The 71669-nt window shown below is 43.3% G+C and overlaps 2 protein-coding genes across 2 annotated transcripts; both read left to right on the forward strand.

The window, feature by feature from the left end:
- The first annotated feature begins 367 nt into the window (after positions 1–367).
- Positions 368–11505, forward strand: LOC115345072 (p53 apoptosis effector related to PMP22). The gene is made up of 3 exons (XM_030023297.1): positions 368–834; positions 8177–8320; positions 8948–11505. Exons 1-3 carry the CDS (start codon positions 624–626, stop codon positions 9181–9183), a joined length of 591 nt encoding a protein of 196 aa, XP_029879157.1. The 5' UTR covers positions 368–623; the 3' UTR covers positions 9184–11505.
- Positions 11506–19362: 7857 nt separating this feature from the next.
- On the forward strand, positions 19363–36037 carry LOC115345157 (p53 apoptosis effector related to PMP-22-like). Its single transcript, XM_030023513.2, has 3 exons — positions 19363–19869; positions 33665–33808; positions 34072–36037. Exons 1-3 carry the CDS (start codon positions 19659–19661, stop codon positions 34284–34286), a joined length of 570 nt encoding a protein of 189 aa, XP_029879373.1. The 5' UTR covers positions 19363–19658; the 3' UTR covers positions 34287–36037.
- Positions 36038–71669: the final 35632 nt, after the last annotated feature.

Consider the following 71669-nt stretch of genomic DNA (forward strand, 5'->3'; position numbering starts at 1 on the left):
CTGCAAAGCAACTTATTGCAAGCTTTTGGTACCTGAAGTGGCTAACATCATTAGTATTATCAACGTTGGGTTATGCCGCTCCGTCTATCTAGCGAACAGAAAGATGAGCTTCAACACCCGGGAGGAGGGCAGGGCTCGGGAAACCCAGGGCGAACCGAAAGTTTTTGCCGGGGTTACGTTTTGCGGTGGCGGGGCCACGACGGAGAAGCGGGTCCGGACGCGGGAGGGTGGCAGCCGGCGAGGGGTTAAGCGCACGGCTGAGTCCGGGGAGGACGAGTGAGGGGACGGGGGGTTCGCGGGGCTGGCAGGGAGCCGGGGCAGAGCGACGACCGGGGCCGAGCGGAGCGGGAGCGGGACCCGGCCCGGCCCGGCCCGGCGCTCCCTCCCCTCCTCTCTCCTCTCCCCTCCTCTCCGCCGGCCCCACCGGTCGGGGCCGCCGCCAGGCTTAGTCAGAGGAATGTGGGTGGGACTCCCTCCTCCCCCGGCGCCTTAAAAACCCGCTCGGACGGACACGCACGCAGTCTCCCGTCCCGGCGGAGCGTCCCCGCCGTACCCCGCCCGCGGCGCTCGGGCTCTCCTCTCTCTCGCTCGGTGGCCGCTGCTTCTGCCGCCGGCCGGGCAGGATGGTGGTGTGCGGCCTCGCCTGCTGGAGGTGCAGGTGGCTCCTGCCCCTGCTGCTGGGCCTGGCCATCATCATGGGCATCATCGCCCTGGCGGGCAGGGGCTGGCTGGAGTCGGAGTCGGAGCCCTACGTGCAGCAAGCGTCGTTATGGGAGAGCTGCACGCGGGGCGAGGAGGACCTCAACTGGAACTGCGAGTCCCTCATGGACTATGGTAAGCCAGGAGCCCTCCGGCGGGCCCGGGGGCGGCGGGTGCCGACGCCACGAGCCGTCTCCGCACCTCTGTTGCGGAGCAGCTGCTGTCTGGGACGGAGCTTCCCTTGCAGAACCAGTACCCGTGCTGTTTCGGGGCTTCGACCGGCAAAGAAGTACAGGTCTAGGCTGCTTCAGAGCAATCTTTTCTAGCGCCATAACACTGAGAAGCCAGGGTGTTGGTGTCTTGGTTTTTGAAAGTTATTTTACAGCCAAAGAAAGAGAGCCAGCTGGCCACAAGTCCCGTCTTCAGTTTGCTTTCTCTCAACTATCTGCAGGCTGCAGATGCCGCAGCCTTGCCTGGCACTAGGCAGCTCCCCCTCCCTGTGCCGCTGGCCTTGCTGGTCGGATGGCGAGCATGGAAACCTTCATGCAGGGTGTCCTATGCAGAACCACACCTGGACAATAATAAAATGGTCTTCCCCTGGCCCTCCAGAGGGAAGAGAGCACCTTAATTTAACCTTGCCTGGCCAAGGGAATGTGGCTATTAGGATGCCTCCCAACCTACAGCTTAAAATGGCCTGATGTGGGTTTGCAGGCAGAAAAAAATGCCGTTTCCTCTGTATACCTCTCTATTGCACTGGGGCCTAAACCAGGGGATAATTGTGCCTCTGTTGTAACTTGCTGAGCTGCTTCCGTATCTGGCATTGCCAGTGTAATATTTTTACTGCATGCTCCCAGTTTCTGTTTTTTGGGGGGGGACTTTTTGGGTTTTGCTAGAACATGTGGGTCTGATTACATCCGCCTTTCCCTCAAACAAAAGTATTTCTGGACAAATAAGCAGACCCGCCTTAAGATCCTGGATGAGGGTACTTTGGGGACTGGGAAGCTGGAAGGGCGTGTTTTAGCCGGGAGGGCTGGGACTGCTTTCCTCCGCAGATCCCTTGCCGCCTGAGCATGGCAGACTGACTTCCAGAAGCTTTTCATTGCAACACTCAGGCAAAGAATATATCATAAGAGCAGTGGCTTCATTTCTCAGCCAGGTGATGACTGCAGGTTTTACTGTAGGTGGAAGAAATCTGGCTAGTATGGCAAAAATATCTGTCTCCCCCATTAGACAGAAGAAAAGCTAGTGCAGAGTGGCTGAAATCTGCATTTCACAGGGAAGAAGTGCTAATACAGTAGAGCTGCTGAAATTTGCTTTCTGCTGTAGTGGTGCTGCTTCTCATGTCCCTGAGTACTGATGGGTGTGTGCTTTGTGTCAGCCCTGAGCGTTGTGGGGCAACAGCAACTTTCTGCTGTTTTTTCTAGTTAACAAGCTGTCAGAGAAGAATAGTGTCCTTGACTTTGCTTATTTAAGCCTTTAATACCAACTTGACTTTGCCTCTTCCCTAATTTTCATGACATCTATGCCACTGTCTACTGGAATACTATTTACATCTAGAGACAGGATGTAACATATGAGTTCAGGTTTGATTTATTTTGTTTCCTTTTTTCTATGCTAATGCAATTAGGCTCAAAATAGGTGAGGGCATTTACAAAGGAAAAAATGCCTAGCAGGCATTTACAGTACTGCTGCAGGAAAATAAAAGTTAATTAATTGAGATGCATAACTTGTGTTTTGCATAAAATAACTACTATGCACTAACCATCCTGCACCTCTCCTGATGAAATGAAAACTTCAGAGTGGATCCCCATTAATAGAAAGCTCCATTAGACAGTTTCTTAATTGAGCAGCAGCATGTGTACTAAGAAGAGGAAGAGAAAAAGCAGCCGAATCACTCTTTAAATGGGGAAAAAGGGGCAGGAACAGACAAACAGATTTGCAAATAGGAGTGTCTCCTAAACTGCATTGCTTCTTAATGCACATTTGCAAATGCCACATGAGAGGGAAGCGGAAAGGGAGAAGAAGAGTAGGATGTCATTTGGTAGGGAGGTGGGGAAGGGATTTTGTTTAGAGCTCTATACTGGTTTGTGTCTGGGAAGTACCTGGCTGGCAGCATCTGTGTATTATCAAAATGTTGCAAGGCAGAGCTGCTGTACTGCGCTATAAAATGACTCATGATGACTTAGTCTGGACCATTGCAGGATTAAATTGTTGGCTGTGTGTTTAAAACATGTCAGTAAGCCATCAGATATGACAAGGATTGTTTGCAATGTGGTTACTTGGAGAGGGTGATTGTCTTTATAGTGGTGAGGCTGTAAGTTTAGGAGCAGTATTTGTGGGTGGCTGTGTCCTCCTGGTTCTGAATGGCTGCTCCCAGGGACTTTGCTTTGAATTATCACTGTAAAAGATGGGTGTGTATGTGTGAGGTAGAGGTGATCCCATGGAGGTTAACTCTTTCTTATATTCCTAACAGCCAGTTGGTATTCATTAAGTACACAACAGCCAACCTAGAAGAAGGCAGGCATTCATCTGGATCCTTAGGAAGTGCCAAAAAAAAAAAAAGTGGAACCCAGAAGTAGGAGCCCAGCCTTTGTGAATCATGTTTCACCATGGTTATGCCACTGTACCTGTGTCCTTATAGGCATGGACTTTGATACCACAGATTATTGGTGAAGCTGATTGCCTGTGTCCACTGAGGGGCCAGGTAAATAAAGGAGGAATATTACATATACACTTATCTTTTCAGTATGCTGCTTTTCAGGCATGCTTCTGTCTGATTTACAATGCCAGGATGTATTCGAGACTAACTTAGTTTAGTGTCAGCCGAGTGCAGGTGCTCGGAAAGTGTTAATGGAAGAGGTGTAGCAGTTGGTGTCGCTGTCCACACCCACTAAACATCTACCCCAACTCCCTAGTAAAAGATCCCAGCAAGCAGGTGAGTCTGCTGTCCCCGCCAGTGGGCTTTGCTGGCCCCTGGGCAGGCACACTTCCCCTGCTAGCAACCCACAGGCATTAAAAGTAGGAAATTTATAGGACTGTGCCTCTCCTGAGCTCCTGGCAGAGTCAAGTGGCTAAAGCCAAGTTTGTACTAGTGGTCTTTTTTTTAATAGTTTGGTAGTATAGCAGTTGCTTTTCCTGTACTCCTAAAGCCAAAACAGAGCCGTGATTCCCAGTATTAATTCCCAACCAGCCCTCCCAGCAAACCTTTGATTCTGGGCTGTCCTGTGCTTCTGGTGGGTATGCACATACCTTCCCTTCACCAGTCATGCTGCCATGGAATTTTGCACATTATGTGGGCAAGAAAGTGTTACTGACAATGCTCTCTTGCTCTCAGTCCACTACTCCTTTGTTTCATTAACAAAAGCAGATATTTATGGGCATTCTATGTAACGAGCTCTCAAGGCCAAACAAGAATTGCTACTGCCATTTATATACAGAAAAAATATTATAACTACAGTGTAAAAACATGCCTAATCTATGCATGTCATGGTAAAAACTTCTACCCTAAGATTCCAGTTATTCATAAGTGAACAAACTAGCTTCTGCTTTTGTAATTAAGTGAACAAAGATGAGAAAGGCTTGTTACTTCAAATCCTGTAGCAGTTCATCTTCCTGCTAGACTATTTTCCCAGTCTTTTTATTCATTTGTACAAGGAAATCTGGATTTAAATATCCTACCCTGTAGAGCTTCCATCCCCTCCCTGGTGGGGCTGAGGCACAGCCAAATAAAATCAGGAAGTACACCTAACAGTAAGGCTCTGTTGCTTGCTTTTTTTTTTTTTTTAAATTTCATTGTATTACTGGTGCTCATCATTAACTTCAGATAATAATTTGCGTGATATTTGCAGTTTAGTTCCTTTCCAGAGTCATCATTAATTAAGCTACGTCATAAAACTCTTAATCCTTCCTAATAATTATAGCCTTTCAGCCCCTGAACAATTTTATTTTTAATGTTCTTTCAACACCACCTAATTGATAAATACATTTCTGCTGATTAGGTGCAAAGAACTTGACTATTATTTGAGGCAAAGCCGACCTAGGGAATGCTAATACCTCCAACTGTTCTGCTTTTCTGCTCTCCTATTTATGCAGCCCCGAATTACTGTGGCGTTATTGTTTGATTTCATAAACAGACATCATATTTATGCCTATTTTGAGTAGGAAGTACTCTCTCTGTCAAATTAAGGGACCTGAGAATTTTCTGGCTTTATGGAAAACTTGAATTCTGGCTAAATAGCTCGTGATTACAAGGTACTTTGGAGCACAAACCAGCTAGAAACTGGGGCTGATCTGTCTTTCTCTGAGCATGAGCAGGTCTCTCTGGCTTTTAAGGCAGCAAACAGGGAGAGTGCAAACCCACACCTCTCCCTTCCCGGCAGCCGGGAGCTGTAGGTGGAGGATCTTGCCGACGGAGACAGGAGAGCTGGGTGCCTGCGGGGCTCAGTCAGCTCTCAGGAGCCACTGGGAGGAAGAGTAGCTGGAAAAGCCTGACTTGATAGGTATGGGGATGAGGGGGATCCTACATGGAGAAACAGCAATTTCAGTTGGGGCCCTACAGTAGTCCCTCCGCTGAAAGCGTTCCCTGTTGATGGGGGATAGCAATGGTTTGTGTGGGAGAGGAGTGTGCCAGGGCTGCACCCTGTGCTCGGTAAGGGTGCAGCCTCCTACCCCAACCTCTTCCATCAGTCACTTATTAAAAGAACTCTTCTAATAATTTTTTGAGATTTCTCTTACACTGTGTATATATACAAGTCCAGACCTTGTTGCTGCTCTTCCCATGACTCCCACCGGTGCTCATGTGGTAGGCTGGCCATTCGATGGCTGTTGTCTAGTCCAGCCCAGAGCAGACCCATCCAGTGCTGTGGCCAGCAGCTATGACTCAGTCCTATCAGGTCTTGTCAGTAGCAACCCACTGATAACTGCTGCTGGAGAAGATAACCAGCAGGAGAAGGAGAGGAAGGTACGGGGTCACCAGCACCAAGTTCTGTCACATGTGAGCACAAACCCCACTGAATTTCATAATGGTGGTGCCTTACTACTGCCCTGTTTCTGAAGACCTGAAACAAAGCTGGGCTTAATATTAATCTTCCTGACAAGAAATCTCCTACAGCTGTATGTGTTGTCATTTTCATATCACCAGAGACAAGAAAATAAATCGCTGTGAGCAGAGCTGGGGCTGCCCTGTATCCAAAAGCTTGTTACACTCATGAAGTAAGCACAGAGGATATGGAAATAGCAGAGAGAGCACTGGGGGCTTTCTGGCTCGTATCTCCTCCAGTCATGTTTGTGTTGCACCAAACCTCAAGGTGTCTGACCTGCAGGTGTATTTGAGTTTGCAACCTAAATTTTACCAGGCAGATGCCAGGCATGGCTTCCTACGGTGTGCCAGCATGTGTAATGCATCTGAAAGGGAATGTGCTTTGATAACTAAGTGTTCCTTCTTGTTGTTGTGCTTTTTTTCTTAATAGGGCAAATATTGATAAATAGCATTCCTAGGTCATTTAGTCTGAACCACTTTTCCTGGGCTAGCTGTGTGTAGTGGCTAAATATTCCTTTATATTGCTTATCCCTAAATAAGTCCTATTCTGGAGACAATATCCAGTACCTGCGTTAGGTATGTCAGAGAATATTTTGTATGAAAAGATTTTATCAGACCACTGACATAGCTTTAATCTCCAGATGCTCATCAGGTGTCCTCCCTCCCTCCTCACCCCTCCCTTAGGGAAGAGGCATGAAACATGCACAATTGGCTGAAGGAGAACTAATTTGAAAAGTTTTTGCTGTCTTGAGTAGCTCCAAGAAGGGAGAGGGGAAAGAAAACTCTTTTCCTTACCCTTTCTATGCCAGCATGACTGTCTTCAGGTGGTGGTGGTTGGAGGTTTTGGGCTGAGATCTGGCTGACAGATGGTGGCTGTATTTCACTTTTCCTATTGGAATAGGGGGGAAAAGAAACCAGTTCAGACTGATCTAATGAAAACAGCTGTAAAACAATGCTTTACTTTCAGAGAGTAAATTGATGTACATAGTAGAAGTGTCTGAGACAGTTTTATTGCATTCTCTGTCTCAAATTATAGGTTTTTCCCATTTATGCAACTAGTAGAGTATGTACGTGAGTTAAGGTGGAGGATTGTAACTCTTTAGGAAAAGGTTCTCTGTCTTACCGTCTTTTTCGTCTTAGTTTTTGCACAGAAAGAATGGAGGTTGTGTTGAAAGCAGGGTGTCTCCAGAGCGCTTCAGCTGTCTTGGAACAGACAGCTCTGATGAAAGACACATTTTTTGGAAAACGTTCTGATCTAGATTTCGCCACTCTCTTTATTCTTACATTAGAGGGAGCTCGGGATCTGGCCCTACCTCTGTCTGAATATGTGAAAGTAGAAACCCATGTTATGCAGATATGGGAATTGAGCTGTGATGACAGCTGACTGGAAAACAAAGCACTAATCGTATGGTTTAGCCCATGTGGGCAGGTATCCTGCCTCCAGGGCAGGAACACCTTTGCTTGTTGTTGTTTGCATTGGGCTCACCTGAACTTCTGCTTGGTTTCTAAAGAGAACAGGGTCTGGCCATAATGAGGGCCTTTTCACAAGCCCGTGTTACTGCAAAGAGGGAATTGCTGGCTGTTTTTTCTGGGAGGTTTTTTTTTCCTTTGTTGCCTTGGCCTGTGATGGGTGAGTTCTGGGTGCTGGTGCTGCTCTGCTGGGATAAGGCCACTTGCTTCATGCTTGAGCCTCTCCAGGCTGCAGTTGCTTGGTCCTAAGAATCTTCACCACCCTGTCCCATCAAATGTCAAAGTAATGATTCAAAGACAACTCTTCCACTTTCCCTCAGATTCTTCTGTTTCTCTTCCACCTGCTATGTTTTAGCTGTTTCTAAGGGTTTTTTTCAGCTGTGAATAGATATTTATCTTCAAGAACTTTCTCTTTGTCATCTCTCACTTCAGCTATTCCAAATCTATTTTGTTTTGGTCATGCTAATTTTGCTCCACATGCATTATTCTTGTTATAAACAAACAGGCAAGAAGCTGTATGCTGACAGCACTATTATTTCCCAGCAGTTATCTCCTGTGGTGGTACACTCTTGTCTGCTCTCATACTTCCATATGCATGGAAGTGGTTTTGTAAATTTGCATGTCAAACAGGAACAGTAAGGATAAAGTACCTTCTCAGCGGCTGTGTGCCCTATCTGCACAGAGGTCTGTGGGTCTCTCACAGATACAGAGTTTGGAGGTGTTATCTCTATTGCCATGCTGCACTAGTTCTGTGCTACTTCTAGGGAGTTCTGTGCTGTTCCACCAACGATGGTGCCTCTCTGCTCTGGAGCTGTGTGCTTTGGAGGCATCCTGTATTGATTTGACATAGGGCATGCTTCTTACAGGAAAGCATTTCAACAAAAAATGATTAAAGGAAACCAAAGACCTACAACGATCTACAGTTCAGTGCACTGATGTGTGCAACATCTTTCTTGTTTTCTCTTCAAGGATGGGGGAGAGCAGCAGCTGCCACATACCTCGTTGGCTTTGTGATCCTGGTCATCTGTTTTGCCCTCGCAGTCATCGCATTCTCGATCGAGATACTTCGCTTCAACTTTGTGCGAGGAATTGGAGGCTTGCTCTTTGTTGTTGGTAAGGCTGGGCACAAAGACAAGGTTATTTTAGATGTAAAACAGGCATCAGCAGAAAAATATGCTAGATGGAACCTCCCTTATGAAATAAGCTGCCTTTGTCCGGTTTATGACTCATTTTCATGGGGAACAAGGGAAGGTTGATTTACGCTCTGAGAGCATAATGGTTAGGAAAGCTCCAGTGGCCTTTGTCAGTTAGCACTTTCCCAAAAGCCGTGTATGGGGGCAATGAACACCTTTGACCCAGCATGTCACATGCTAAGACTTAGGAGCTGAGAGCCCTGGGTTCTTCCCACCTTCCCAAAGGGAGGAGGAGCAGCGATGGGGCTGTGGTACAAGTGGGACGTGACTGGCTCCGCAGGGATCACGGTGCCTGGCTGTGGGACAGGGCTGGTCAGGGCATGCAGTTATGTGCCTCAGCAACCTGGCAATGCTGCAGTCAGATAGGTGTGGGGATCTGCCTTGGCCAGAAGTCACGTACCTCTGTAAGAATGCAGATTTGATTGTAGGACTGATGCTAATCCTTACATATCTTAAAAGGATATGCAGTTATCTCCAGGTACCTTATTTTAGTGGGAAATGTAATACATTCGTTGTCATTTAATCCTGCTTTTCTTTCTCTCTCTAGCTGCATTCCAGATCATAGGCTTGGTCATCTACCCAGTGAAATTCACTGAAGAAATTCCACTGATGGGAGATAACATGTTCAGCTGGGCCTATGGCTTTGGCTGGGCCAGCACTGTTGTCGTAATAGGTTGTGCTTTCTTCTTCTGCTGCCTCCCCAACTGGGAAGATGAAGTCCTGGGAAACATCAAGCCTACCTATTACTACTCCTCCCCAGAGAGAGCACCATACTTAAATTGAAAGATTAAATCCAAGTACAATCAACTGTCAAAACAACAGAGGAGCACCTCTGATGTAAATTTGGTGTGATTATAGGAGACTGGAAAAACCCACCTTATTTCTCCAGAGTATTTACTGTTATATTGAACTAGATGATCTTAAAGGTCCCTTCCAATGCAAACCATTCTATTTCTTACTAGTCCTGGCAATAAATGAGTGAAAACATTGGCACCTTTAAGCAAATAGCTTTTACCTAAAGTATTATTTACGTATTCTTATGTCGATTCTGTTTGGGTGGTTTACTAGCTCCTTCCCCTCCCAACTAATTGAGTCATCCTTATTTTAATCAAACACTTGCTGATGAATAAAGATGTAGTGTTTCAAGTGTAGAAGGGGGGAGGAGATATTTTAAACAACACATTGGAGGGACCTGTAAGTTATTTTTGTTTTTACCTCTGACAAAATTGCCTTAAATGGAACTAGAAAAAGCCCAACCTTCCAAAGAATGCTTTTTCTTCTACCAAAGTCAGTCCCAAGGAAGGAACTTCCCTGAGACTGTTGCAGTCACCTGCTGCCTAAGAATCTCTTCTCATTCCTGTTACTGGACTATTGTTGACTCTTAGCTATTTGAATTAAGGGGAAAATAAAATTAAAATTTATTTTCCACCAGTTGGTGCTATTGGACGGAGGTTTTCTCTAAAACATGGAGCTGGTGTGTATAATAGTGGCTAATGTAACACTTATTGGTGTTTTTGTGGCCACTGCAGGACTTGTGATGGAGCCACATATAACTTAATATACATTGTCACAGAGAGAATCAATAAACTTTCAGATGTTAAACTATATACATGGTATTTGAGGGATGCCAACAGAAAATACCTTTGAGTAGAAACATACATTGTTCTTTATGTCTACATTTTTAAAACTGCAGTGTTTTAATTATCAGCTGTGCTTTGGAGGGAAATCTTAGCATAAGGTGTTGAAAACCTCCGAAAGTTTCTAAAGCACACTGTAGGTACTCCAGAGTTTAGTAAACTTGGGGATGCTTTGTGAGTCACTAGGGATAACAGGTAAAAATAGAAAAGCAGTTCTGTGAGCGATTTACATATGCAGACTTCACGCAGACACCCGTCTTGGGGAGTAATCTGGCCGGCTCCTAGCTTGTGTTTCTGGAGCCAGCAATTCCAAATAAGTATTCCAGTGAGGCAGAGCCATGTCTGTATTGGTCATGGAGCTGCAGCAGCTTACAGCAGATTTAATTATGGTCTGTCATCTTTGTCAGAGCTTTCTTCAGCTGGGGAAGAAGAAGGAAGAGGCTCATTTGTGGAGCTCCTCTGCCAGCTATGGGGGAAGTAGCTCTAGCAGAGACAGATTTCTGAGGGGGGTACAGGTAGGGTGGAAAGCAAATGCTGTGCATTACTCTGGGTAACGAGCAGCTGGGGACTTACTTCTTACTATTGTGAACCCAGTACTTAGGAGAGGGTAAGTGTGTGGGTATATGTATTCATGCACATGTACAAAATAGAACTTACAAAGCATTAACCAGCATACTGTAAATCTGAAGTAATTTAGAACTAAGCTTTTTCAATGCCCAATATTCCTTGTATTATACGTTGTATAGCTTTCTGTTTTGTAACAACTTTTTTAATTTGGTAATTCTCTATGTTGCATGTGATCCTGTTTTGGAAAGGCCAGGTGACTTCTGAAGGTCCCTTCCAGGCCTGTATTTTATAACTTCCCAGAGTGTAAACACCTGCAGACTTCAGGACCGTGTTAGAAGCTCAGTCATGGCATATACAATCAACTGTATTTATAATTCTTGCTGAAGAAGAGAATCCTGTGACAAATGTGTGTTTTGGTTGGGTTTTTTTTGTTTTTTTTTTTTCTTTCTGTACAGTACTGGCTGGTGGGGAATACTGTGTAGACTTATCTGTATCATGAGTAATGATAGTACCTACTTTCTAGTGAATTCAAAACACAGCAGAGAATCCCAAGTCTGGAAAATCCTTGCACAGCTAAAGCTGAGAAGGAGAAAAGACATAAGAAAATGGACACCCTTCCTAATGAGAGGGAGGATGGTATGATAATAGGGTTTAGCATAACTTAAGTCTTTTGTATGTTTTTTTTATAAGAATCGTGCTTTTTTGACAAGTTATGACAAATGTAAAATAAACTTGGCTCTGAATATACTGGGAGGGGTAGAAGCATAACCAGCATGTTACACAATTAGGGTGTTTGGGGGGGAAGGCTATTGCAAATAGTCATTAATTACTCTCAAGTGATACTCATGTATGTGGCACTCCTTTCAGATGTGGTGGCTTAATTAAAACTGTTTTAACTGACGGTTGTAGAAACTTGGTGGTATTTGTGGTTCACGGATTCATTTCATAAACTCAAGCAAATAGCCATTCTTCCCATATCTTAATGTGAATATTGGTATCCATGAAGTGTCAGGTTAATAATATGAAGTTAAAGATCTCATGTCCGGGAGGAAACAACTTCATTTTCCAGTCAAATAAGCTTGAGTATCCACTGCAAAACACAACTGTGCACTTCATCAGAAGTGCCAGGCATAGAAAGCTCTTTGCTAAGCCAAAACCTCTTAAACGCATCACAACTTGAGGGGGAACTCTAAACATTTTAAGTACGTAACAGTCTACAGAAGGTCTCAGATGTGGGAAGCCTGTTCTTTTTTTTAATCAAAACTGTGCCAAGTACCTTTCCTGTGCTGATCAAGAACTTAAAATAGTGAGAAAAAGATGGAGTACTTGCCTGCTATTTTCAGTGGAAGACTCACATTTGTGATTAGAAACCTTCCCATTTCTAACCTCAGATTATGCATGGCCCACATATAGCCCCGTGCTAGTGGCATTCTGTATCCTGAACAGCTCTTTCTCCCTCTGTTTTTTTGCAGAGAGCAAATCTCCTGTCAGCCACAGCTGTCTTAAACAAGCCTGTGGCTTCTGATTTCTGGAAAGACAGGTTCACCATTCTCCTGATTTTTTTAGCTGTCCTCTTCCTTAAATGTCTTAGTTTTAAAACACACCTACCACCCTGGATTCTGGTGACTTGCATGGGTTTCTTTTGGGTTTTGTGTCCCCCCCCCCCCCCCCCTTTAATTACTCTTAATTTTAAATATACAATTAGGGAAAATATTTTTGTTTCTTTTAGATTTTCCTAAATGCTTTGAAGATAATTGGAGGGTTTGTATAATGCCCATTTTTTTGACATGAATAACATTCGTACTCTTGTTTACCTACCAGTCTGTGCTCACTAAAATATACTGAACAACTCCAGTGAGCTTCAGGCTGCAGGGTAGCTCCTTCTAACCCAACCCTGGAGAAGAGATAATCTGAGCACACTTGGCTATCGTCTCAGGGGAAGTTACAAGCAATCAAAAAAGTGCGTGACTGGGTGCTAGGGAAGGCTGATTGACCTGAATGGGATGATTAATGCTTAAATCTCATGGGTATGGGAAACAGCTGCCACACCCCACTGGGATTTTGTATTTTTACTTGATGTAACATGCGACTAATTTTCTAGACAATTCCTTTACAAGGTAGAATTCTTAAGATGTATTCACCTGACCTTTACATTCTGCATCTAAGGACTTTTGAACCTAGGATGCATACATAAATCAAGACAGTGTAGTAACAGATCATTCAAGATAATTTTTTGGGGGGGAGGGTTGTTATGGTGATAAGCACTATAGAAAAAAACACCCACGTGCTAAAAGAAAAGGTTACACACACACAAAAAAGAGTTGCTGAGATCATTGAGCACTTATGAATTCACAATGAACCAAGCATGTCTATCGATGGAAACCAAAATGCTTTAGGAGATGCACAACAGCTGAGAGAGCTGAGGTACTGGTCCCACAACACAGAGCAGTGGAGGTTACTGGCAATACAGAACAGCACCCTGAAAAAACAGGGTTTACAGTGCCAGTAGGTGAAGCTCCACAGATTTGAAAATAAACCTGGGAGATGATACTCACAACCAGAATAAAGTATAATCAAATCTGGAGGATATGTTTGCCAAAAATAGGGATGCTGAGTTTCTGAATGCGATTCCTGTAACAAGCGTCTGTACAAGAGTAGCGAAATCCATGTGCAATGAGTTCACAGCACCTGGGATATGTCAGCGTTACTGCACGGGTGCAGCAGTTTATAGGTGTAGATCCCATTGACTAAGAATGTGACGATTTTGCTGTGCATGTGCAGTGTATTCATAAGATAGGTCTGATGCACCCACAGCGCAGGTCTGCACTGGTACAGTAAGCAGCCTTTTGCTTGGGATTTCCAAAGGTGTGGGCCAAGCTGCTTCAGCTATGGAGCCTGACATCCGGAAATTCCAGGCAAAAAGCCAATGCCCTCAAATTTTGCCTCTATAAAATTGTATTTAAATTACTTGGGAGGTGTCAGAATAATCCAAAGCCTTTTTTATTATGATTTTTGAATACCTAAATTTAATAAGGCTGAATTTATAATAAAGACTGTAGTGGAAAACATGCAGGCATATCTAGAGCTTTATAATATAAATATTATAATGATAAACAATATAAATAAATAATAATGTATGATAAGCAATATGCATTGTATAATATAATTAATAAATATAAGTGTTTCCATGAATTATATTCCTCATGGGTTCACCTTTGCAGCATTGGACAATATTTACTAGAAGGGTTGGTGTGACTGCTGCTTTTTATTTATTTATGGGAATGTGAGCGACACATACTATTTTCCACAGGGATCTTTGTGAATACAGAATATTTTATAAGTATTAAACTAAGCGTCAAGGGGACACATCAGAAATTAGTGTTCACTGAGTTTGAGAGGGGCCCAGAAAGGTTTGGAGTGAGCACTCACATGAAACTGAGCCTAAAAGCCAGCTAACTCCCATCCTCCCGTGTGCTGCCCTGGGAAATGATCACGGATTAAAGTACGTTAGTTGACTGTCATGGTCTTGAATACACACTGAGGCATATAATTGGGGTAGGAGCTGACATGCGGACATTACAATCCCTTTTCAGTAAATAGCCTATTTTTAAGCTCTCTTGTGTTAGCAATCCCGTAGGACAAGAAATAAGCAGAACTTACCGTGAAAAAGGAATTTAGATGAATTGTGATACTTGAAAATTAATTTCTGTTCTGATTTGCAATAGAAAGACAAAACAACTTGCAAAACAAAACTCAGGAAAATCATAATTGGCATTTTGTATCAAGACAATAGGAAAAGTTGAAAATGTTGATAGGAGACCATCATTTTCATTTCAGCCTGCTTCCCAAATCAGTCCCGTATCAAACATTTAAAACTGAAGAGGTCATTTCCATATAACGTTATAGTTTCAGCGAAACCCTACTTTTGGCTGGAGAATCTCAAGGTGAAAATTCATGGCTGAAAATCTTAAAGATATGCATGGTATGCATGTCTTATCTGTAAATCTCAAAGTGCTTAAAGAAGTAGCTGGTGCTGTTCCCAACTGACCCATAAGGCACAGTAAATGAAAGCCTTTTCTTTGACAGAGAAATGTAAGCAGCAAAGGTGTGGCACCTGCAAATTACCTAGTAAGGCTGATTTTATTCCTCTCCTAAGGCAGCTGAGCCTTATGTTTTACAAGGAGTTACTGTTATGATCCACTACAATAGGACAACTATTTAGTTAGCCTAGCTATGCCACAGAGAAGTTGTGGGGCCCAAAGCAAGTAGTTTAAGTAAAATTATCCCATATGTAGAACAGGGCTGTACCACTCTAACTGCTTACACACAATTTCATAAAAACCCCATATGCAACATGCCATGTGTGCCCACCAGAGAGCTTGTGCTCCTGACAGGCGCCCGAGAAAGATACAGACCCCCACAATAGTTGCAAATGTCCAGAAGCCATCCCAGCTGGTAAGTGCGTAGTGGGTGTACAGGACACCCTTGATTTCAGCCGTTTGCCCGGGGGGATGGTGGTGGTGGTGATGGTGCCGACTGAACTCGTCAGACTTCTACAGAGCATCTGTAAGAAATAACTGGGGATTTCTTCTTCTACCCTGAAGAAACCATGTCCTTTAGCAAACAGTAGCTGAAAATTAAATCCACGCTCAGGCACACAGAGACTCCTGTGTTTTCCTAATTTGCATTTTCCTAATACAGTCTTGAATTGCTCACATAAATAACAATTCTGGATGCAGCCTCATGTTTGCAACTCAGCTTTTAAAACTTGCTCTTGTGATAGTCTTCTGTTTTGCCCACGTAGTCTCGCTAAGGAAGGAAGAAAGTGCCTTTTAAGCCTCAGCGTTTGTCTCGTCGAGGCAGGCCTGCTTTACTGACAGGAGTCAGCGAGTGCTGCGTGTGGGGCAGGCTTTGGAGGTTCAACAGCGAGCTGGTCCTGGATGGCTCTTGCTAAAAGCCTTAACAAAACCCCGTGGCAATTCTCCTCCAAGCTCAGCGGCCAGTGAAAAGAGGAGGTCTCAAACCTCTGCGGAGCTTTCCTGCGCTGTGCGAGGCAGCTGGAGGAAGGCTTTCCCAGACGCACGGCAGCAGGACCGAGCACTGACCACTCCCGGGTCACCACAAGCATCACCGATGAACCTCAGCGTCCAGCCACCGCGGGAAAGTCCCTCAGAAAGGCCTGGGGTGTGGGAAACTACAAGATGTCAACTGGGTTCATTTTTTTAGGAGGGTGTTCTTATTTTGCAATGAAGTAAAGACAGGTCCTGTTCAAAATGCATTTCCACTATCCTTCTAATTAATGTAAAGGAATTGCAGCTTGGATTACCCTGTGAACACTTTTGGTGTCTGAAGGTATTTTTCTACATGTGCTTACTATGGATGAAATATTAGTCACATTGAGAACACTGTTGCCTTGGTGCCCAGGTGATGCAGGGTACAGAGAGTGACTACAAGGTACGATTTAGCCCAAGCAGGGTTTCGCTGATTGAGTCGCATCACTGTATAGGCTGGGTTATAACAATAACTGCTGTGCAATATTCCATTTGCAAGGCAAAGTGCAGCCCTCTCCAAAGGGAAACGGCAGATCGGCATTATCAGAAAAAAAGGACTTATGATTGTAAATGGATTAATAAAGATAATAATAATAGTCATAAGATTTATTATAGCTCATGCAGAAAATGTTTCTCAATTGCTCAGCTTGACTTGTTAGATGCAAGATAGCGCACAGGAGAACAGATCATAAAATAATCTTAGCAAAGCTTTTAAAAACCAAACTCTGGGGACTTCTTATTTATAAGCAGTATGAATGTCAGAGAATGAAAATACGCTTGCTGCAAAAGTCATGAACATGCACCACAGCTGGTGAGCCCATATCAATCCAGTCATTTATATAGCTCAGCTGACCAGGTCAGCAGACTAAAGGTGGGTGAAAATATGCTGCCAATCATTTGTTAGCTGCTTCTACCACTAAGAAAACCATTTGTGTCTTGGCTGAAAAGGGTGTATTTTTCTTTTTAGCTCTAATGCCGTAGAATGTTTGTTTTAGCAGTATCCTACTGCTTACTTGGTTACTTCAAGTAGCAATGAAGATTCATCAGGAATATTTTCAGATGCAGAAAGTGCGCTACAGTCTAACAGTTTTAGCATTGATAATATATCTTCATTTTCAAAGGACGATGTTGGTGTTAACCAGGAGGGAAAATCCACAGATACTGGAAAAGGAGAACAAGCATTTGCTTTCATGTAAACACCCAGCTTGTACACTGCAAAAGGCAAAGCACGTTGAGGGTAAGTCATCACTTCAAATCAGACTCCTTAACAAAACTTTCCAATCATTTTGCCCTGTTTGCCATAGGAGTATCAGAATTACATGACATATTGGATTTTGTCACCTTCGAATACATCTCCCTCTCTGTCTGCTTTTCCAGATACCACAAATTACCCTTGTACTGAATGTGAAGATTGCTTGTAGTTCTAAGTTACTAAAGGATGACAAAGATGGGCAAGACACAGAAACACCCACGGTGACTGAACACTGCTCATCTTTCTTTCACAGCATGATAATGTGCTCTGTGGTATCATCTCGCAAATGCTAACTTTTGTGACAATATGCATTCATCCACAAGTGAGTTATAACAAAAACTGATGACAAATCCTTCAGTCATAAATGTCTACCTGAAACATGGCTGAGCATTCAAAAAGGAGGGAAGAGGATTTTATTCCTCAATAACCATTGGCTCTCAAATACCTAACAGTGCCTGACTTCATACTGGATTTCAGCTACAAAATTGCTTTAACTTGATTTGGCTATTTTCTCTGAGAAAAGAAAAAAAGGCTGAGCTTTTAGAAAACTGTAACTTTGTGAAGGATTGAAACTTGGCAAGAGATTGGATATAGACAGCTGAGTGACGGCTTAGCTACAGTTTATGGCCACGTGCATGAGTGTTTCTGAAGCCATTTTTTAAAAAACATTTAATATCCAAATCCGTGTTCTCTTAATCTTTTGGAGTTTATTGTGCCCATTTCTACCTCAGCTGTGGCAACAGAAGGAACATGTGTGAACAGACTTGGACAGCTTGCAGGTACCAGCATATTGCACTAAGGGTGAGCTTCAAATGGTATTTGTTTTAATGGAAATATTTTTTAAACTCATGCATAAAAAATGATATACTGCAGTGTTATAGAACTGGTAAATAGCACTTCAAACATTATATTTAGGTTAACGATAACTGAATTTGTGGATAGCACAAATGTGGACTACAAGGGAAGATACATAATACGCTAAGGAAGCGGTTGTTCTCTAAGGTGTACTTTACAAAAAAATACTTGAGATTGTCCCTTATTTCCAACCCAAAACAGCAGCTGAGGTGTCTTCATAGTTGGCTTTTGCTTTCAGCGACATTCAAATTCAATAACCAAACCTGTAAAAATGTCTCCTGCTCTCACAGAGCCTTGTTGAACTCCTCTGAGGGACCTCTCACGACCGCAGGGATATTGGGCAGTGTCTGTACTACGGGGTTGCTGCTGGCAGGATGCTTCGGCTAGCCAGAATTGCCCTGGCTGGAGAATTCGAGGCAAAGCAGCCACACCACTGCTAATCTACCACCAGGCTAATAAACTGCCTCTGATTAGAGATAAGGCACGGTGTCACATTAACCCATTCAAATTGCTTTCATGGCAGAGCTACTACCTCTTCACGGTGCTGCAGCTCATTGCTCTGGATGTTCCAGTTTGGGTCTGTGCAAGCTCAATGTCTCTTCAGGTACTCCCCTGTACAGTGTATCAATTCAATGTAAATTGTTAATTTCTTTTATTTAGGCCATTATTGATTTATTAATATTAATTCAGAAAAATGCTATGGAGTTTGCAGTTCAGTACGTATGTCACATTTCACCATGAAAGCTGCAATAGGGTAGCAAATCTCTGTGAGTAGATGAGGTCAGTACTTGGACGCAGCGCCTCCTGACAAAATCCACCATGAGAGCAAAGGATACTTTGCACCCTCTGTGCTTAACCTTGTTTTGCGGAAAACAGCTTTGATCTGCAAGGGGTGCAGCTGCTTCCAGATGTAAACTCATCTGGGCCCTACCAAAATATTAGGTTGTAGCACGTGTGTGTTAGTTCAAAGGGAGAGTGCTACAAACATGGCTATATCGCTTCTGAGCTGACAGACAGAAAACTCTGCCCCGTGCTCGGCCGGGTGGCCTCCCGGGGCATGGCGAGGTGATGGCTCACCTCCGCGTTGCTCTCACAGCACATTGCAGACAGGCTCTGACAGGCCCCGGGCAGTGCACGTACGGCCGGAGCCACGCGCAGGGAGTCTTTGTAAGGCACGGTCAAATCAAAGCTCAGTTTTTGTTCTCCCACTAAGGCTATATCCAGACCGTACTACATTTTTAATGATAAACTTTGTTGGTTGTTTTTTTTCCCTGCAGCTATGTCCCAAAAGGGGGAGGGAGGGCAGTCACATGTTCTTTATTGTCCTAGCTTTAATAGCAGCTAGGGGAATTTTTTTTAATTGTAAAAAATAAGGTATCATTTTATTTTTAAGTGGAATCCAAGAAAGGCAGCTTTCAGCCTCCAGGTGGCAAGTTTCAGAATCAACCACCCTCTAATGCAAATAGTTCCCTGGCTTGTGGGAACTGCCATAATGCAAATCCCTTAGGAGATAGAAAGATGTAAACACAGCTGAGATGCTCCTGCTGGTGGGGAGTGGCAGGAAGGAAAGTGTTAAATGCCGAGGGTAAACAGCACCAGATTTGTTACCTAGTCAGCAGGGCAGAGAGGATTCCACAGATAAACCCAGCCTTACTGCTTCTCCCCGGCTCAACTGGTTATTTCTCAGCGGCAGCTCTTACTCATCTGAATCTAGGTGGAGCTCCCTTCCTCCCTCCCTGCTGTGCCCTCTCCTGATTAAAAAGCTTTTCTCAAGCATCTGCACACGCGCTTGTAGGTACCGGTGCTCACTTTGCAGAAGCACCCATTGCTTCACGTCGCTGAGTCGGTGGCAGTGACGGCCATCGTTGTCCCACCAGCCTCCCCCTGCCCTGGAAGATGGTGAAGTACGGCCTCGACTACACGCGGTGCAGATGGATCCTACCCCTGCTCCTGGGCATAGGCGTCATCTTTGGTATCATTGCGCTGGCGGGCAGGGGCTGGCTGGAGTCGCAGACCTTGCCCTACGTGCACCAAGCGTCGTTATGGGAGAGCTGCAGGAGGCCTGAGCAGGGTGGGGAATGGACCTGCGAGTCCCTCATGGGTTACGGTAAGCGCCTGCGAGGGTGGCGGGGAGCAGTCTCCGAAGCAGGGGGTCACATCTCCGAGCTTATCTTCCCTCAGCTCTCCTAACCGTATCGCCTAGTATCTGGCATTTATATATGAAGTTATGGGCAGTAGGGACTGTCACTGAGACACATCAAGGCTTTTGACTAACAGGATGAACAAGAAAAATGCCCTCAGCCCTGTGCAGAAAGAAACCTGGTTGCTTTAGATGGTGGGCTGCATAGTACAAAAACCCACATATGGTAACGTACCACTGCAGAAAATATTACAGCATTTAAGGTTTTGTTCCTCTCTTAGCAGAAGCTAGTAACCTCTTATCGCTAATCACTGCTTTCCAAAATTTAACAGCTACTGCTGATCGAATGTCCAAACAGCAAGTTGCATGGATAAGCCTGGCATAGGTGTGATAAGCCAGTCCGGAGTGCCAGCAAGAAATGGGGAGGTAAAAATGTAAGATGGTAGGAAGATATTCCCAGGGAGTGTCAGGTTGCAGAATCCTGCCCTGAAACTGCTCCGGTAGGTGGGTCCTGTGAAAGACTCTCCTTGTGATTATGAAAGAAAGCTTTAAAAGATGAAAGGATTTCTTGTTTGTACGGAGTTTTGGTTAAGTATGCTATTAAACATGTTGACCCAGGTGCAACCTTCAGCTTGAAAAGATGTAAACCACTGAGTCTGGGAGAATAGGCCAAGAGAAGGATCACTCTAGGTGTGCTCTGTTTTTTTTTTTTGTTTTTTTTTTCCTGTATATATCCACTATTGGCCATGGTCCAAAACAAGTTATTGTGAGTGATGGGCTGCTAGCCTAGAGGCAGGAGGAAAGTTCAAGCTAATTCAAATTAAAAGGAAGAACATTTTCTCTAAGGCTCAGAATCTCAGCTGCTCTTGTTGAAAATGAATGTAAAAACACTTGCAGAAGCAATCTTATGGGTCATTTATTACAGCTTTTCAAAATTGTTCCTGAAAGTTTATCATATACGGTCAAACTCTACCTTATGTGCACAAAATTAAGCTGTAACAAGGTAATTGTAGCAGGCCTCTGTGAGCGTAGGGCTCCAGGACAAGACTGTCTCCATTAAGCATCACACCCAGTCCTGCTCTCAGAGCTCCTGCATCAGCTGTGTGGCTGGGCATAGATCAAGCCAGTAAATTGGCCTCTGATACATGGCACCGGAGAGCAGGAAAGAGACGATGGTGCTTAGCAAAGGGCTTCTCAGTCCTGAGTTTCCATGAATAGTGAGCCCTCCTCCAGATCTCCAGGTTAGGCCCTGTCTGTGTCATGAATGCCAACTTTAACTGGAGAGAAAATACGGAGAAGTTTCACCTTGCATCTCTTGATAATACAAGAGAAGTTTCACCATGCTTCCAGGTCCAACACGATTGTTTGGCATTTCACTTCCTTCCTTATCCTGCCTCACTCTAACTTGCTTAAATTCTGCAGCTGTATGCACAGCTTCCCACTGGACAGCATCTACAGATAAACCAGGGAGGTCATCCTCTACGTGGACTATCCTGCAATGTGTGGGGTTACCATGAATCACACCCACAATAAGTCCAGCACTTCTAACACAGAAAATGTTGGATTTAATATACACATGCACAATATTCTCCAGTGTGTACATTGGAGAGTCAGCTGATGCTTCTGAAAGCATTAGAAACACTGTTCATGTGCTACATGACTGCATTATGATCTCAATGGGCATGCATCTTTCATGGGACCTCTTCGAGCTTACTAAATACCCAGAAAACCCAAGCAAATCCTCAAAATCCTCCTGGACAAAACTTCCACGTGGAAAAGGAAGATATGTCTGGGACAATGGAGTCATTTAGCCAGTGGGAGAAGTTGTAAAGACTATATGTAAAAAATGTGTGCATAGGCCAAGTGACAGTGGACTACGCTGCCATGCTTCTGCCTCTGCAAGCTTATGCCATTACAATGTAGATCTCAGCCACTGCAGGGGTGGGGTACCCCTGACCCATAAGAGGGCTGTAGACATGACCATTAAGGATGCAAACTCATGTCATTGTCTGGATCCTTTCCAGCCGCTTCCTTCAGGCACCTTCTCTCCAGAGGTGGGATGTGTTCAGATACAATCCTGTCCTCCATTTTCCCTGTCATTCTGTCCTTGCTCAACACAGGTCTTGTGTTGAGCCTGATTCTACCTGCATGAGTGTGAAACACAGGGTTTTAATAATTCTGGGATTACATTTATCCACAGTGCTCCAGAAAGGTCATAGAAAACAGGCATTCAGCATCATGTTCTGTGGGATGTTTAACTTTGTCTTGTGCCAAGGTAAACACAGTGCTGGATAAACGAAGTGTAATTACACGCCTTCCCGAGCACAGAGACAAAAGACGTGATGTAAACAGAAAGGACAGAAGTGTTTCACATCTTTCCTGAGATGAACTCTTTCTTTCCCCCCTCTCTTCCACAGTTCCCATCTTGTTTCCTCTGGGCTTTACTCTCAGCTTCCCTGCCTAATCTGCCAAAGGCTGGGTAGGTTCTGAAATTTGGTCTTCCTGCGGGGATGGTTTCACTGACATACGTGATATGCATGTGTACCCCAGCAGCTGCCAGCAAATATTCTCAAAGTGACTTGGACAGTGTAGCTATCTGAATCCACTACAGATATCTTCATCCTATCATGATTAGATATAATTGTAATGGTCTTGCAAGTTGTTCAATATAATATGCAAATTCAAATCAAATTCTCCATGTGCAATGTTTGTAATTCCCCATGAATGCCTGTTGTTTGGCTTAACATGTATATGCACAGACAGAAGACAGAAACCCAACATCACTGAGGTCAGTCAGATTGGAAGGGAAGAAGGTTGAATGTTTCATTGGTTGCACCAGCGGAGTTTGGAGTCTCTAGTTGCTTAAACTGGCAGAAATAAAACCTCACAGGGAAGACAAGAGGCCTGTACAATTTTTTTTTTTTTTTTTCAGAAAGTCAGTAGAATAACTCCACTGGTGCAATTATCTTCTGTGAAAGCATCTGCACATCCTTTGTCTTTTGCAAAGTTTATGAACTCTGTGGAAAGTGAGAATATGAAGAGTTTATCCACTCTGCTATCTTCTCCAAGAGTTCAGAACTTCTGTTTTAACCATATGACACTCATCTAGAATCTATCAGAAGTCTTCTGCTTTTCAAGCATATTTAGCTCAATTAAATAGAACTTTCTAGGAAAAAAATATCTAGTGCATTAGGACACTTACTCGAAATGCATGGAGTTTAGGATGAGGGACTGAGAGATGCAAACTGTAGCTCTGCAATGTTCTGGCACTTGGAACAAATAAAGGTCTCAAGCTCATAACATGCTTGAACCTTTACAAAGACAGAGGCAAGACTGTATGGATAGATAATGAGTACAATATGGAATGCATCTGTCTGGGACATGGCTGAGCTTGCAAAGAAAACGCAGAGGTTAAATCCCTTCATGAAGCTGGCACAGCACTCCTTTGTTTTCCTTGATTTTTGGCTATATAACTTCTCTTAAGCAAGGTGTGTCTTGCAGACCTAAGACACTTTTTCAGTGTGTAATTTATTCCACTGCAGGCTTTGAAGATGTTTAAACATGTGTGGGTTTGGTTGGGGGAAAATAACTGATTTTATTTTATTAGTCCCAATGTGATGCACAATAGAATGAAAAACTTGTGGCTACACTTGTCCCATCTTATGTTCCACCCGGCCCTGCAGCTCTTCCACATGCAGATGCTGCCATCAAAGTAACTGCAAGCTTAAAGCTCTGAATTTAGGTTGAAGTGGTCAGCTCATTTGCATGGGCAAACAGAGATCTTGGGGAAAAAGATCAGAAAAAGGCATTTTCACATGACAAGTGGAATCCAGATCTTCAGTTATTTTCACATCATAGCATTCAATTACAGCCTTTTCCTTGGATGTGTGGAGAGTTTAGTGGCTGTGGAGATTAGTGGAGGGATGAGTGATTTTGCCATCTGGAAAGGACACCTTCCTGCACCTTGTCTTCCAAGCAAATAATGGGTAACTATGTTCTAGCTCATTCCAGTTTTATTTAGGTCCATGAATATTAATGCAATACTACAAGATAGGATGGTTAGTATAGTATGACTATAATAAACAAAAAGTACTTCAAATATGGCATCAGATGAGTATGTCTACAGGATAAGTGAAAGAAGGGAATGCTGCAAAAGGTAATGTCCTCATGAGGAAAGAAATATTCTGCTTTTGTCTCATAAGAACCCCATTGATGAGTAGATTTTCTTCCCTGTTTTGCCTATATCAGGCTCTTGAGTCCAGGGAATCTTTTGCTATGATGAAGCACCGTTTATTATTCTGGAGGAATAACAAAATGGAAATCACTTGCTAAAAATCCCCAGCTAATGATACAACAATGAGGCGCACGGTGTGGTCAGGATCAGTCTCCGAGCAGCAAAGGACCTCTCTTGGTACTATTCCTACCACTGGCCTTGCACTGCTGGCCCCACAGCTCTTGCTCTGGAAAACTAACTTCTCCAGCAGACCAGTGACTCATCACACCTGGGGCACAGGACAGACCAGACACCTCGCTGCCACGCTGCCTACGTAAAACTGTTTTGCCTTCCCCGTGTTCCCATCACATCTGACAACCAGCTCCTAATCCCAGGTGGGGGGAAGCCCTCACTTGCCTCAAGCTGAAGCAAGCGCCCTGAGCAGAGTGACAGGGGGATATTTCCAGAGGGACGGGCTGGGTGACAGCCCCTCTCGGCAGGGCCTGGGAGGAGAAGCAGGCTGTCCCGGTGGCCCTTTGCCATCTGAGGGTGTCTGCATGTAGGAACAGAAATGAAGCAAACAAGTAACTGTGCTTTTGAAGCAGGCACCAGTTCAAGTCATAGGGCCTTTATTGCATACTTTCCCTGAAGTCAAGGTTCTGCACCTAAAGGCTTCCAGAATTTGGTAAAATTCAAGTAGCTTTGGAAAAGCGTCCTTGCAGCTGGGAAACAAAGGCTGGGGATGTTTCAGACCAGTCTGAGGAAGCCCACGCGAGAGCCCAGGATGGAGCCCAGCTCTATGCTCTGTGTATTGCCTGGATTATAGGGCAAACCTTGACTCCTTTGACACCAGGTGAAATGAAAACAAAAGCTTGTTGCTGTTCCTGCTGCATCGTAGCACGATACAGTTATATTTATATATGGTGATTGCCAGTACTTTTAATGACAGTGTATAGAGATGCACATAATTTCCTAAGTCATCAGTCTCCTAAAAGTGTAACGTTACCTGAGACTAACCAGTGAGAAAGGAGATTACAAGATTAGTAACTTAATAACATAGAATATTCAATCATTATTCAAAACTTAGAATGCTAGAAAATACAGGCTCAATTAAATGTATATGGTAATGAAAATATCACAACTGCATATTTAAGGAACTCTGATGCAAGAAAGAAAGAAAGAACGAATTTGATTTTTCCCCAGCTTGTAGGAGACACTCTGTTGTTACTAAAGAGGTATAAGAGAAGGGAATCAAGCCCAGAGCATTTAATTACCATGGCAATTTTCATTCCTCATCTGCAATCGTTAACATGCTTTCCCTTGTAATTTTAGGGTTTGTCCTTTTATATGTTTAGTGGCAGATTCATTTAATCAGACTCTTTTCTAAATAATAGTTATGCTCTTCAACAATTAACTCTACAGAGAGCAATTGCAGATGGCATCCCACTGTTTATTATCCAACCGTCCTTTAACAATTACAGTTAAATTGGGTGGAAAAATAGCAATCGTGTGGAGGGTTCTCATCTCCCCATCAGGAGATGTGAACTGCTGGTGTTGAGGACTTAGTGAAGATCCTCAACACTGCATCGTCAGGACCTTAATTCCTTGAGAGGATACCATTCACTCACACACACCGGAGGCATCTCTGCTGAAAATGTGTGGAAACCTGTGGCTAAACTCTAATTTCTCCTCACCTCATCTCTTCCTCTAGCTTATTGAGGTAATCTGATACAGTAGGGCTATAATAACCTCTCCACAGTCTGAACAGTGATAAGGGCTGCAAGATGGATTTTGAATTCCACTGTAGGGTTAAACAGTCAGGTTACTTAAGCAGGAAAGGAGTTACGCAGAAAAAGAAACAAAACTTAGAATACTGTTTTTTCACATTTCCATATCACTTCTCACTGACAGCTTGTGTTGTTCTGATCAATCTTGAACACATTGAGTCAGTGAGTGTTGTAATGCCATGTTTCTTCTTTGTCAAGTACCATTACAAAATCATCGGTCAAAAATTCCCAGGAACTCAAGGTAGTTTGTGGAGTGATGATGGTAGCCTATGTCTCAGAGGTTTCTAGCTTCCTTCTACTCGTACTAAATAACAATTGGGATCACACACAGCCCTGCTGAAGTACTAATCTGCAATTGAATAGTGACATCTAATTGAATAGGTGACATCTAATGTCACCTATTATGTTGACTGTGCACACTGTGCCCAAATCAGGCCCCAAACATAGGAAGTCTCTGTGCAGTTCATTAACAACCCCATCAGCAATAAGCAGCAAGTGATGAAGACTTTCAGGATGCATTGTAAAAGCTATTTCATTCACAAGATGAATAGAGTTTATGATGTATTTTATGAGCACAAATTACCATTTCTGCTTGTATGTTGGGGTTTTTCTTTTGCAAATGGTAAAATTTTGCTTCTAACAGAAAAGCAGATTCAGATTCGCAGCTGTTCTCTATCAGAGACAAACTCCCTAATGCAAAAGACGACTTTCGGCAAGGTTTCAACACAAAGTTTGCTCGCAGCATGAAAACTGCAGATCAAGAGTGAGAACAATACTTGGTGCACATGGAAATGAGATGTAAATTCAGTGTTCTTCAGCCTTAAATGGCCCTGGGAATGTAAAACATAAAAAGAGCTTTTTGGAACGATTCTACTCTGCTGTTTTGATTAAAGGTCCTAGTTCATAGCCTGTGTTATCATGGAAGTTGATTCTGTTTAATACACATTAAATATTTTAACACACCTTTAACTCAGGGCTAGTTAGGAAGCAGGTACATCTTGCTACTCTGATTAATTGAACTTATGTATACGTACTGATTAATCAATACCTTACCTGTTTTATTTATCTGACCCTCCCAACCCCCATATACGCATGCAAGTGTAAGTAATCCTGATATAATTGAAAATAAATAGGAAAAAATAGGAGGAAAAAATGTTATAGCATTGAAGTGTATAAGACTGGCTTTAATCCTGAGATGTTCTCAATGTATGCAACTGCTTCTGAAGATAATGTGAGATAGGGGTACTCCCTGACTCTCTCATGAGGAAACCTTTAATTTTGAGGCACAGTGTGCACATTAGTTTTAATAGCTAACTTACTCCCTTGGTGCTCCCTTTGATGATGACTCTACGCCCTCTGCCACTTCTGCCTCCCTAGCGCCAAGTAAGTATCAGGGAGCAGCCCTCATTAATACAAGATTCGCAGAAGCCAGCTTCTAAGTCAAGCTTGTACATGCCTGGGCTTATGATGAGGTGAATTTGAACCACTCCCTCAAGTTGTAACTGCTCCTCCTCTCAAATTCAAGTCCGAATAGCTTCTAAGTTGAATTGCTTACCTCAGTAAGAGAAGAGGTTTGCAGAAGTACATAAAGCCTTGGATGGAGGCTTTGCCTGTATATGTTTGTGAGTGAAGTCAGTGGTGGGGAACGAATAGGCTTTTTCTTTAAAGGAATTGAAGTCCACCAAGCCAAACTGAGCTATCACTTTAGCACTAAGCTATGGTCAAGACACAGCTTTCTGCTAATATATACTGTGTTTTACTGATAGATGGCCTATGCATTGATGTTCTTTTCTTTACTGTTGTCATTATTATGTTGCCATGTAATTATACTGAAATCATTATTATGCGGTAATTGTCCTCAAGTCCTAATCCTTTCTCATTTATATGGGACCTGCTACTAATCACAGAGAAACTTTTGCAATGACATTATCTTACTGTGAACCTAAATAGATCATTCTCTGCTTCCATGGCTGTCTCTTAAGTAGTGGCAAGCTAAAGGCTGGTTCCTGCTCACATGAGAATGGCTTGCATGTTATGACATAATACTCTATTATTAAATGAGAAATCCATATTAACTGCCAATGAATTCTAAAGAAGTAATGCTAGGGGAAAAAGAATGGAGTTACCAAAAAGGATGCCAAACAGAAGGACAAAAATTTTGTATTCCACTACAAATGATATAAACTCACACAAAAAAAAGCCCAAAGAAAAAAGTCCAGTATTGACTCCACATGGGAAAGATATTCAGAGAATGCACTTTTTTTAAGAATGATCCAGACACAATGAAGATAGAAGCTCAGAGAATAATACACATCCAATTACGCCTTTGATATTTTTTCCTCATTTTATTCTGTTCATAAATTATCCATAAGTAACATGTGATTTTCTTCATTTGTATAGCCTTCCTTTGAAATTATTTTCAGTCAATAGCTTTCAGTCTGCAGACACAGTTTATTCATAAGAAGCTGCTTTTAATAGTTTCTGATTTATCTTGACTGTATACAAACACAAGCACACTGGTATTTCAATGCCAGCTAATGTGATCAGCAAACACTTGCAGACATTTCAATGTTCACTTGTTCTCAAAAAAAGCACAAAAATTTCCTGTAGTTGGCATGTTACAGAGTTGTGATTTCCAGAAGACAGGATTTTGCACTGTCCAGTGTTGCACAGATAACACAGGGAATCCAGAGTCCTGGATGACAGTGACTTGCATATACACCAACAGCTTGTAACCCTTTGGCTGATAAATTGAGATGTAGCTTAATGAGTTTGATGGGCCATCTTAAGATTCAAGCTAAGGAGAACACACGTTCTGCTGCAGACATGCTTACTTTCGCATGGAAACTTTCTTGAGGAGAACAAACCAAAATGAAATGGATAAAACCTGGCCAAAGAACTTCCTCTTCAAAGTGAAGCGTGTGCTCTGCAGAGTTCACCACACCCTGATGAAGAATGTCAGGTTGAGAAACCTAAGTGAGTTCAGCTTTATTTCCAAAATAATGCTCTTTCCCTTTAATCAGAGACGTAAAACAGGTTGAGCTCTGCAAACTCAGCCTAGAAACATTCTTATTATATACAACACAGAGATGAATCACCACCACAGCAGATTTCAGTTCTTGTAAGAATTGCTTTGCAAGACTGGAGCTAGAACTGCAGGGTTTGTGTTTCTTTCCCTTGGTGGTATGAAGGATAACAGAGCAAAATATTAGTCTGTTACATTTTCTTTTACCCCCTCCCTGTTTCTTTTGAATTAAAACTAATCGTCCTAAAACTGCTGCATAATTCACTGCAGTGGCTGATGTGTTAAAATGATCAGTCAGCAAGAACCTGTAGATAATTGGTGGTGTCTGCGGGCTGGCAATAAACATTTGTTTTTCTTTCCAGTGCTAGTTGTGTATTTAGCTTCAAGCCAGGGGGGAAATCTGTAGAAGTGTGTTCTTATTGATCAGACCAGGAGAAGTGCTTCTGGAGTCTCTGGGGTTGCTTTCAGAAAATGTGACCCAAAGAGAGAGACTCAGTAGTTCATGTGGTTTGGGGGTACCAGATCAAGAAAAACATGAAAACATCATTGTGAATGTTTTCCCATATTTTGAACCGCATACACCAGAAACACAGAAATTTGTATTTGTCATGCAGGAAGTAGACTTCACATGCTATTTTCGAGGCATGACAGCTCTTTTTTGAAGGCACCGTTTGGAACACGAATCACGGCAGGCTAAGGAAAGACTGCATCTGGTGATTCAAAGTTTTGGCTTAACTTACTGCTGAGCAAGGAAGTTTATTTCCTTATGTGTGAAGCACAGAGAGCGTTTACACTTTTGCAAACTGGAAAACGCATGAGGGAGTAAAATCAGAAAGGCAGGAAATTGGAGACACTCTTAGTCCTAGATCTCTAATGAAGTCCATCAGCTTCTCTATGGCTGCAGTCAGCAATAGGATATTCAGAACGTGTTTAGATGGTGCAATACAAGAGGTAGTCATGCTACCTCTGAACTGAGTTAGCTTTAATAGCAAAGTAATAAAGCTGCTGTTATTATTGTATACTGTCTCAACTAATTATCTTGCTCATAAGCTACAGTGAGCTCTGTAGCTCATAAGCTCATAAGCTGTCAGTGAGCACTGACATGGGTGGGCTCTTTCCGGTCTCTAGATTAGCTCAGGGGTCTTCTCACATAGCAGGGAGTTTTAGAAGGCAGGCACTTATTTCCTTTTTCCAGTAGTCACATATTACTGCATTCACTGTGGGTAGTCTGAACTCTCACAAATCATTGCTGATCGACATACAAAACACTGTAAATAGAGGCACTGTCCTTTCTCTGCTTGAGATAGGCATGAAAACGTGGGTTCCTTTTGCCTGTTTGGGGTAGCAAGGTCTTGTTTTAAGACAAAATTACTCAGAAAATTGCCAGCTAGAAGGAGTTTTCAATAGTGGATGATGTGTAGCTTCCTACAGACTCTTTCATAGTGTTCATTGGCATTTTTTCAGCTGATAGAGGAGCTGGAAAAGGGGGAAATAGGACCCACACCAAAAGTGTTACAGGATCCTGCTGGTATTCAAGGACACTCTTGCATAAACACACATTTCTTTTCTAACAAGCACATTTTAACTCTTAAGCAGCCAAAACATCACTGCCATTTTTGGTGGCTGAGAAAACAAATTTCACAAATTGCTGAATATTTTTGCAGACTCAGCTTGATGTCCTGTAACCTGCTGCTCCCTCTGTTTCTATTTTTGCTTTGATGACAGGTGGACTAGATCCTTTCAGCTTTCAACTGCCCTCTCTCTAGAGTCAAGTGTACTTTGACAGGGTGTTGCACCTGTGATGATCCTTTGGCCTGGAGTTCACATTTTTAAGAAAAAGCTTTGCAGTTAGAACAATTTATTTATGCTTTTGCTTTATGTTAAAGCAAAAAACCCCCACAACATTGGACGATAAGAAAATATTTGGGACCAGATTAGCCACTCACTTGTCAGTGTTTTCTGACCAATTTAATTCTTATAATTCTGACATTTTTAAGAAATTATAAGTCTTAGTTCTATCGGTAAAGACACTAAGCTACTCTAGTGCTCCCGGCTGGCACAAAGAAAAATAAACATCTCAGATATCGAAACAGTTGCAATTATTCCTACACAAAGCTTTTGCTACCTTTTACCCTGGAAAGGTAAGGTGTTTGCACATTGTGGTCTTAGACTACTGATAACTGCTACTTTTTGTAAGGGACAGATGAAGTCAGGGTACCGCTCCTCAAAAAAACCCTGTAGTGACTCTTCCATGCAATCCCATTGCCTTACTTTGAGCTGCGTATTGGTTTTCTTCCAATGTTGAGTGAATTTTTTTTCTCTTTTGTAGAAGTGAGAGTCACAAAATTGGCTGTTAGGTGATTAAGCAAGGTCTCCTAAAGATGTAAGCATCCTGCAACAAGCATGTCTCTTCTTGCCATACAACCAATGCCCGGCAGGCAGGGTGTGCACCCAATCTGCTTTCATACAGTCACAGCATTTGTAACGCTACTGCGGGAAAAACACCTGGGCGAGCCTGGTGAGGAGGGAGATGGTGGCATGGGCAAGGTGACACCGCACAGGGCTGTGGCCACCAGGCACCACCCCCTGAGCCCCCATCCCAGGCGATGGTCCCAGCCCGGGGGAAGGTGCTCTGCCATCAGCTGCTCTTGGGAAGCACGGCTGAGCTTTGGCAGACCATCTGCTGCCCACAGCAGTGGTGGTGGCAGCGGGTGAGAGGAAACCCCCAGGTCTCATGGTGCCCCAGCACCTCCTGGGCAGGCAGCGGAGCTCTGAGTCTGCCCTGGGAAAGGACACCCCTTTGCCCAGGAGTTTTGCATCTAACCACAACCAGTTGTGCACCTAACAAAATACATCAACTCTAGATGTCCTTGTCATTTCACCCTTCTGCCAGGAGTTATAAGTGTTGTATCAAAGAGCAGTGAGGTCACCACTGCTGAGCAACTTCTCTTAGGGCCAGGTGCCCCTTTTTTTGCTCTTTTAGAGGGGTGGCAGAGAGGCTGGGAGCAGGACCCTCCTCAACAAGGTAAACTGAGCTGTGGCAGTACGAGAAATTCCTCTTCCTGGCTGTTTCCTTTGATACTCTGCCTGAGGTGCTGCCCTCCCACCTGTGCCTCCACATTGCATACTCTACCACTGAGCCTCCTGTAAACTCCCCGAGAGAAGAGTTTGGGCTAAAATACCGGGCTAGAAAATGAGATGTAGGCACATCTTTGCTGTCCCTGTCAGTCTTCTCAGGCAGCTGCCTGCTTACAGGAAAAATAATACAGTTGAAAAGCCCTATAAGCAGACAGAAACTTTTTTGGCATAAGGAAGAAAAAGGACACAACGTAAAGCTGAAAATATAGTGCAATAGCTAGAATGGAGCAGGGATCATAAAGCAGGGGGGGATTGTGAAAAGCAAACAAAAAGGGAAATTGGTTTTGATGGGCTGATGGGAAGAAAAGTAGAGCTGGAAAATCCTGATCCATTTTTCTAGTCTAATGGCAGAGGTGGTGTGGGGCCTGGGCGAAGAGAGGTTGAGCACCAAGGTGTCACTCACCAGAGACAGGATGGTGGCTTTCATGCCTACCCGACACTGGCCAGGGGGAAGGTAGGACACTTTGCATTTTATTACTTGCATGCTCGAAGCAAACAAATTGGCAAGTTACTGGGTATCAAAAATCTTAACTTACTCAGTTCCAGAGGGAACTTTTACTGAACAGTGTGCACTGTGTTTAAGTTGAGTTATAATTATCGACAGGGTTGTTTGGGCTGTGATAATTTTTTGGCACCGCTGTTGTATGTATTTGGTTAGAAGCTGACACCTTACAAACACATAGTGTAGGTGAGGGGGTGAAGTCTGTAGATGTCCAGCAGACTTTAACTGCCTGCTCCATCTACATACACAATTTAAAAAGTGTCAAAGTGGGCTTTTTACATTCAGAAGAGGAGACACTTTGATCTCTTTGAGCAGTAGTTGCCCCTCAAGACTTAGAATATTGAATAAATAATATTTTTTCCAGTTGTTATGCCAACACAATATGCTTTGCTCTAACATGTTATAACATAAAAGTTATATAATTTGAAAATGAAAGTACTAATATCCTGAACAAGCTTTTAAAAATGAAATGGTTCTGACTTTGGATCAAAAGCAGAGGTCAAATTTCCCTGCAAAACAGATTCCAAATCTTTAGTTGCACTTAGGACACAGAGCTAAACAAAGGCTGAAAAGGCAGAAGCCACAGATTTTTGACATTCATGGACTATTGGCATACCTTTAAATTTGCATGCCAGAGTGGTAGTACTTGTCTAAACACTTTTTTTTAAAGGAAGAATTTAATTAGTTTCAAGCACAGTCTAATTCTCCTTGCCCATGCAAAATGCTGCTGGTTTTATGGCATCTGCTGAGGTAATGACATTTGTTATTGAAGGAGAGTGTCCATTCTTACATCTTTACCGTAATTTTTATCTCAATTCTTAATTGTTAAATCTAAAGAGGAAGCTTGCATGCAAGCCCCATTGCATTCTGTACAAGAGGTCAAATGTGGCTTTTTTATGCATTCTGCACTTAGCAAATGATACCTTGTGGAACTAAAATGTTCACCTATGAGAGGAGAGAAAGATCCCATGCTTTGCTTCTTGGCAGTTGACCTTCTTTTCACATTTGTTTAAAATCAGCCTTTCATTATAAGCCAAAGAAAAACACTGCAAGGGATTGTTTTGTTCTTTTCTAATGTATCTTACTTCTGATTTCAGCTTGGGGAAGAGCTGCTGCTGCCACATACCTGGTCGGCTTTATACTTCTAGTCATCTGTTTTGCTCTGGCCATCATAGCATTTGCCATTGACACACTTCGATTCAACTTCATACGTGGGATTGGAGGCTTGCTTTTTGTCGCTGGTAAGGCAATATATGAAGTCAAGTTTAGATTGTGCAGGTTTATCCGTACTGGAACTGGTATTTCCCTCAGCTGATTCTATACCCGAGTCTTTGCCTGTGCGCACTTGAGCTCTCTGTGAAAAAGAATGTAAAGTCTGTCACAGCAGTGGATCGATTTTCAAATCCTCCAAAACATGGGTGGGTTTAGCTGTAGCTAAATTATGGAGGCAGGCAACATGATGGGTGTTAGCTTAACCATTTTTTGTTTTCTCCTGTTTCTTCAGCTGTGTTCTCCGTCATGGGCCTGGTCATTTATCCAGTGAAGTTCTCAACTGAAATTGAAATGACAGGTATCAATATGTTCAGCTGGGCCTACGGCTTTGGCTGGACCACCGCCATTATGGAAATATGCTTGGGATTCTTCTTCTGCTGCCTTCCTAACTATGAAGATCAGATCTTGGGTAATGTGAAGCCCACATATTTTTACTCTTCCCCATAAACACCAGGAAAAATATGTTCATATTCCAGAGATATCTGACAGACCAGCTATGTTTTCCAGAATATTGTCATCAGATGTTAGTAGAAAAGGCTGGAAACTCTTCAAATGCGTGTAGAAAAATGGTACTGGCATTCTGCAATAAAGTTATCTACTCTATTTTGGACCTTCATATCTGATGTGGGTTGGTTAGATAAAGTCTAAACATTAAAAAACCTCGTGTTTCCTCATTCATTCCCATGACTGGGGTGTATGTGGATTCCATTGCATCTTAAATGCATTCATATTTCTAATTAAATTCAGAAAAGCTTTTCAAACGGCCAATAAACAAAACAACATATATCATCTTCCTGAAGGAAAGCAGCTCACAAAAATCCCATTTCATAGGTATCATCTTTAACCTGAAGATTTTGCACATTTTTCAAGAAGGCAAATACCTTTATCCACTGACTGCCAAAGTAGTAAATTAGTCAGCCAGCACTTCATAGGTTTGCTTTCATTTTTCATTCATTCACTTAAGCCATAGGGACAGGGTAAGAAAAGGACAAGAGGAAGCCCCCTACCAAAGCCAGCATCTTGACTTTTACCCATCCATGTGGAATGTAAGTATTTATTTCTAAATTTTTGTAAGAGTAAGCAAGAACCATCGGTAAACCCTTAAAAATCCTGGCATGCCACTACTAGGGCCACAGAGTGACCAGAGGCGATTTCAAACCACCCCTGCAACCTACAGACCTGGTTTGAAGAGGCTCCTCCTGTGGCTTTCTTCATGGGCATCTGCCTCTTTTATCCACTATATCAAAACCTATGGCAGTAAAAAGCTCTGTTATAGTGGTCCAGCTCTTTTATCCAGCATAGAAGGGTCAGGAAGGACTTAAGCAGAGGTATGATTCCCCCACACATCAGAAGTTGAGCTGGAGCAGTGTGAGTGTAGGTATCAAACATTTGTTAAAAGGCCCCTTTTTCATTGGTTTGCTGTTTGTAAGTATTTTAAAAGTGGGAAGCGTATATTGTCGTACATAACTGTAAAATGCATAAATACCCCTTACCATCTCATAGTAAGGCTCTCATGGAGAAAATCACATCATAAACCACCTTTCAGTATCTTATACTCCACAGTGCTGCAAGCCTCGATATATTGAAGTGTACTCAAGATTCTGTTGGTTTCTGCCCTGTTAATCCTAACTTTATAATGTTCCATTTCTTCTCTTAAGTGAAAAAATGGATAATTTTGCTATGTGGAAAAAGAAGTCTGATCAAAATCCTTAGCTACAGAGGATTATTAGCTTGTTACATATCTGCAATTTTGTAACTATGCATACTTTATTAAAAGTGCCCTGCCAAGTATTCTTTACTGCAAAGAGTGAGAGGAAGAAATTTTTTTTAGTAAAAAACTTCTGGGTAGCTAAAATTAATCAAGGTACAGGACTTAACTTGTTTTGAAGCAGCTAATTCCACTCACTTTTATGGAGTGTCTTCTAACTTTGATCAGTAAACATGAGAAATGAGAAATCAGATCAATGGGGAGAGTATATGCAACAGGGAATAGTTAGACAAGAACTTGCAAATACATTAAGAAGATGTTTCCTACTTGGAAGGAAATTAAAATGAAATAGATTTGAGAAAGCAGTTTGTATAAAATGGCTTGCAATTCTTTGTGTAATATTATCTGTTCAGGAAAAGAATTATCATAAATCTTTTCATTATGCTTATTATACCTAATAAATGATGGTATCTATGTATTGTTTCAAAAATGAGTCTTAGTTTTTGTTCTCTACTAAGACCGGGGAATTGTGGAAGCCCCCAAAGCCTCCTCTTCTCAGGCACCACCTGGGAGCACCTGGATACACTGGCTGGATTTTGAGAGGGGAGAGTAACTTACAAATCTAGCATCACAACAGCTTGTATTATTCTTCAGTCCTCTTCTGGCTGTCTCCTGAGGCCTTGTTCACAAGCACATGAGAATAGTGGACTTGCTCTCTTTGCGTATGGGCTATGTGGTGTCAAGTAGCTATACGCACAATTCTGTGCTACACTGTGCTACAGCTCGTTTTGGCACGGAGGGTAATGCACTCATGTTCACTGAATAGGAAGCCAGTGCAGTCCTGCTCAATGTTTTTGCTCCAACAAATGTGGCAATCCCCTGAGGAAGCAAAAGGGAACTTGAGCAACCACTGATTATATTTACAGTTTCTTTAACATTAGCTGGACACTGACCCAACGTCTGGAGGTGGGGAAAGGTGCACAAAACAAGGTTTAGTGTGACTGCAGCCTTGATGAGAGAGCAGAGCATAATTAAAAAGCAAAGAAAATCTCCAGCGATCATCTCCCTTCTTCCCTCCTCTCCCTTGCTGCTCTCAGCAGCTTCACCACCTCTTCTCTCTCCTTCTCCTCCTCTTCCTCCTCCTCCTCCCTAAGGGTGACAGAGCGGTGTCAGGGCTGGTGGCTGTGGCTCTGCGGGATGCAGCCCCAGTCCCCATTCCCCACTGCCACTTTCCCCTTCCTGGGTGAGAGGAGGAGTGAAGCACCTTTGCTGACCCCAGAGCAGCAGCAGGGACCCTAGCCTGGCTCCCTGCCCCAGGCCCCCACAGGGAAAGGCTTTCTCTAAAAAAAGGAGGGGGTCCGGTGGGCATCCAACAAGCAGAAGCATCACGGGCTAGAGCTCAAGTGCCTGCCTTTAGGGTAGTTTGCTTCCAGCCATGCCCTGCTTCAGGGTAGTTTGCTTTCAGTCATGCCAGGCCAGTTCAGCACAGATCCCTAGAAAAACACACCCCGAACTCTGCGGCAGAAAAACAGTGAGAAGAAGTATAAAACTTTTGTACAGATCCCAGTGCTGTTTCCTGTGACTGCTGTGACAGGGGAGCACGGCAAAAGCAGCATGCAAAATGCCATTGGACAGAAAAGGAGGCTGAATCCAGAAGCCAAGGATTTGCCTCAGCTAGCTTATTAACTAACTAGGTTATCAACTAGCTAGGTTATCAACTAAATTGTTAGAATAGTCTACAACCAGGTCAGGTAGATTATTAACTAACCAAATTGTTAGATTAATTTGAGCCAAGTCAGCATCAGAAAGTTTGGATTTTCAAGCAAAGGAGAAATTAGAGGAAGAGAAGACATGCCTTTAGTTCTGCATCTCTGTTTGGCAGGGTTCTTGCTCCAAGTCTTGTCTATAAGAGAAAAGGGCACTTAACCACTAAGAGCAGCACAATAGAAGGCTTAAAGTTTCTTTGTGCCCAATGGCAATGCTAAAGAGAGGTCAGGAAAGAACAGCTGTCTGCAAGATTTGGCTTTTGAGAACATTAGGTCTGCTACAACAACAGAAGTAAAGACTTGACTGCCAAAAGCATTGCTGCTGTTCCTGTCAAATCAAGAATTAGGGAAACATCCTCCAACAAACACATTTTATCTAATTCAAGTATGCTACTGAAAAGCAAAGGAAAAATTGTGCTGAAAACAAGTGGGATGTCAAGCAGCCCTACAGGTACAAACTAAGCAAAAGAAAGAACGAAAACTCTCTACTGGTAAGTTAATATATTCTATTTAATTTCTGGTGTTTCTTCCAGAGCTTGTATAACATGTGGACATCTTGGTCTTTTCAATTTTCTCTGCAAATATGCCCATATTTCACTATACATTTTTCAGGCACCTGCCATTTGGTCTTAAAATACAGCCTGCTTAATCAATAATTCAAATGCAATCTAGTTTGCAATTGTATTAAAGTTGTCCATATTTTGTCGTATGAACTAATGCTATGAGTGATGTTTTGACCTCATTGACATCACTTGCAAAACATTTATTGATTTCTTGAGGCTGACATTTCATCCTTGAAGTGCAAACCCTTTTTTTACATGTGCTCAGAATCAATACTATCTCTATGGGATGCTCCATTGATTTCAGCAGCTCTGTTTACTTCTGGAGTAGGACAGTAGTCCGTACAAGGTAAGGAACAAGAGTTACAGCAGGCAGGATCGTTCCCAGAATAAAGGGCAATTCAATATGTGTAAGACTAGCAGAATCTGGGTCATAATTAAATCTCATTTTGTTAGATACACAACATGGTTGCAGGAGAAAGATTCATCTTTCCTTTTGACACATCTCAGTTGTGCAACAGTTATTACTTCTTACAATTCAGTTCCTTGGAACACTTCCTTGCACATTTCTATATTCACTGGGTTTCTGTGTGCTGTGAAGATGAGTAGGTTTAAGAAAAGAATGAAACAATCAAGTTTGTGATAAAAGAGAACAGAATTGGCCCATTTGTACACTCTGTTGGAAAGAGGGAATCAAACCATCTTGCTAGAAGGATAGTGAGTTGAACAACCAAAGAATTACTTCTGAGTTATATCAGAAATTCAAAACTGAGAATTGAAAGACTGCTATATAATTAATAGTGGGGAAAGAGAGACGAAGGCATGTGCATCTTCCTTCATCTCCTTCCTCACTGCCAAAATACTGCTTTTCCTAGAAATTTTGGTTTTAAGACAGAATTGTTACTCTGGTGCAGCTGCATAATAGTATCTAGGCCTAAATTTTATCTGCAAAGTTCTTCAGTGCTAAGTGCCAAAATCTAGAAAAGCACCTGGATAAGCTTAAGGTTGTGTATGGTTCTGGTGGGGTCATCGGAGCTGTTTACATAGATGGTTCCTAAAGTGACTTCATACATTAGGGCTCATATGCCCATCTACACACACTGGTTAGTTCCACAGATTTTCTGCATATGAAGTGATGTAGCAAATTTTTTCAATTTTGTTTTTCATTTTTTATGATCGGAGTGAAAATGTGGATGCATCACAGAATTTTGCATGTGACTGCTGGGTATGAGGAGAATTTACAGGAACAACTTTCAAAATAGTTTTACTGTTTATGATAAATGTGGTGAGAGAAGATCGAACTGCCCTCTCCTGGACAGCTTTTATGATACATCCTTTTACTTGTGCCACTGTTTGCCTAAGCCATCTGTTTTTCTGTAAAAACAGTTTTGTGAAAACCTACTCTAATGATCATATCATACTGAAAAGAAATTATATTAGGTATCCATGGAGAACCCATCGTAAAGCACTTTGAATAGCCCTTGATTGTTCAAATGCAGTTCAGCTAGAGAGATGTTGCCTGTAGGATTTTTCCACAGAGTAGTGTAAACCCAAAAGAAGCAGATTCACTCAACTGTTGACTGTAGACCTGGGTTACATGCCCAGCTCTGTATTTCTTACAAAGTAACTAGTGCCCTAGAGCCTTGTCCTTAGCAAAACAACAAACAAATAAGTAAAATGCAAACCAGAAAAACAGAGAAGGAAAAATATTACATAAAGGTGTTTACATATACACACACTTTGTATCACCAATTAGTCTATAGTTGACCTCAATGTGAGTGAGGATGGACCAAAGTTATGTAAAATACATTTGGGTTTGCACTCTTATTTCCAGTTTTTCATTCTTTTTTTCTCCCATATGGAAATTTTCTCACCTCACTTCTGTAAAGCATTGCTGCTTTTTGGTAAGCTGTCCCAGTTCTACCACACTCTATCCTGACAAGTACACCCATGATTGCCATGCTCATATCTGAAGCTTATATGAAGTATTAGTACAATTAGGCTTTTATCCCTTAACCCTTCCTCTTTGATTCTTAAATAAAAGAGTTTGAAGTAATAAAATCTTGCTGACATTAGGCAAATTAGAAGAATGGAAGATTTTCTCAGGCTGCTTTAGAATCAACCCTCAAAAGCAGAAAGAACGAAGAACTGAGGTTCAAGAGAAAAACCCAGTCTAGTGCAAAAATGGCATCCCAAAATCTGTTTGCGGTCCTGATGGTAAAATGGTTTGAGGTGATGAGCAGCCAAATTACCTTTGCAGCCCCCCCTTCATATAAGTGTGTACTCTCTGCTGCCTTGCAGTTTTTCACTAACATCAACAAATCTTCTGGGCACTGGTTTCCGAGTCCTCCAGTACACAGAAGGAGGACCTGCCCATCGCCTCTGCCTACTACAGCACCCAGGGATGGGAGTTCGGGGGGAAGCCCGAAGGACTCATTTGGCCCTTGTGTGGTACGGCTGGTGTGTTCGTGGCAGGACGGGATGGTTACCCACCTGAGCGGACAGTTTCCCTTGGTTTCAGCCTACAGTCCCAAACAAGGTACTAGCCATTTTATTCAGCTGAGACATTTGTGTGTGTGGGCAGATGAAGGTTAGAGACTTGGCGACTCATGGTGGTTAGTCCAAGACAGAAAAATATTGTTGTAAAATCAAAAATTCACTGTGTCAAGATTTACAACCTTCCTTAAGATACTTGCATGTAGAATACATGGAAAAAGGGAGGGAACAGACGCACATATTCATCTTCATAATTGTTAGGCCTGGTGCTTTGATACCAAGAAATACTCTTTGGATTAGTAACAGGAGGATGAGTACAAAGAGCTGAAACTTTACGCTTCGCCCTGAGTCACAGAACAGGTGAGGACCTCCTGAGTCACCGAGTGCTGTCCCTAGCTATCAGAGAAAATTTCTTATCATCTCATTCATTATCTGATCCCAGCTCTGCTTTGCCATCCATCTTCCATAGGAGGCTAATCTGAAATATCATTTGAAGGTTGACCTCTGATTTCCATTCAACATATATCACTAGCCAGACAAAAAGAGTACCTCTCCCTCTGGCACTGCCTATGGAGATACCCAGACCTCACCCTGGGGCAGCATCATTGCCTCTGATCTTTCCTCCAATGCAACTTCTTGTTTCAACTGCAAGAACTTGCATTTTGTCTGCTCCATCCCCTTCAATACATCCTTCCCCAAGCAGCACACTGCCTTCCAAATGTGTGCTGCTGTCCCGACGGCTGCCTCACTTCCCATGACTGCTGCCTCACTTCGCATGACTGCCACTCTGGATAATTACTGCCATCCCCAGTAGTGTCCTGGGCATCCGTCAGGCCTCTCCTTTCTCTTGCCCAGCCTAAAGCACAATTATTCTGAGCTGGCCACGCAGCAGCCAAATTGGGAGCACCCTTCACCCTGTTCATGTGAGCAAGCGGGAGAGGAGCCTTGCTCATCTCTGTGGCAGTGCATGCTTAAACAGCATGTAGGCCAGCATGAGGGAGCATTGCAAAAAAAACAAAAGTGAAGGACGAGGTAAAAGCAAACTTCTTCAGTTCTCCATCTGCGCAGTTAAGACAGATAAGGACAGAGGAACTGTTTGCTAAAACACTTTTTGCAGTGGTGGACTTGAAATGACGTGTTCTGCCTTCACCTCCCAAGCTCCTGAGGGCACTTGGGAACCATGGTGCTCACAGGAATGAGTCCTCTAAAGGTTCAAAGAAAGCGGGAGGGTTCCTTCTCCACATACATTTCCACCTCCTCGTAGCGATACAACTCAAAGATTGCTCTGGAACCTACAACGGGAGTGTAACTAACATGAAGCAATCAAACCAAAATAGCTCCAAGGAGGAAAGATGGCTTCAGGCATCATAGTGGGTTATCACCTCCTATATGTAACATTAGTTTACATAGAATATTACACAGATCATAATGAGTGCATGTTTTGGGAAAGGATGCTTTGTTCTAATGTATTAAACGTTGCTACAGGTGGGGTACTAGCTTGGATTAATATTAGAAATAGGGATTAATATTCAGCAACCTTGTGTCATCAAAACAGCTCCAGTCTGAGCTGTGTTTATTTGTAGCTTACTGTGTAAAAAAAATCCAGAAGTTTGATATTAAGTTTGCCTAAATGATTGATTCTTTAGGGCGCTTTGGTTTCTTTTTATTTGGCTACTTTCATGAACTTCAGCCCAAAACAAAATATTTATTTCAGCCTCCTTTTCCCAGTATATTTTTTGCAGATTTTAGAATAATAAAATTTTGAAATTAAATATTTAAACTTTATTTCAAAATTATGCTGGTATGACATTTTAGTTGTTTCATTTTTATTTTGTAGTGCATGAAAATATTAACAAATGACAAATCTGAGAGTTTAAGGTCAAGCTGAGATGTCATTTGCTTTTTAATGAATAATCTATTTGCCCCAGAACTAGCCTGGTTCTGCTGTTGTGACTACAGTAGCTGTTTTGCTACTAAAACCAGTAGTATAGCTAATGTAAAGCTACTGTAATCTAAAGAGATTCTTTCTTTCAAGTCGCTAGCGATAGCGTACAAACAGTGAGTGAAATGCAGAGAAAGGCACAGCTTTGAAGGTTATCAGATGAGAGATTGCAGAAGACTAAGCCAAGTTACAGATGACTGGGCTTGTACATGAGCTCCTCCTCACTTACTGGCCTGGTTTTGAGAGTCCCTGCCAAGTCAAACACAAACATAAAGACTTGTTGACAGCCTGTGAAAAGCATTTTGAAGGCAAAGAGGCACTGCAGACAAATGTCAAATAATTACAGTGCTGCTGCCATACGCTCCTGCCACTAAAAATGTGATCTGTGCCTCACTACAGCTCTACAGATGTTTTAGTTGCCTTCCATTAGGGAGCTTCATTTAGTCTGTGTTAATAAAATGAAGATGTAGGCCGGCCTAGCCATAAAAAAAATGAGTGAACTAACGTGCATTTGAAAAGGGAGTGGTTTTGTCCGTCTTAACAGAGCTTTATCATCATGCTTCCTTCTTCCCTCATGGCTATGATAACTAGTGCTACAATCCACCTCTTGTAAGCAAAAAATATTAGTTGATACCCCTCAAATGCCAATTCCCATCAGGCTTTGGAACTGCCAAAATACTATATAGATGCAAATAGTAGGCATCTAGAATATCTACTCACACGAAAATTAAGCTCAGCGTGAAACAGTTGATCTGGGCGACAGAAAGCCTCTGTTCCAGCTTTAGGGCAGCCAGCGTATTTCTACTGTCACAACAAATTAAGAAATACACCGCGCAGCCCCAAGGAGCTGAATCGGCAGAAAACCCTGGGCCGAGACACTGGCGATGAGACATTCAGTATCAGTTCTTGGGCAGAAAACGCCCCTCTGGCTAGGGCTGGGCTGCTCCAAACCTCCTCGGCGAAGAGGCAGGAGGCACGGGCGGTGCAGTCGTCCAACACTTGGTGCTGGGGAGCAGCTCCTCTGCAATCGCTCGAGGGCAGAGAGACTTGGCAGAGAAGACATCACAGCGCTGAAATTAAAGTTACAAGCTGCTTTCCCATGGCAGTGCTGGGACATAGCATGGTGCTTTGTAATTACGTTTTAGGAGCCTCCACCCTCTTGCCCTAATTTCCAATTAACAGTTGTACCTTTCCCAATAGAGATTGCAAGCATCCTGCAAACAGGGCGAGGAGGCCAAGAAGGGCCATTCTGCGTAGGGCAGTAGCAGGTGGGAATCTGGAGAAATTACTTTATGTCGCCACCAGCAGCTTCTCGGCCCTGTCGCCTAATGAATTTTCTCTTGTAGGCTCACTGATGGTATGTTTAAAGCCACAGGGAAAAATGGACGGTGGGTGGAATGGAGATGTGGTGGGAATGGAAGGAGAGGGGAAACTGAGATGAGGGAGCAAGACAGTGGGATGCAAACTGCAATGCTTCAGCCTGGATGTTGTTTCTATTGTCAGAGAGCCGTGACTTGTCTAGAGAGAAATCCTAGGCTAAACATGTTAGCAAGGGATGTCCTTTTCTCTAGTTCGTTTCCCTAACCGTATCTAGATGTTAGATGGTGTCTTCTCCAGTGGGGCTCCTCTGTTTACCCCACCACATCCTAGATGACCCAGAAATTGCACTGAGAAACCAGTGCTGTTCAGTATCTCACCATCTTTTGAAAGGTGGAACATCAAAACTGTACAACTAATAGCACTTTAAAATATTTTCTTGCTTAAGTTTTGTGAACTGTTTCATAAGCCACTGCAGGTTTATATACAGATTTTTAAGATGTTTGCAACTCCCGAGTCAAATTCAAAATGTGTAAGACCCACATTTTCATCTGCAAATGTTTGTCAATAGAAATTTCCTGGTGGCTTTAAATGACCGGTAAACCGCTCCAAATGCCAAATAGTACAGACGAAACCAGGATATTTGGTTTGCGATGGAGGCCAGCAGCACCTACTTTAATGAGGAAGAAAGGTGTAGGTAACTGCTAAAAAAGCTCTGGTTTACTACATCTGAATAGGTAGTCCCCCCCGATGGGTTATGTTACTTGGTCAGTAGGTTGCAGCTGTGAAGGAAATGTCACTTGCCCATCACACAGATCCTTCTCTGACACTCTCTCCTCCTCCTCCTTTGCTGGTGGAAGGAGGAGGGTTTCACAGCTCTGCAGCCGTCCATTCTTTTCATGTGGGTGTAAAGGAAAGACCATAACCTTATGAGGGTAATTTAAAGCAACAACTTTGCCCATCATAATGATAATAATTGAATATGTCCAATAGGATGTTAAAAGGATGTTTCTCCCTTCATCTGTGTAATAAAGAGTTTCCTTTTAACTTTAATAGTCCTTGTTCTATCATCTGTGACCAGCAGACTGTATTACTAGCAACAAATGCAATTTATATAATTAGAGATTTATGGGCTTATACTGAACCCTTTACCAGCCTGTTTCTGTTTCTATACACCACAGTTTTCTTGTTTTTGCAGCTGGTAAGAGCCTGGGTGGCCATTACAATGGAAACTGGAAAAATTTTCATATAGAAACCTTTCCCACAGGAAAAAGCAGTTTTGGATAAAAAAATCAAAGCAACTTTTATGAACCAGTTTGGTTTAATAAAGACTTTCACCTCAAAATTATTAGAAGAGACTGTAACACTTCATTTGCAGACTTAGGCACTTTATTTTGGTATTATTTTTATTCATGTGAAACAACAAAAACAGTGCTTAATGAGATGAATTTTTTAATCTTACCAAAACAAAAGGACTTTGACCCTATGAAAATAACCTTACAAATCCTTAGTTTATGTTTTTAAGTAACTTTCCTTTAGATTTTTTAAATCTATCTCACAACAGGTGGAATATCAAAATATTAAAACATAAATTGCAGAAGAGAAATTTCTTCATTGACCACTGTCAATAAATGGAATTTTTGGGGATGAGTTTTATGAAAGTTTTGATTCTGGTGAATAACCAGGAGTTATTTTTCTTTAAGGAACTTCTTTACAGGGAAAAGAAATGTGAATAAATGTGGAAAAGAGAAATATTCCTGCACTTAGATGTAATGAAATGAAAAGGGAGAAGAAAAGTCCATTCTGGTGGGCACTGTGAATGTCCTGTCCATTTGACAAGTGAGTACCAAACCTCAAGCTCTGTACCTGGGGCTTCAGCCTATTTGCTAGGTCAGACGCTGCCTTAAAGCGAAGCCACATTCAGACTGACACCCCAGCACTGGCTGCCCTGCTTGCCTCGAGCCATCGAGCACCTGGTACATCGATCTCCTTAGACCTACCTGAGGAAAAATCTTGGGACAAGGCTGCAGGGGATGCACAGCTGGACCCAGAGACAAAGCTGAGTCAGGACCTGCCTCTTTCTTCATGATGGCAGATGTTGCAACATGACCGGTTTATGACCAACGTGGTTGCTATTGCTGAGGATAATGTGTTGTAAAGTATTGGCTTCTGCTTCAATCCAGGGTGGCATCCATAACATTTCCTTTGCTCCCTGTGTAGTACAAGATGGATTACAAGCAAAGGGAAGACTATTAATTGTATAATTAGCAAATGATTTAAGCTGAAATGTTATTGATTTAGTAAGAGCTTTTATTGCAGCACAAACAAGCAGCCACGTCTCACATAAAAGACACAAAGCTTTTTGCTCATAGCTCGTTAGGAGTTATTAGTGTTAAAACTTTTTCAAGCTACCCTGGACTAAAAGGTTAACTGAGTAATCAGCAGCTGCACTAATTGGAAATCTTTCAGCCGTCAATCAAGGAGGAGGCAGGGGCAAAGGACAAATGCACATGTTCAAGACAAGTCTGCATTCCAGTTCAACGAGTTAATATTAACACACATTTGTATCCACTCTTGTCTGATTATGCTTGAAGTCTTCTGGTAGCAGAAATTCTAGACAGCTCGTCCTTCCATAGCCCAAAGAAGGCTTTCCCTAAGTATCCTAGGGAAAGAAAACACTGAAGCCATACAGATATGGTAAAAATGATCAGGGGTTACATTTTTTTTTCTTTTTTTCCCCGGGAAATGCAGAGTGAACATGACTGGTCAGGTCAGTAAATCAAATACAGAAGGAGTGAGTGGTGTGGATGAGGAGGAGGCCATACTGAGAGCCTTTTTTAAGGAAAATGTGACAGTGAGGAAGCAGCTCAAGAAGAACTTGAAATAGCTGCTAATCCTGATGTGAAACATCAGTATTTCAAGTACCGCAATGGATTGCTCTCAGTGTTATTTTTCAATCACATCTTGTTACTGCTGCAGCTAGTGATCCATGTGGGAGTACTGCAGGGAAAGATTTTAGCAAGCTGCTTGTACAAACTGGGCTTTCACTCTTATAATTTGCTTCAGAAAAGTCGTCATCTTTCAGCAGTTTGTTGTGTGTGCGGGTTTGGGAGGAAAGGGAACCTACAGGGGATTGAGCTTAGCTGTGATTTTAATGAGTGGGAACCTCAATGTTACCTACACATGTGGATATGAGGGATGAACAGAAAAGCATGGCCAATAATCCAGTGAGTGCAGGAACAGAGTGCTGTAATCCTCCAGTGCCACTTACCTCTTCCGAGCATCTGTTTCTATGTAAAGTAGGGATAACAGCATCTCCTAGACTTGTTGGGAGGATGAATATTTGAAAGGTACGTCGAAACTGTGGATGTTTTTGCATTTAGCTGTAATTGATTGCTAAAGCTGGCAAATGATCTGAGCCTGTTGTTCCTCAGGATGCCAAGGCAGCCACTCCTCAATGGCAACGCCCAAGGCAACACCACCACCACCCTGATCTGAAAAGTGAAGAAGCTGTTTTTCCTTCCTCTTACTCCTCTGTGTCCCCAAATCCCAATTTGCTCACGTCAGGCACCGTGGTGATTGAAGAAGGTGAAGCAATACTGCCCTTTGTGTCCTTTCCCATGTTTTAGAGAAAGAGCAACTGTGACAGTACAAAATAACTTAATTAGAAGCCCATTCAAAATACTTAGAATATTTTCAATAACTTTTGTTGGTGATTCAGAGCAGCGTGTGAACTGTTTGGGAGTTGTATATGTTCTAGCAGAAATCAGCATCACCTTTTTTTGCAGGTGTGGTTGAAAGTTCAAGGTTCGTGTGTTAGAGAGGTTGAAGCCTACCCCTCTGTGATCAGCAGCAGTGGTGCTGGTACTGGGTTTACTGCAGTGCCCCAAGGGCACCAGGATAACTATCACTGTTGCACTAGCAGTGCTAGTGTTGTCGTTCTCCTCCCAGTTTATGGCACAGCAGTGATTATCTCGGGTGTCTTGGAAGTTGCTGTGAGGCAAAAGTCGGTTTGTTCTGGTAACTGAGCAACACCTTGCTGTTGCATGGGGGGATGATGAATCATGAGGGTGTTGGTTCAGGCTTGGCAGGGTTTGGCTCGGAGAAAGCATTAAACAAAGAAGCCTAACAAATCTTGTACAAAGCCAGGAAAACACTAATGTTGTTATTGTCCAGGTCAGGGACTGGCCCGTGCAACAGATAGCAGTGTATGCACAGGAAAAATCCCTGGCTTCACAGCCAGAGGTGCCAGGTAGCAGTCATCAGACAGCGTCATCAAGTGACCAGAAAACAAATTATATTTACTCTGGGGTTTTTTGTCCCAGGATTTAGTCTGTCTTGTATTAAAGAAAAGCAAGGCTCTAATGTTTCTGTGTGTGAAGGTGAACACAGAGACTAAGCATCTAGGAAACAGCTTTTGGAAGAACAGTGGTTTTAATGGATTTTAGGGCTTCTGGCAGAATTAGAAGGTTTGAAATTTGGTACCAATTTTAGAAACATATGCAGAGGTAAAGAATGGATTCTTTTAATCAATTTGTCTATTAACTTTGAAAAAATTTGTGAGATTTTAATATCCCATAGTGAATGTTATGCAAATTTTCCTATTCCCTGAAATTAAAAGAGGAAATTATGAATGGTGGGGCTCTATCAACGACACAGTTTGGTAAGACTGGTAAATAAACAAGCAAACCAACCCATGAAACGCAGCTTTTGAGTGAGTATGTGTGTAAATCTATAATTTCATTAACAAGAGGCTGTGCAAATAGTGATACATTTGGTTGAGGTTGTATGTGAGCTGTGGCACAGATTAGTCTTTACCTTGGAAGGCAAACTTCTTTATCAGGGAGCCTCCAGGTGGGTATGTAAAAGTAACCTACTGAAAGCTTGTCCTTTACCCCAGGTATCGTGGGATTATATCTGGAATGACTAATTTTCTGTTGGTTCTTTTTAAACATAAATCAACCTCGATTGAGTTTCAGCCAAGACATTTAGAAATCCCTGTTCTGAATTGAGCTTGCTTGAGCCATAAGGATTTTTGTTCACATCAGAAGCTGTCTGATTTTCAAGTCTTCTCATCTGTCAGTATTAGAAATATCAATTTTGTGTCATAAAAATGAGATGTGACTAGAGCTCTTGCTTTCCCAGAACGTGGCAATGGCTGTGACAGTCTTTCAAAGCTGCAGGGAAGGATCTTCTTCTTATTTAATTTCTTACTACTCCCTTTGTTAGTTGTCATTGCCTCCTGCCACAGGTTATATCTCACCGATCTGCCTGCAGAGTGCCTTGTGTTAATGCTCTCTAACTTGTTTCAGGCACTGTTAGTTGGATTATTTCAAACCCTTTTCCACCAAGTCTCTACTTTCCTCTGATTTACATTATTTATCTTTGTTGACTAACAGTGACATGAATTAGAAAATCCTTCTGCAATTGTGGTGTCAACAGAAGAGCTGTGGAGGAAAAAAGTAGCTGGGAATCACTTTTTCTGCTGTCGCTGGACCCAGAAGAGGGCCTCTATCCTTGCAATACGAAGTGCATCTCTGAAAGCTTCTCTAGCTGGGCCCAGCCATGCTTTCATCAAGGTCTTTGGCAAACCCTTCTTTAGGAGTACATGGATGTGATTTATTTTTTCAAACTACACTTAATTCTCTGCCCGCTTCCTTCAAAATCCCACAGACCTCCTTTAGAAACACCCATATAAAGTGACAATATAAAGTGCTTCTGTGTAGCCTGAATGTACAGCTAATGCTCCATTAATGCTTTCTCTGGTTTCAAAGGAAAAATCCATTGCACTCTGGGGAAAAATAAAGATACAACAGCACATCAGAGGTCAATATATTTTCAAGTGGACATGTAAGATATCTACAGGAGCTCAGGATCTTCTTGCTTTCTCAGTACACAGAACAAATAAGCTCAACTAACCAAGCAAAACCAAGACCATTGGTCTATATTAATATTCCAAGTCAAGTCATGCGTTGAGTACGACAGATCTGTATTTGGTTTTGGGTTTCTATCATTTTAAGAAAAATTGTCCTTTGAAGCAGAGAGCCAAAATTAAAATTATTTTCTACTAGTCCCAAAAAGCAAATGGAGTTAGTTGATTGGCACCATCAGTAGGAAGGATTGATTGAGCTGAACTAACTTTTCTCCTTTCTTAAATCAAGAGTTGAAACACACTAATAAGGCAGCATTGGGGAAGCTTGCAGTGTTGCTTCTTACACTGTACCTGTTGGTAAACAAAGGCAGGATTGCATCTTCCTCCACAACTGACAGTTGGGTGCATTTCATGTGAAATAAGTGTGGGGAAATGTGAAAACGAGGAAAGTTAAGAACAGACCTTTGAAATGGATCTGAGACAAAAATTTAGGCAGCTGCAGTGAAGCCTCCTTTGACAGTCAATACTTTTATAGTCAGCAGAGTCTGAGGAAAATCATCTCCTCGTGCGCTCCTCCCCTGAGGAGAAGGTGAGCCCAGCCTGAGCAACTTTGGCATAGACATCTAAGAGAGGTTAACCAATCTATATGTCTACCTCACTTTCTCTTGATTTGTGTATCAATTTCAATAATCTCAGATTTTAAGGCTGTAAGGGACTTGCCACTACAGTCTTGCCTCTTACATGACACAACCATAAATGTTACTTTTTAATGAAAAAAATGTCAATACTGCCAAACAGCCTTTACAGTTTATCTGTCAGAACAGTGAGATCACTTTTCCAACTTTTTAGATGCTTACTCTTTTGAAGGATTAATAGAAAAAAAAAAAAATCCAAGCAACCCCCCTTTGCCTGTTCTAATCCCTGGATCATCTTAAGGTGGGAAGAAAATGCTGCTCAGGCTTCACAGTTTTTGTGCTTATTTTCCATACTGCTGAGTTGTGGTCAGCTTGAGACTGAGTTCTCATACAGGTCTGGGCCTGTATGACCCAATGCTTTGCTGAGACCTCCTGACCCAGAGAAGCCTGCATGGGCCAAGGATCTCCTCTCCTGGAAGAAGCTGGGGGTGACCCTCTGGGGACCATGGACTGCCAGGAAGGAGGGATGACTCTCCACTCATTCTGCGGGGAAGGGGCTCTGTCGTTAGCCTCTGGCAGACCTCAAGCACAGGAGGTGTGTAAAATAAAGCAAGAACTGAAAAGATCTGGTTTTAGTGGCTAGGTTGGGAAAATTTTAACAAATCACGGACTTGTCCTGTGTTACCCAAAGTCATAAGTCAAAAGTGCTTTATGAGTCAATATGTAAGGCTTTACTGATGCTGACACTCTTAGTATTGACATTTTCTATTGCAATATGAGTATACATTATTCATTCTGCTCTTGGGCAACTGAGGACACCAGGCATAAAGCAGGGGTGAATCAGGCTCTAGATTTTGATAACCCCTTTTGGTCCCTTCCTTTCCCAGTCTTCCCAGATGTTTTCTGGAATTATAGAAAAAAGACTTTATATATATATATATATATATATATATAAAATTTTTTTAAAGAAGGGGTTATTAGCAAATAAATAGATCAAATTATATTGAGAAGCTACTGACCATGATTACACCACAGTTGCCTATGCTCCTTGCATTTTGAACTCTGCCCACTACAGCTGGGTGGGATTAGTCTCCTGGCTTGAATCCCTGAGAGCTGGTGACATTGCTGGAAGCCAGCAGAGCCACCTCTACTGTGCTCCCCATCAGCTGTGCAGAGGAAATCTACTTCAACCACGCTGCCAGGAAGCACAATAGTGCTAAGTCCTGTGTATTGGCATGCAAATTTTTCTGTGTTTGTGGCCCCTGCAGCTTCCTGTAAGCCTCTTCGCAGTAAAAGTGAATGGCAAAATTCCCTCTGACTACATTTTGTGGAAGGCAGCTCAAGTGTGGGGTTTGTATCTGCTTTTCTAGCCCAATGAACCCATAAAGTGGTTCATTAACGTGTCCCCCTCCAGAGATGATGTGATCGTGCCTTCTGCAGTCAAAGTTCGATAATTTAACTGAAGTTAAACCTGCAGCCACAATCTCAGATCAGGCTGCAGCATAGGAGCTCATTGCTTTGGTTCTTTGCTTTACACCCCATTGAGCTTAACCTTTACCATGCAGATCTCTTAGAGAAAAGATTCATTCTAGTCATATGGCTGGAGTTTTCCATCCACCCGTCCCACCTCCCCCCTGCAAGCCCCTCAGTCCATCCTGCCATGCATACTGTAATAAGTAAGGGACAGGGCACATGAGAGGAAAAATTAACTGCAGCATTCAGAAAGGCTACCAGTACTTACTGGCACTGTTACCACCTGATACGGGTACAAAAAACCTTCATGTGCAAATTTGTTATTAAACAGGCTTATAAGCAAACCTTCTGCAGCTCTAATAGAGTACCTACACACCTATTCCACTTGGTGTAGATTTTTCTTTTATGGCACAAAATAGTCAAAAGATAGCATTTAGGAGCGATGCCTTTTCACCAGGAAGACCGACACAAGTTCAGCTGCAGCTTATCATGCTCTGGAGTTCTTTGAAGTTTATCCTAAACAAATTTAAGTAAACAATAATTAGCTGTGGATGCATGTGGGTCTTAATGAGAAGGCACAAAGGATTCATATTTATTCATCCTCTTGTACCAGTCAAGTTTATCTACCAGGTAGAAAATTGTTAGGGCCTTCAATGGCTCTCTTAAAAATAACTTACAAGAATCTCAAGGATCTTACCCTTTTCAAATTGCTCTAGAAAAGGCAGCCTGCTTTCTCAGATTGAATACAACAGCCAGAACAGTAGCTTCTAAAGTAAACCTTGAGGTATTGATGATCTGCTTTGGGCATTTCACTGAGGTTTTTTTACATCTTGATTTGCTTGTTCAAACTGTGACAGCAGCTCGAGCCTTTCTGTGTCTGTGACGAGGAGGGAGGACTGCACTCTTTTAACAGCATTTTGCAAGTAAGAAGTTGTTTATTATGTAGGACAAATAATAATTTGTTATGTAAGGCTATAACATACTTTATAAGTAAGGCTGTAACAACTTTAAAAATTGATCAGTGAGTCCTACCATGTAAAACTCAGTTGCTGACCACAACTTAGTTTTGATGTGGTAGCTGGTTGATTTTTGAAGTTACACTTTTCTCAGTTGTTTGACTTAGAAAGCAGCCTTAGCTTTCTGTATTATTAGTAGCTACATTGACCTCTCTTTATTTAATTTCTAGAGATTTAGTTTTTGTAGTAAGGAGGCTGTAATCCCCGCTAGGGATTACCTGGCAAAGTATAAGCATGTGCCCTCGGATAGTTTCCTCAGCGGGCAGAGCAGTTAAACCTTGTGGCTATAAAGGTGTGCTGTTTTTCGGAAGGAAGAACTGTCAACATCAGTACAGATGGTCTTATGAAAGAGCCTTTTAACACCCCCTAAATTTAGTTGAAAATCTGGAAAATTTCTTACAAGTTTCCGGTACCCAGTCATTATCGAACTGTCTCATGTCCCTTTTGGCATTAAATCGAAACAATGTTGGGTCAAGAATTTGAAGTGAGGGCTGAGCATTTCACAGGATAAGGCTGAATTCAGTCTCACAGACATTTGTATGTCCCTTGTTCATTTGTTTGTTGTGGAACTGGTTTAATTTACCACTTGGCATAACAGAAGAAATTATTTCTTTGAAAATAAGAGAGAAAAGGTGGATTTTTAAACAGAGATTTGTAAATGATTCCCATTCTTATTAATTTTTATGACAATTCAGCTCCCAATTCCCTTCAGATCCTTTGAGAAACCTACCTCCATTGACACAATTTATGTAGACTATATCTGTATAAAATAAGGGCCACCTGCACTTTAACTGTCTTGGAAGCTCTAAATATTACATTCATCTGCTCTAATAGAAAGTTTTACCCTTTCCCCATGGACATATGCCCAAAACAGCTTACACTGAGATTTTAATAAGGGACCTAGAAGACTCAATAGTATGATGAGTTTGAACTTAAGGATTAAATTTGGTAAATAGTTCAGATTTCATAGGTCTATAAGGCAGAACTGATTCCTCATATGTAAACAAAATCACTTCTTCCCCTATGTAGGAAGGAATGGAGAAAAAGTTGTAGCGACAGTGTTGGCTTCTCTGCCTCCTGTGGTAGCAGATGGTTTTTGCTGTCTGTGCCCAGGTTGCAGGTCCCATGACCTGAGGTTTTTTTGAATGTGAACATGGTGAGCAAGAAGGCTGAAAGTTCCCAAAGGGCTAAAAACTGCAAACAGAGCTATTGTGAGTAGTATGTCTAAATAGGGTCTCATGTTGTCCACACTCAAGCTCACAGCAAAACTTCAGCTGATTCAGCCCAGAAGCAGACCATGCATAGAGCGCTGTGATATATCGGCCAACGGTTTAGACAGAAAAATGTATAGAAATCTCCTCATTCATATATTCTCTGACACATTTTCCCATGTGGGATCCTGCTCAAAAGTGCTAGACCCTCAGATTGAAACCAAAGCTCTATTTCTCAGTTCTGGTTTCAAGTTGTTGACAGTGAATCATTTAAAGGACTGGCCAAGTCCTGTCATCATATGCCACTTGGTGGGCATGTGTCCATGTTGTTTACAAGGTTTGCACATATTTGCAACATTACAATGACACTGTCTGCACATTTAGAGCTATTAAGCCCTTGGGGGTAGGGGAAACTATGGAGCCATTCAACAACCCATTTTTATTCAGCAGATTAGAGAAGGGAAGCTTCAGTCTTCCAAATTTGCTGATGCAGAACATGCTGCATGTAAGTGTGTGGGGGAGAGTGACCTGTAAAGGAACAAACACACAAACAGTGATGTGGCCAGACTGGTGCTGCTAATGAGGAAGGTGGCATTAGGTGCTGGCGGGGTGTCTTGCTCAATAGGAGTGCTGGCTGCATTAATTACCAGAGGAAGAAAAGTGGCTTATGTAATTCAGTGTCACTAAGGTGAAATAACAAAAGTAAAAATCAAAATACTTAGTCTATAAGAGAGCACAATCCAAAGAGACTGAGCTCCCCAGTGCAGCCAAGCTCCTTGCTGGGCATGTGGAAAATAAGGTGCTCCCCATGCTTGCTCCTCAGGGCCTGGTGCTTCTTGACTGCAGTGCAGCACCATCCCAAACCCCCAGCAACGCCCTCAGCAAGAGGTCTCATGGTCTTGAAATACATATTGTTCTGTCCTCAGAAAATTATGGGAAGAGAAGCATAGTTGGCCAGCCAGCCTAGGCCTCAGGAGACCTAGACAAAGAAAAGTTCATTGTTTTGCCTGCCATTCATACCCTGTGTTACCTTGGGAATTCACTGTGGGTAAATCAGTAAAGGACAGCTCTGCTTTTAAGGATGCAAGATAGGAAATGTTTGAAGGCAAGAGTAGCTCTTAAAAATTACCTTAGTTGGAATGTTAGATACTCTTCAGGGCTGAGAAATGCATTTTTTCTGCATGTGGGACCTATAATTTAACATCTCCATTAACACAGACACCAGGAGCTTCCTAAAATAAGCAGAGGTAATTCTGACACTGAGGGACTTGGTAACCCCCTTACATTTATTCATTCAGCAAGGAGACAGGCTGCTGGCTCCCAAGGTGGGAAGCCATGTGCAATCGCCCCTTCTGCTGAGGTAGCTCAAACCCTGGAGCCTCCACTGCTCCTCTCTGCCAGGTGGCATTCACGATCCCTCCTGAGGTGGGGACACTGCAGAGGAAAAGGTAAGTAAAAGAGCAAAGCAAGAGATAGAAGGGATCACTGCCCTGAGCTCAGAGATTAGCATGCCTTACCCGAGGGAAGACCCAAGATTCTGCCTTTTCTCAAAGTACTAGTTATACATTTAAGAACTGTTATATAGTCATGAATATGTATGTATGTTCATGCTCATGGACAGAGGTGGCTATAACCCAGTTCCCCATGTCTTCTCCCTTCTCTGCCACATGAGCGTCTTCATCACTGTGCTGCAGAACTGTGCTGCAGAACTGTGCTTCCTCTGTAGACCGGTGGGATGTGAAGCCGTGAGAGTCAATGTGAGAGAAGTGGCTATAGCCATGTGTTTATGGGAAGCAGCTGAACCTAGGGCTCCCATGGCCTTGTGACTACTTTACCTGCTGGTGCCTGTCAAAAAGCAAGGCACTCATGGTATTTAGAAACCTTCAGGAATAGACAGCAGCCGAACAGGGGTTTGCTGATCTGTGCGCTTCATTCTGACAAGGTACCATTTCATTACCTATGTCTTTTCAAGATCTCTATCTTTCTGCCCAATATTGAAGAGTGAGCGGAGAATATTTATGAGCAAACTGCAGGCATAAACATACCAAAAGGTTGCGAAATTACAGACATTAGAATAATGAGCAAAAATACTTGACATGTCATGTCCTCTGAGTTAGGGATAAAGTAGTTACCTAAGCGACTCCTTTCCAACCAATACAAGACCAACATTAATCATCTCTAACTGTATAATTTAAGCTTGTATAGATACATTCTGGCTCCTGTCCAGCTACCAAAAATTTTAACCACATTATAACTGCATTTTGATTATCTGTTGCTTAGGGAATCAGCTTCAGGCCTCCCGAAGGCACAAAGGAAACATGAACAAACGCCGTCAGTATCCTGGCATGCATCATCTTTCTTTTAAAAGCACTTTAAGAACTATGCCAGAGATCTCCATCTCTCTTGGAGGCATCCTTTGTCCTGGAGCAGGCGTCTTCTCCAGCTGCTGCCTCTGCCCCAGCCAGACCTCTGTGCTAGTCCTGGGGCGAGGAGATGGTACCATTTCTGCCGAGTCCACAACAAAAGCTGTCGATTTGGGAAGAAGAGTCACTGCTTGCATGTTTGCAGGAGGGGCAGTAAGTTGTTAGAGATCCATGTTTATGGCTGAGTAACAAATTGTTCAGTAGGCAGTGTGGCATTAAGGAGTTAATCAGCAGCAAGGCAGAGATTAATGTCTAATTGTAGCAACTCCAGACAGTTTAATTTGCTTCCCTTGGCCTAGTGACAGAGTGAAACTGTCAGCTGGAGCTGTGTGAATCCTGCTCCACCCAAATTGGGGTGGTTTCAACCAGAAAGCACCTGCCAATCTGCCCATCCTGCCTCCCCACGTGCACAGAAAAGCAGAAATCACGTACAACTCTCCAACTCCTAATCTCCAACTCCTATGCTCCTCTGCACCGAGGGAACTACCCATTATTATATCCTTGATGGAAGCTGCCGTCTCCTCAAATTGGTTAGGCACATTCACGCTCTGAAGAAAAGGTAAAGTGGCTGAACAATTTGAGATTAGTTTCTGCCTCTTTTTGTTGGAGCCATATTCACAGCGCATGGCCTCGGCCCCTGTGCAGGAGGGAGAACAGGATCAAAGGCATTATTACAAGAAGTTGCAACTCTGCACTGAAATACTGTTTCCTTATCTCGCTTTTCTGTCAGTCACAATCCACTGCCCTGCCTGTGGAGTTACACCAGGCTCAGGGAAAGAACAGGGTGGCCTGCATTTGGCACTGGGGATTAATTTTGTATGTGCACGTCTCTTGGAAAAAGACTTTGCAGAAATGTGTCCACTGTAGCAGCTTTTTTCAAAAAGAATCCAATATCACCACTTTGTACAGTAATTTGTTTGTCACCTCTCCACACTGCCCAGGTCCTAATATAGGAGCTGATTTACAGCATACCACAGCAGTGGACAACTACTGAGAAAATACCTATATGTTGCATTAGTAGCAACAGCTACAGTGCTTGAACCTGCAGGGGAACTTTCAGTAGGCTGGGTGAAGACACCCAGAATGGAATTTGGCAAAAAATCTGGACTATTTCCTTTACCTTAAGAAACATATGATGGAGACCCTAAGGGCTTACACTGCATGAAAAAACGTGGTCTCCCTAACATGGTAAAATCAGGCACCCACCAAAGTAATTTGAATTACTCTTCCCCATGCAAGGCCTTGCCTGCTTTAGGAGAGTGTTCTTGCCAGCCTTAATTCTGATGACTATGTTTGCTAGAGAAATAATTACTTTGGGGTCCCAGCTCAAGGTCCTCGACGTTGGTTCTCATGCAAAAGTGCAGAGAATATTTATAAGCAAACTGCAGCCATAAATATACTGAAAGGTTGCAAACTTAGGTGCACACTGGCATGTACACAGTGACCCCAGGCTGTGGCAGTGAGGCACTCAGGTGGTGAGCTGCTCTTTGAAGGTGTCACAGACTGCAGCAAGTGCCACTTCCAGCCTTTGCTGAAATAGTTACTGAATTCTGAGTGATACTGTGAGGAGGTTTTGGCCATGCAAAGTGACATGCTTTTTTCAATGTGAGATAATTACTCTTGTTTTGCGCCTGTTTCTCTTTAGGCAGTAAAGACAGCGTGCTTCTGTTGAAAAGGTGAGACCCCAAGGACTAAACAAATCAAGACCGACTGCACACAAGAATCAGAAAATGCCTGAGCTGACCAGATGTCTTTGATACTAAATGGTGCCATAGTGGAGAGATGGCAAATTCTTTCCTGTCTCAAGACTGAGGATTTGACTGTGTACTCTGTCCAGTGCTGTGATTTACTTGCAGACACAAGAAAGCTGCCATCCAGAAAGGAGGGCTCGCTTGGGCAGGACGTGGGACAAAATGTTTCCGTGGCCCAGGGGAAGGAGGGAGGCCCGAGGCTGACTCCATCGGTCCTGCCGGACGCGAGCCTGGTGCTGGTGCTCTCCGGACCGTGGAGTTTATCCATCTGTGGAGACGCTGGCAGGGCCCGAGCTCATCCGCGCTCTTTGCAGCCACCTGGAACTGCTGCAAAGTTGTCTCCTCGTTGTCTGTGAATAATAAAATAGCTAAACGTTGACTTTCCCAGTGGGACTGCACCTGAGGTGAATGGTTACCACTCCCTAGAAACTGCTGCTGTCACCTCCCTGCTTAAGCCGCCACTGCGCTCTGACCCAGTGCCCGCTCCTGGTAAACGGAGAAGAGTGTCCACCTATCTCTGCAATGAGGACGGAGCGGTATTTTCCTACAGACACTCGCTGCAGAGCGAAACGGCTTCTCGGGCGGCTGCTGCCCACCGCCCCGGGATTCCCCCCCGCGCCGGGACTGCCCCGCCCCGCCCCGCCCCGCCCCGCCCCGCCGCGGCGGCGCTGCCCGCGCCCGCCCCCTGGCGGCGTCCGGCGGCGCTAACGGGCGGCAGGAGCCGGGGAGGCGGGGGCAGCCGGCTTTTTTATTTTTCCGTGAAGTCTTAAACCGCAGGGAGGGACAGGCCAGTCTGCAACGCCTGTTGCAGAGCCGTGCGGCAGCTGTCGCTGGCCCGGCAGCGGCCAGCCTCCGTGGGCCTGGTGCAGGAGTTGCTCCCGCGCCTGCGGTACGAGGCGGGCGGGTGGAGCGGTCCTCCCGGCACCCGCCGTGCTCTTGAATGGCTGCCGGCAACCCCAGCTTCACGCTCGTCATCTTCCTAAGAGAAGGAATTAGCAGCAGCCAGGCAACAGCTTAGGCCGCCTTCTTGCCTCACGCAGCTTGGAAACTGCCTCCTCTATTTGCAACGTGCCACGGAGCTAAAAGAACTCATGTGAAACCCGGGACAGGCTCCCAGAAGTACCTTGGACTTAAAGCTAGGTCTTCCCCAGATGGGGACAGACAGATGGATCTGTGACCTCTGTCCAAGAGGAGGAAGATGCCACAGGCTGGCTCCATGGGAAGAGCTCAGCCTGATCAGTGGAAATGCAGCAAGCCCACCCCAGCCGAACCCTGTCCCCAGAGGAGCGGTGGGCTGTGACCCCACTGGCTGCTTTGGGGTGTAGCTCTTTTTGGGTGCTGAGCACACACACGCACAGAGCTCTGTGGGGTCAGCTCCCAGCCAGCCCTATAACACTCCAAAGCTCAGTGACACTAAATAGCACTAAAATAAAAGAACTTGTAACGGGAGAGCCCTAAACCCTTTCTTCTCTATGGAAATCCTGATGCTGTATTGTCACGATATATCAGTATTATGTTATTAGTAGGGTGGTAGGATGTTCTCAGCACAGTATGATTCACAACCATCCCTTCACTGGTTTGCTTTTGCTTAGGCGTGACTTGTTGTACGTGAAGGTTGTGCAAGCAGGATATGCACAAATTTATGAGTATATGGCGATAACCTATTGACTAAAATGCACAGAAGACAGCTGGGGCTACTGTGCTACTGAACTGCGTTTTGGCACGCAGACGTGTGATGTGTTGCTGCTGGACTGGCAGCTCTCGGTGCCGACGGGAAGCAGCAGCCTCCATCGGTCCTTGGAACAGGCCGATGCTTGGTCTTGTTGAGCCATTTTGACTCTGCTTTATTTCTTACGTTAAACAGTATTTGTCTCGTGAGTCCTCGTGTTAGGAACTAATCCTGCCTCAACAACTTTGCTGCTGTCTTTGCTTTTACCTGTCTTACCTTGTACAACTTCAGCTTAAGTACTCTCTCACAGCTCATCACAGTGTCCTTAATAAAGATGCAGCAAGGTCATGCAACCATGCCTTGCAAACGTAAGCCTTGGCTTCCAGGCACCCGAATCCCTGGGCTGTGAGGTTATGGGCGGCAGAAACATGCCTGAGCTGTGAGTGTGTGAGCTCGAAGGGGGAGCTCAGCAGGACCAGGCCACTGCCTTCCTGCAAGGCGGGATAGTATTCACACTCAAATATTATCAAAGCAAGGGCTACCAGTGGAATATATTGCTGATGTGATACAGGAGGTTAATCAGTCAACTGGAATGCTTCCTCTGGTCCTAGATTTCTACATTTTTCTCACAAACCTGTGTAAATTCATGTGTTCTCCCATGTTAATAATGTGTGCCTGAATGGGCTTGTTTTCATGATGTGGCTATAACCTGCTAAAATAGGATTTGGCTCATTTGTATGCATTTCATATTGAAGTGCTGGTTTGCTTCTGTAGGTGGGTGCCACACAAGGTAGAGCAAGCTGTATTGGTATGAGAATACAAACATAGACGCTAAGGGTTATACTGTTTCATTTTCTTTTTGACAATTTAAGTGCTAGACTGCTATGCGTGTCCCTGGCTAAAGCAAGCGCCATTGAGAGATAGAGGCGGCAGTCCTGCCTCCTTTCATGCACTGCTCTGAGGTGATACAGCTACACGGGGTCCCTAAATAGCTCACCCAGCACATAGGCGGTGTAGCACTGGGGGACCTATGGCTGGGTCTAAAAGACCGAAACTGCTTTTTTCTTTCCTCCTGCTGCAATATACCCATTCCTCGTGCTGCCACCCTCTGCATGGTCCATGGGCAACAGCTTCCTGAGTGCAGGGGAGAGAGAGAGTGGTGTGTATGGTGGTACCTGTCCCAGACCAGGGATCAGCTGGCATCCTCTTGCAAGGCGAAGGGAGAAGGTATGACAGAAATAGGAAACTTGTTGAATTCTGCTACCTTGTGATAGTAATTTAACAGGAAATAGAAGCTGCTAGTCAGGCCTACCAGCAAACTTTTCCAGTGTTCAGCTGGTGATATGACGTAGGTGAATCGTTTGACATTTCTGCAGTTTCTTCCGCAACTACTTTTTATTATTTTATTATTTCACTATTAGCTAAATAGTAAGTATTCCCACACAACCTGTTCAGGATGTGTGAACCAATGTATATGAAATAAACCTGTTACATACTTGTGCTCGTCTTTTTTATTTCAGTTTTCATGCATTTCTTTAAGACTCTTGAGTCAGTATTTCTCTGACTCTAAGTAGAAATGCTAAAATAGCCTAGGATTTTTTTAGAAAATAAGTAACAAAATATTTTATTTAGGAAATGAACCTGTTATGTGTAAAGGAAAAGGACTAAAAGTACACCAGGAAGTTAAGTGTTTGGGTACAGGATTTTTATAGGTATGTAATCACATAAACACTGAATCAATATAAGGAGCAATAGAGCTGTTGCCACTTCTGTCGGTAATTACACATCTGGAACTGGTGAGGATTCAGTGCCCAGACCTTACCATGGGTCCGTTTTAGAAAGTCTACCCATAGCCACAAGTTGACATGGCCAAGTGGCCTCTTCAAGTCAGACCTCAAGGGTAACTCTTATGTGCTGTACAAGGAGGAAGGGAATTTTCTTGCTTGTGCACCCTCATTCTTTTGGTCTCTCTTTACTTGTCAGCACTGTTCTCTTCTCAAAACTGTAGGGAATAAACAAGAATTAACCACTAGATGGCTGTATTCAGTAACAGAAGGCCACACATACATTGTTATTCTGCTATAATGCATACTAAAGATGCAGTATTATTTTTATTAGCTCAGTCTTTTCATGGATGAGTTCATGTGGACAGGCAAAAGAGGCAGGACAACCCACCCTGACAAAGTTATTGGCTATATAAGCAATCTTGGTTATTCTGTGTATTGGTAGTTGGGCTACCCCAGATAAGAAGGGCTGTAGGGTTGTCCTGATTTCGGCTGGGATAGAGTTAATTTTCTCCCTAGTAGCTGGTATAGTGTTATGTTTTGGGTTCAGCATGAGAAGAATGTTGATAACACACTGATGTTGTCAGTTGTTGCTAAGTCGTGTTCAGACTAAGTCAAGGGGTTTTCAGCTTCTCATGCCCAGCCCGCAAGAAGGCTGGAGGGGCACAAGAAGTTGGGTGGGGACACAGCCAGGACACCTGACCCAAACTGGCCAAAGGGATATTCCATACCACGTGATGTCATGCCCAGTATATAAACAGGGGGGATTTGGGCGAGGAGGGATCGCTGCTCGGGAACTAACTGGGCATTGTTCGGTGAGTGGTAAGCAATTGCATTGTGCATCACTTGTTTTGTATAGTCCAATTCTTTTATTTTTATTATTGTCATTTTATTATTGATATTATTATCTTTATTATGTTCTTCCTTTCTGTTCTATTAAACTGTTCTTATCTCAACCCACGAGTCAGTTCTTTCCCCCCCAATTCTCTTCCCCATCCCACTGGGGGTGGGAGGGGGGAGTGAGTGAGCAGCTGCGTGGTGCTTAGTTGTTGGTTGGGGTTAAACCACGACAAGGGTGCAGTGTAGTGCAGAGTTTTGTGCAGTAGCTCTTCACAAACCAGTCTGAACAGGACAGCTTGGTCAGCACTGAGCCTGAGCATGTAGGTCCCGAGCTGTCCTCTAGTGCTAGACTCAGCCTAATTCTAATGTAGGCCAAGTCTGACATTTCCTGCCGGGACTGTGGGTTGCCACTCCTGCCTCAGTTTGAGTTGTTGTCCCCCTTTCCCATGTTCAACTTCACTCCTTCAGTCCAGACTCTTCTACCTCTGCTACTCCTTCCTCCTCACACTTTTCATCTGCTCCAGTGTCAATTACCCATGGGCTCCAGTTCCTGTCAGGAAAAATCTGCTCTGGCATGGGCTCTCCACAAGCTGCAGTCCTTCAGGAATATCCGTCTGCTCCAGTGTGGGTCCTCCATGGGCTGCAGGGGATATCTGCTCCCCTATGGAGCACCTCCTCCTCTTCCTCCTTTCTCTGACCTGGATGTTCCGTCTACTGCTTCTCACTCTTTTTTTCCTCCTCCTCAGTCTCAAAGGACCCTATAGAAATCACAGAAAAGAAATACCTAGTGTGTCTACTTGGCTTTGAGCCTTCTTTCAGTGATCAGCTGTGAAGGGTCTGCCCTTGAGTGCACTGAGAAGGGCTCCCAGCATTTCTGCTACTGTGGGAGCAGCCTGGGCACATCTGGCCTTTCTTCGATTTCCCTGAGAAGATGTGCAGAAGTGGTAGACTGCCAGCCCCAGGCTCTTGTGAAAGCCTGGCGAAAACATGGCATACAGAGCAGGAGCTCCAAGCATCATGCCATCAGGAGCTAGCTGCAGAGCATATGGGAGGCATGATCTGGGCCACTGGGAAGGTTCCCTGCAGCTACTGGTTGACCATACTTGCTGGTGATGGTCTTGAGTTGATGGGTTGTTCATCCATCATTGCCAACAGCGCAAGGGAGCTGTTGGACATGGCATCTGTCAGTGAGGCCCCACTGATCAGCTGATGACTACGAGGTGCCTTTTTTTGTCTTTCATGGGATCCTCGGTGTGTATGCTTTAGCAGACAGTGACCAAGGATACTTTTTAATGCATGGCTTTACAATGCAAAAGCTAGGCTTGTGTCCTGAAACATAGGTCAAAGAGGGCTAGTCATCCATGTTTGTTTATTGCACTTCTGTGGACATGAGTAAATCAAAAAGGTATCTTTTCTGTATTTTATCTCAGTAATCCCATGTTGACCATTGTCAGCTTTACCAACCTGCCATGTATCAAGCGGTGGCTGACTGCATCTTTTGCTATGTCCAGTCATAGATTCACAGCCCTAGTGATAAAATGGCAGGCCAGCCTTGTGAAGGTCTCTCTACCTGTACAGACAGCTCTGTAGATCTGGCTGTTTCTTTGCTCCCTGTTCCTTAGTTTTGTGCACTACCACGACAGAAAAGGCAGCTGTGGGTAAGGCCACCTGTCTGAGCGGGACTTAAGAGCCAGAGGATACATCTGATGAGGACATCATGGGGTTAGTTAGTGTGATGGAGGGGTCTTGCCAAGTTGCCAAAAAGGTTTGTGCACTGGGTATCATTTCAGACAGGACCTCAAGTGGACACTTAAGTAAAGAAGGGAAGGGCTTTCAATGTGGATGTAGGTGGTGCATCCATACTACCTCCTGTGACATCTGGGAGTGTAGTATTATTTCACTGGCCAGGTCTGCATTGCTGTTGAAACACTTCTACAAAACTGACCATGGCTTCTCTCACTATTGCTAAATCAAGGTAAGGACAGCTTTAGGAGTGCTTCCAAAAGCTTCAGTGGTATATTCTTCTCCACAGAATATCTAGTGACTCAAGCTTAGAGAATCACAGCAAACTTTTGTCCTCGGAGAAAAGGAAAAATCAGTTCTGTCAACAGCAAATGTATTGCTGTGGTCAGTTAGGCTTACAGTAAAAGTCAGAAACAAGAAATCTCTTGTCACTGCAACCTAGAAAGTAAAACTTTAATCCAGTTATGTTGTCCACACTTAGCAAGCCTTTGAAATGCTTTTGAATGTTAATTATACTGTGACAATCCTGTCAGGCCCTGGGTTCTTGATGGCATCTAAATTAGGACCTTAATAAACCTAAAACATCTGCAATGAAACTTGAAATGATGCAATGATTTCAGTGGATTAGGCAGATAGAAAGTTAAGACCAAGGAAAAAGAAATTGTGTGCCTATTACATAGGCAACTTAACTACAGGTGAGTTATTTCAATGGCTTGGCAGCATGTCCACACTGCTTTGAGCTGACCACAAGCACAGGAAGGGGCACAGCACCCCAGGGCAGAGGAGGTGACCATCAGGTAAGGATCATGCCTCCCAGGCTGGGTCATAAATTACAACAGTCCCGTTCAGCTGTAACACAGTCCGGGCGGAATAGTAGCGCAATAACCCTGGACAACAAGGTGAGCATAAAACCCCCAATATGCTACTTGGCTGCAGCAAGGTGCTGCGCCTAGCATCCTCTGAAAGTTTTTTCCTCTCCCATTTTTTTGTCAGGAATTAACAGAAAATGTACTCCTCTCTTTTAAGTGCTTTTCTGGCTCCTGATACCCACTGGGGGTGTGTGAAATCAGAGCTGCCCGTGTCTTAAACAATGTGGATTTCTGTGCCCTATAACATTCCCTTTTACCCTTTTACATAAACACAGTCATCTTCCTTGGGGGAAATAAATGCTACTTTTGCATTTTCGGAGGTGGTGTATGCACGGATATAGGTACTTACCTTTAGTCTGCCATACTTGAAAATGGTGATCCAATTTGTAAAGGAAATATAACACTCATGGAGTAAGAAACATTGTATATTACACATCGTTTTGTTTCTTTTACCATTTAGAAATCAAATTGCTGTGTTAAAAATCTTTAAGATAGCAAATTAAAAATCATTGAAAGAGGCTGAAGATTTTGAAATGTTTGAAACCTGAATGTTGAACTTGTCACCAAAGAACACTAGACGAGCGATAACAATTCAGCAAAAGAAATCTAGACCTGCAATTAGTCTAAATTGGACTCACACAGGAATTTCACTTTAACAAAACCCTGTAGTTTCAGTATTGACTTGGTTTTTTTTAAATGACAAATTTAAGCAGATCATCTGATTATGTCAGGAATTTCTCATTTCCTCTGAAATAGTATTTTGGCAGAACTGGTGTGATATTGTGAAATATGGCTTTGATAGCACTGCTTTTTTTTTAATTCAGGAGTGTTCTGTCAGGTTTTTTCCAACCACTTTAGACGTGACTAACTTTTATAATGCCTTTTCTTTTTGACTACCTGCTTTTTATAATCATTATGATATCCAGGCTGATTTCACAGGCAGAATGTGGAAACCTGGCCTCACAGACAGGCAAGAGAAAAATCAGTCACTGCCTTCAATATGGCAAGTTTTTTCCACCTACGGCTCCTGGAGCTATCTCATTCTTGGCCAGGTGTCGTGGTTTATCCCCAGCCAGCAATTAAGCACCACGTAGCCGCTCACTCACCCCCCCGCCCTCCCCCAGTGGAATGGGGGAGAGAAATGGAAAAAAAATAAAACTCATGGGTTGAGATAAGAACAGATTAATAGAACAGAAAGGAAGAAACTAATAATGATAGTAATAACAATACTAAAGTGACAATAATAAAAATAAAAGGATTGGAATATACAAACCAAGTGACGCACAATGCAATTGCTTACCACTCACCGAACGATGCCCAGTTAGCTCCCAAGCAGCAATCCCTCCTCGCCCAAATCCCCCCTGTTTATATACTGGGCATGATGTCACATGGTATGGAATATCCCTTTGGCCAGTTTGGGTCAGGTGTCCTGGCTGTGTCCCCTCCCAACTTCTTGTGCCCCTCCAGCCTTCTTGCGGGCTGGGCGTGAGAAGCTGAAAACCCCTTGACTTAGTCTGAACACGACTTAGCAACAACTGACAACTTCGGTGTGTTATCAACATTCTTCTCATGCTGAACCCAAGACACAACACTATACCAGCTACTAGGGAGAAAATTAACTCTATCCCAGCTGAAACCAGGACACCAGGCAATTAAATTACTTGTTTTAAGGAACTTTTTTCCCCTACAGAGCAGCTTTTTTGTTTCTACATAGATTAGAAAGAGTAATTTTTAAAAATAGAAAGGTTTTAACTATTTCTTTTACATTTAAAATGTGGAAACTGTGGGTTCATCTTAAGAGAGGAGCAAATGTTCAAGGCAGTTCTGCCTGATCTGAAGTAATGTTGCATCCCAGTCACCAAGCATTATTACGAGCACCCAGTGATAAGAAATCTTTGCTTCTGTATCCATATCTGATAAAATCTTTTAAATAGATTCCTATTTCTTGACATAAACCAGTGAAATGTAAGCACTCGATAAAGCACTGGGTTAATCGCTGGGGTATCCTGGAAGAGTACTGTGGTACCAAAAAACTTCTTTGCCCAACTAGGATGAGTTCCTGGTTACTTTCTCTCACGGGGACTCTGATATGCGCTGCCAGGGGTTAAGAAGAAACAGTGATGGAGAATGGCAGGCAGGTCAGGCAATAGCTACTGAAATAACTGGCCCACAAGGAGGGATCGGTGTATCTTGTCGACCATGACAACTGTCTTCAAAATCTTGTAGCAAATTGCCAGGTGAAGAGTAGAGGTGTTTTTTCTACACTTTTTCACTGCTCCAGCACTGAGATTTGAATTTAGATTATTAGCTACTATATTCACAATGAAACTACTGGGGTCAGCTGAGAGTGTCTGAGATGAGATTTAGCTGAGGCTGAAGCAGTTTAATCAAATTTTTACCTTCCTCTTAGTCTTTTGGTAAAAGGAAGGCTCTTTCTCCAGGGCATATCACGTGAAACTGGTGACTGCAAATTTATTTACAAGCCTTCATAAAAATTGTGCAAAACCTTTTTTTAAAAAATTTTTTATTAATGTCATGGCAACAGAAATCAGTATAAATTTCAGATGATGCAAACAAGGATTTACAGAAGCATACTCTAGAGACTTTTCTTATGCTGGGCGGTGATTTATTTATTAACTTTTTGTCCATTTATGTCAACTGCCAGTAAGTCTCCGGAGTTCTTCTGTTCTTTCTAATAACAGGACCAGGACTCATGCAAATTCAGAGAAAATACATGGTTGCAGCTTTCTAAAATGGGGAAATGAGGGATTTCTTAACAGACTGTCAAGCTCATCTTGCATCCCTGTTTAGTCAGTCCTTGATGAAACTGCCCGTTGTGATGCCAAACAGAAAGTGGGTTGTGATTATGAACCTCTCTTTAGGGCTTCCTGGCTATAAGCCTAGCTCTGACCATCATCTTCTCTTACAGAAACATGGTATCTTCAAGAGATGATGGTGTCTTTTGTTTGCTGCACCAGCACTGGGAAGCAGGATTAAGTATGTATATATAATATACATTTTTATAGAATATCTCAAGCACCTGATCTAGTATATGAAAATGTTATGCAGAGCAGTGTTCCTAGGAATGCTATTAAAAAAACCCCAAAACTGAAGCATTGGTAGGTTAAATGATTCGTCTAGGTTATATAGGAAAACTGTGGGAGACTCAAGAACTGCCTTGAATCCGCCTAAACCCACAAAATTATCTTATTCATAGACAGGCCTCTAGGAAGGTTTCATCTAAATGCTAGGTAGTGGAAACTGAACTCCCATGCTCTTGTTTCTTCTCTCCGTGTAATGAATACTTCATTCACTTTTTGTTTCTTTCTCTACATGGCTGAAGGTAGTGCATGTTAAATGTGCTGCAGCAGCTGTACCTTGCTCCTCGCAGGTACATACTGTTTGTTCTGCATACCTTAAGCAGCTGCCTTGAATGCCTCTCAGCAAATGTTTATATGAAGTTACTATTATGTAGTTAAGGATGTGACACATAACGTCAAGGATGAACACTGACAAAAAAGCAAGCTGTCAGATACTGATTCAACAGGCTCAGGACTGCTCATCTGGAACCCAGGGCACCACAAGGTCAAGTACTTCCCCTTATTCAACCACACACAATACCCCTGGCTGCTCTGTATTTTTAGTTTCAAGTGTTTTCTATCTTTGGTATTGGATTGTTCCACCAACAATCAAGGTATAAGAAAAGTTTTGAAGTGAAGAGCTGCCAGGAAGCTTTGTTGGAAAGCTTGCGGTGTTAACCCAGGCACTGGCGTACTTCTTGCACTCAGATTTGAAGGGATGGCAATGGAAGATTTCAAGCCACAGGCAAAGCCATGTCAGTTCCGTACAGTTTTCTGTAAGCAGGTGGAGGTGACACCTTCCTCAGGAAAAGGATGTCAAGTAGTAAAAATACAGGTAGAGAGGCAGTGTGTAGCAGTGGGATTTTCTAGGGCCTTCTTTATGGGAGAACTGAAGTGTGTCGAGCAGATCCTAGGGCTTTATGGGAGAACTGAAGTGTGTCGATGAACAGCATCTTGCCTGGCTGGTGGTGCCCCTTGGGACGGTAAGAATATTAATGGCTGTTCAGGCCACTTTCAGTCTCAGCATTGAAATTTGCATGAAGTTTAAGAAGAAAAAAGATTCTTCTCCAATCTTCTCCTTTTGCAGATTTAATCAATGAATGAGTATGTTTAGGTAGACATGTCTTCCTCTGCTGTGTGGGTAACCCAGCCCTCAGAATGACGGGTCTGAACCTGAGAACCTTTAAGTGACACCGGTCACCGGGAAAGCTGTCACGGACTGTCTGCCTCCTTCATGCTGACAACAATGCAGTCCGTAAATAAAGTGCTTGGGCAAGTATGGGTTGTTTACCTGATTAATCTAAAGTGCATCATCCCTCTTTTTTGCTTTTAGAAAGAAACATCCATCAAATTTCCAATGAAGCTCTGAAGAGAGAGCTATAGCCCACATAACTAAATCTTGCTCATTGCTGTGGTATTTGAATATTTTATTGGACTCTATAATGGATGAAAGTCAGCTACTGAAGCTTGTGGTTTTTTCTCAACCTTCAACAGACACTGGAAAGACAAGGAGGCATCTGGATTCCCTTTTATAAAATGGAGGGGACACGGAGAAAATTATTGAAGAGGGAGGAAACATTTACAAATAGTAGCTATGTGACTTCTCAAGCCAAAAAAAAAAAAAGGGGGGGGGGGGACACGGACACCCAAAAGAAAGCATAGTTTAATGGCAGAGAGTGGTTCTTCGGGGAACAATTCTCCCAAGCTCTTGTGCCATTTTTAGCCTTGATCACCTAAGCAGAGCCCAGCAGCTCTTGAAGAACCCGTGCAGGCTGCTGGCTTCATGGAACATGTGCGGGCACGCTGCCAGTCGGCGTGAGTGAGGAGGAGAGAGGGCATTGCATGCTTCTGGGGAGGTGACGCCTCAGAAAAGGTAGTATGGAAGACGCCTGTAGAGGAGTACAGATGACTAGACTGTTTCTCTGGGAGGTCTAGAGAATATTTTTCTTCCGTTGCCATTAGGTAGCATTGTCCCATGCTTTTGTTACGGTTAGAAATAAAACCTAGTCTTGCGCCAGGGCGGCTGCAGCACTGGCTGTTCTGGCTGGCCAGAGGCAAAGTGAGATGTACACCCATGTCACGTTCTCCGAAACGTGGAGGGTGCAGCCGGACGGTGCGAGAGCCAGCCCTGCCTTACCCACCGAGGTGGGGCTCCTTCCGTCTGTCCCACATGGGGCGAGGGGATGGCCGCAGCTCGCCCGGGGCCAGCCGCTCCGGAGGCCTGCCCATGGCTCTCCTCAGGAGATGAGCTCATCTTCAGCCTTTTCCGCTGAAAACAACTGCAGGGAAAAAGTGCAAATAGCTCAGCACAAAGCCCAAGGCCTGGCTGTGCTCCCAAGCGCAGGATGAATAAAAGATACTCACAGCTGGGTAGGCTGCTAATCACTTGATGGAAACATTTCTTAATTATGCAACAGGCAGCCTTAAATAACCTCCTAGAAAAAACCTAAACACTTCCCTCTTGATGCGATACCTTCTTAAAGAGGCAGAGAAGCACTGAGAGGCGGCCAAGGCAGGCAGCCGCCGTGAAGTCCTGTGGGCTCCGCAGAGCGGCTGCGGTGCGAGGGGTGGGCCAACAAGAATCGTACGCTGGAAAGCCAGGCATTTGGGGCGGACGGGGAGCAACGTGCCTGTTTGCAGAGGGGAAGATGAAATGCAGCAGGCAGGCCGGACCCTGGCCAAGCAGGCAGGAGGAGGCTGTGACAAGCAAGGGGGAGGCAAAAAACGGCCAAAAGAGGAACCTGGAAGGAGAATCTGCCCACAAGGAAACTTTTCTCAGCTGGCAGCGTGACAGCACTCTCACTGCACAACGGCAGCTGTGCCGCCCGTGGGTGCTGCCCTGATGCCCTGGCTGGCTGGGGGTCCTCAACACACCCAGCCCTGTCCCAGCACGGGCAGGCAGCAACGAGCCTCTGCAATTGGAAAGCACGGAGGTGGAGACATCGGGACGCCAGAGCAGATGGGAGAGCATGCGCGCAGTGAAGCTGTGGAGATCCGCCAGCCCCTGGAAGACGGTGGAGTAGGGGGAACTGAAGGCATCGTTTGACGACATCAGATGAGTGTACATGACGTGCTGCTCCAGCCAAAGGACTGCTTCCCATCTGACATCTGGCAGCAATCACTTTTGAAATGGATGGAAGTACCTGGGACATTTTGGAAAAATATGACAATACTTTCACGTTGCTTGGAGAGATGTGGCTGGAGATAAGAGCTGTGTCTAAAACAACTCACCCTGGAAATAAAGAAAAACTGAGTCTTGTGTACAAGCATTTGCACCTAGGGTAAACAGACATGTGTGACAAGCACCTAGATAAAGTGTCTGAGGAACAAGAACTATTTTCACGTGGGAAAGGAAGAGGTTGCATGAATCATGATATACTTCCAACTTAGATTTTACCGTAGTGAGGTTTTAGGGAGGAGAGATACCATCTAAAAGTTGGCAGAATTTGTTTTTAAAACATGTACCTGTGGAAATCCTGTACTTTGGGGAAAAAAAAAAAGCAGCGACGGAAGTCAGAATAAACAACTTTGTTTAGCAAAATAGCTGCACGATCTACCAAACCCTGTCTTGAGATGACAAGCCACGTGAAATCCGTGCAGATAAGCCATCACCAGTGGCTAGTTTCCCTTGTGTCTCACTGACAAGGGGTGGGGAAGAGTATGCGTAATTAATAC

Source organism: Aquila chrysaetos, chromosome 8 (genome assembly GCF_900496995.4).
Source record: "Aquila chrysaetos chrysaetos chromosome 8, bAquChr1.4, whole genome shotgun sequence".
Taxonomy (NCBI): domain Eukaryota; kingdom Metazoa; phylum Chordata; class Aves; order Accipitriformes; family Accipitridae; genus Aquila; species Aquila chrysaetos.

What these genes read in the sequence shown, in the direction of transcription:
- LOC115345072 (XM_030023297.1), top strand. Translation starts at nt 624, where the DNA reads ATGGTGGTGTGCGGCCTCGCCTGCTGGAGGTGCAGGTGGCTCCTGCCC. An exon ending in CGAGTCCCTCATGGACTATG is followed by an intron (nt 835 to 8,176) that starts GTAAGCCAGGAG and finishes TTTCTCTTCAAG; the next exon opens with GATGGGGGAGAGCAGCAGCT. An exon ending in AGGCTTGCTCTTTGTTGTTG is followed by an intron (nt 8,321 to 8,947) that starts GTAAGGCTGGGC and finishes TTCTCTCTCTAG; the next exon opens with CTGCATTCCAGATCATAGGC.
- LOC115345157 (XM_030023513.2), top strand. Translation starts at nt 19,659, where the DNA reads ATGGTGAAGTACGGCCTCGACTACACGCGGTGCAGATGGATCCTACCC. An exon ending in CGAGTCCCTCATGGGTTACG is followed by an intron (nt 19,870 to 33,664) that starts GTAAGCGCCTGC and finishes TTCTGATTTCAG; the next exon opens with CTTGGGGAAGAGCTGCTGCT. An exon ending in AGGCTTGCTTTTTGTCGCTG is followed by an intron (nt 33,809 to 34,071) that starts GTAAGGCAATAT and finishes CTGTTTCTTCAG; the next exon opens with CTGTGTTCTCCGTCATGGGC.